At 39.6% G+C, this 72,089-nt stretch overlaps 1 protein-coding gene across 1 annotated transcript; it reads right to left on the bottom strand.

Moving 5' to 3' along the window:
* Nucleotides 1–17,434: 17,434 nt before the first annotated feature.
* DAP (death associated protein) lies at nt 17,435–70,086 on the bottom strand. Its single transcript, XM_026841389.1, has 4 exons — nt 70,014–70,086; nt 68,059–68,155; nt 23,346–23,388; nt 17,435–20,245 (listed from the first exon to the last, which is right to left on the bottom strand). Exons 1-4 carry the CDS (start codon nt 70,084–70,086, stop codon nt 20,126–20,128), a joined length of 333 nt encoding a protein of 110 aa, XP_026697190.1. The 3' UTR covers nt 17,435–20,125.
* Between the last annotated feature and the right edge of the window lie 2,003 nt (nt 70,087–72,089).

Raw genomic sequence — 72,089 nt, 5'->3', positions numbered from 1 at the left:
TGGGAAGTACAGGCACAGGTCTCTGCCTCCTCGTTGCCTTCCTCCCCTGCTGCCTCACTGCCCTTCCAGCCATCTTACTCCTCTTTATCACCATCCTTATGCAAAGTGCTGTGCGGCTTGCTTGCTTTTTTTATTGTCTGTCTGAGAGTCTGAAGGTTACAGTGGGCAAAGCTCCTGCAAAACATGCTTCTGGAAACCTGTGGCAAATGGACCATAGCAGGGGAGGAGGCACTTCTCCATCCATCCATCCCCCTTGAGCTGCTGCCACTGAGGAGGATTTGATTCCTGTTGGATTTCAGCACAAATAGAGTGGTTTGGTTTGTGTTTTGTTGTTTTGATTTGGTTTTGGTTTTTTTTCCAAGAGGCCCATAACTATGAAATACGAAGTGATATCAGCTATACTTCAGATCACTCTTGGTCACTCAAGCAGGACAGTTTACCTCCTAAAAAAAAGCACATGAACCCTTGGCAGCTCCTCCTGGCAGCTGGAGCCCCTGAGGGAAGGCAGAGGTGCTGCTGCAGGAGGATGCTCCCACAGAGGGGAAGGGAACACTGATTCCTAGGGTGGAGGAAGGTTTTCCACCTGCCTTTTGATGCCAGGCTGCAGTCTGGCACGTTAGTGGGAATGATGCTCCTGAGCATTGCAAGTGAAACGAGCACAGGCTGTGTCTGCCTTCGTGGCCATTGCTTGTCTCAGTGCACTGTGAGCTTTGGCATGACAGTCAGCCTCTTGCCATCTGATGCTCACTCACTGGGAAGCACCCAGCCTGATGGGCTGACTTACTTTTGTACTAAACAACAGGGATTTAATATAGTCACAGTGGAAAGTGAAATCCCAAACACTTCCTGATGTTCTTTAGAATCATACTGTGCTCTTATCTCTGGAGAGCAACAGTGTTGCAAGGAAGAGACCACCAACCCCATGGAAGGTTTTTCAGGCAGGAATGCAGAATTACATGTAATTGGCTCCTTGTGCAACTATGTGTTATTCATTTGGGGCTTTTTATGCCAATGAAAAATGTTCCTTAAGCCTTGAGAAAAATCCTCACTAGGCCTCTTCATTGAATGCCTTTTTCTTATAGTCCTGAATGCTCATGCAGTCCTGCTAAGGGACAAATACTGGAGCAGCTGGTGAAAAACCACATTGAATAGAAAAATGCCATACAGATACACAGCATTCTTTGAGGGTATTTCTTTTTTAAACATCTACGTCTCAGCAGGAAACTTCCAAAAGATGTGACTGAAAATAGGACCCAATATGCAGGATTTGCAGATGGTCTGAACTGAAGTCTTCTCTTCTTTTCTGTAATTCATGTGATGCAGCCTGGTTTTGCTAGGTCTGCTCATCGTGCCTCACAACTTAACACTCCACAGTTTGGTTAGATACCCGGAGGCCGAAGGTGGGCAACAAGCTGGAAAGGGCGGTTGTGTCCCTCCCTCCTGTCCATGCACTCCTACTTGCTCCCAACAAACATGGCATTTTGCTGGATTTGTATTCCACCAGTTTAATAAGATAGACATAACTGCTGGAGCCAGTGCAGGGGAGCAGGGAAGGGAAGGAGTGAGACAGTGTCGCTCAGAGCCAGCAAGCTGCTAGGTGGCTCAACCAGTGCTCCAGGCTGTGCCCAAAACAGCAAGGAAGAGCTCCCCAGCACAGGTTAGGCAGCTCCAGAAAACATCTAGCTGTGTGACACTCAGGTGACACCCTTGTACAAGTATTTGTATCTCATCCGAACCTCAAGGAAAGGGGCTTGAACTGGTTTGCAGATGGTCAGGAAAATTACAGCCCCCCGCCTTCCCCCCTCATCCTTTGAGCCCTCTTTGGAAAGATTAAACAAGCACCAGCACCAGAGCTGCTCAGTGGCTTCAGCCATAAAGTAGGGCAGAAAGGTTTGTAAGAAATGGGAATTATCCTCACATTTTTATTCCTTTTAAATTATCACAGGTGGAATTACAAATCCATATGGTCATTTGTTTCATTTAAAGAGCTTCTCCATTACTTAGATAATTACTCACCCAGAGAGTGTATTCAGCAGAGAGAGCAGCTGAGCAGTCAGCCTGCCATCTTCTCAAGGCAAGCGAAAACTAGACTGACAGTTCAGCAGATTCTCCATTTAATAAATTTTGCAAATAAAAAATCTTTGAATTCCAAGACACTGAAAACTGCTGAACTCATGCTATCAGAGATAACAGTGGGCAGAGATAATCCCTGGAAGAGTGAACAAGAGGCAATGGAGGCAGCAAGGGGAAAATGTCTATGGCATGTCTTTGAAGTAAGACCAAGTCGGCTTTTTGACCCAATTTTTTCTGACTATTGTGCTGACAAGAGTTAAAAGCAGCCACAAAGGCTTGCTCTGATCTGCTAAGGAATATATTATTTCAAAAGAAAGTGATTCAGTATAAGCTTCCTTCAGCGTCTCCTCCATTTTTGGCAAATTACCTTGTGTTCAGGAAGGTGTGCAAAAATAGTTGCTCAAACCGACTTGGAAAGCCAGTTTCCCAGCATTCACTTTTGAAGATTTTTTTATTCAGCAGTGACTTTGGACAGAGTTATAAAAATCTTGACCTGAGGTGGGGGAAAATGCCTTCAACAGCATCTTGAAAATAAGGAAGTCAGATAAATCTGTCATCCAGCAGGCTGGTCACCAGGGACCCTGTCTAGGCGGTAGAGCAACCCGTCTACCAATATGAGTTAAGACAAATACAAGATCAAAATAATAACCCATAACAGGGAGCATCACTTAGGTCCTTCCCTGTGTACCTGTGCTAAATATGTTCAAGGTGCCCAGGCCTGCCCTTTGGAGAAATAATGCTGGCCGGAGGAGTTGAAGACCAGAGGCAGCCCGCAGAGTGGTGGCAGGCTGTTTGTAGGATGGATACACACAGATCAAACAATGAAAACCTGAAATCAGCTCGTTCAGAATAGGAGACATCAAGCAATTGATTTCAGTATGGATATACTCCTTGAGTCCAAGGTTGGTCCTCCCTGTTAACAGGGAGGCCAAGAGATCATTTCTAGGGTTGTAAAAACAAACTAGGGCTTCAGATATGCTGTGAGGCAAAGGCTTCCTTAGAAATAAAACTCTTCATCTGTATAAGTAACTCACATAGGGATAGTCCTGTATCAGCTCAGTTCAACTGGATCCCCTGCAGGAGCTGTAAAGGTTGTCTATCTGATGATCCTGGACACTCTTTCTCTGGGCCGTCCCCCAAGAACAAATGGAAAAAAAAAAAGAAAGAAAAGTGTTCATCATCCCCAGGTACCATGCCTCTCATAACACCTTCTCTGCTTGTAGAAGGTCCAGGGAGAATTATTTCCAGGGAAAGATAGTTTGGGAAGTCCACCAAGGAACAAGATAGGGAAATTGTATTCGGAGATGTGTTTCAAGTGTTTCTGACCACAACTCTCGGGTCATCCAAGTAAGCAAAAAATATATTCATAAATACCTCTAAAGGTATTACAGGCTGTCACAGTATTACAAAGGAGGCCTGGAGAATGCCACATGGCAAATGAGAAGGGCCAACTCATTTTGCTTTGGAGAACAGGAATTTTCTTCTGCCTGGAGAATGCCTATGCACAGCTAAATATATCATTTAAGGATAAATGCTCATAAACTTTTTTGCTTTGGCTGTGGAAGCTGCTGACCACTGAGAAGCCTAAATGATGTCAGCTAGAGCCATGCTTAGACCGAGATGTGTTTGATAAATACACTGAATAAGGACATCCCAAAATTGGCAAACTGGATGCCCCAAATCAGTTCCCTACCTATAAAATACCTATATAATTGATATATTAATTATACACAATATTAAATTAAACCATACCTATAAAAGTACCTGTTGGTAACATAGTCATACATATATGTCATTCATCTATGAAGTACTAGGTGCTATGTATATATAACATCTCTATATATTCATATCTGTTTAGAAATTTATAAAATATATAAAAAGTCTCTCACCTCCCAGTGATAATATGAAGCACTCAAATATGTTAATGATGACATCTCTAAGAAAGCCTGCGTTAAATAATTGTTCTGTAAGAGGAACAAATCATTCAGGGTATAATATGGAGGCTACAAAGAGAAAACAGACCAGCTGTCTTTTCACTGAACACTGTGGAGTGCTTGCATGGGAAGAGGCAGGGGCTTCTGTGAAAAATTGTACTTCATTGGATAATTAAAGTTATTATGCATATTAATTTTGCCTAGTCAGGTTAAATTTGGCACTTCTCTTGGCACATTTGAATTTACAATGTTCGTAGCATTCTTTTATGTCTATAAAACTGCAGCGGTTTGTGGATAATTAGTGGGCCAAATGCTGATGTTTCAGTCCAGTCTCAGGAAAACAGAAGCAGTTGTAAAAATGGGTTCAGGTGGTTCCTTTTCCCCTTCCTGCTGTAGCAGCTTCCCACATGCATGATAGTTTGCTATTTTGCCCAAGCCCTTCCTCCTTCCCATCAAAACCAAACAGAAACCGTCAAGAGCAGATGTGCAAAATCCATGCTCGCAGGCACCATCCTGGATGCATTCAGTGATCTCTCATAAAGCACCGATCCAACAGTGAGCTCCTGTAAATGTGGATCAAGAAAGGGGCACAGGAACTGCTCCATTATCTCTGCTCCATGTGTGTGCACACACGTGTGCATGCTTATAGTGTTTTTATTTTTGGTGCCATAGTGACTGAAATCTGCTCAGGGCAGTGTTAACGACCAAAGGTGCTTTCTGAGTCTCTATATTCAGCCTTCCAGCGTCAAATGTGATATTTACTTTCCAACTGCATCTGGCAGCGGGAGCTAAGGTATCCTTGTGCTTGCTGCCATTATACAAAGCCAGGTTCTTCCAGAAGCTGGTACCATGGGGATGCTCCGCCATTATTGTGTGACAGTGTTAATGTGACACAGATCAATAACCAATGCCGTTAAGTAATGGCCCCACTAGAAGTTCTCTTTGAAAACAAGGTGAAATAGTGTTTTAAAAGAATATAGGAGGGTAGTTGTATTGAAAGCAGACATGCTGTATTATTGGCTTGGCTGCTTTCCCAGAGAGGCGTAGTGGGATAGTTGTCACTCAGGATTTATCCAGTTTCCATGCAAGGTATATGTGGTATTTGACCACCTGGTATCCTCTTCCAAAAACTGCAGTCGCAGCCTCCTGAAGGGTGTAGTTATAAATGAAATAAAACAACATTTGTCCGGTGAGCAATAGAACTGAACAGACCAGTCAAATTATTTTTGCTTTGTGTTACTCTCAAAAATTTTTTTAGCAAACTCAAATTACACTAATTTGTTCAGTTAAAAAAATACTTTGTGGATGTTTTACACGATAACTTCTTCACTTGTGGCTTTTGAAAATGGGGTTTATTCTTCGTACAATTGACTGTATTATCCTTTTTTTTATGCTCATGGGCACAATGAGCAGTGTGCTTTCCTGTGGTTTCCCAGCCACTACAAGGCAGTTTTCTGCAAGACCATTTTTAGGCTTATGTTAGATTTTCTGCATCAGCACTCCAGAGAGTCTGCACCTGCTCTTTGCTAAAAGAAACTCTGTCAGCTACCGCATGGCCAAGCCACAAGAACCAGGCTTTGCTGTGTGACGGCAGTTGTCTCAGTCACGGTGACTGATGGGCACTAGCTTTGGTTGTACGTTCCAACCGAGTTCTCCACGTTCTTGGGTAATCACTTGCCCAACAACTTGCCCATTTATGAACCTTAAATACTCTGAACTGTCTTAGGGTTTCCATGACTGACTAAACTGTTGTGCTTAGATAGAGCCAAGGATAAAGTGCTGGACTTAAACTGCACATCAGTTGTCCAAAGACGAAATAGACAGGTATCATGGAGAGATCTTATCTGCATTTAGAAACAAAACCAAAAATAAAACCACCGGTTTAATTGAAAAGATAAGCTGAACAAATGTGCACAGACTCTCGGGTTGGTTTTAACCCAGCTAATATGCACTTGACTTAATCAGTCAGAACCATCTTGAGATTAAAGTGATATAAATCACTCATCCTGAATTCAGAGTTTCCCCCAGAGAGCTGTGACAGCTTAAATAAATTGTTTTCCCCACTGGGCAGAGGGCTGTATCCTTGACATGGGGGCAGGCTCTGCCCTGACCTCTCTGCCAACCCATTCTGGTTTCTTGGCAGCTTTCATTTATCCAACAGAACGGTAAGGTACTTGTTTTTCTTCTACAGTTTGTTGCGGATGGGCTCTCTCATACACAGCAGAGTCAATGGCACCTCCCAGAGTGGTTCAGTGTCTCTTGCTCACTTTTGGCTAATTATCTGTCTCACTTTCATTAACACAGCTCACAGCTGCCAGAGACCCTTCCCCTCATGCAGTCCCCAGCACCATGCTGCAACTTTGCTCTATTGTTTGGATTTGGGAAACTTCAAACCCCTGCATGCAGTGCTGGGTAAGAACTGCGTCGTCACCATCCTCCACAGAGAACTGCTCTCTTTCCATCAAGTAAAACACTGGCTTAATCTTTAATTCAAGGCTGTCTTTTGAGAATCACAGCCCCAGCCCAGGAACAAAGTAAGCCTGACAACAGTCAGAGGCAGAAGATGAAATATTAATCCACGCTTTCATAACATCCAGGCTGGATTATAGTTAATTCCCTATCTGCAGGTCTTCCCAAGGCCGCCTCATATAAAACACAGTTTGTACAGGAGCCAGTCGTGGGATTTAACCATGTTCTGCAGACAAACAGACCACATCCTAGACACTAAGCTTGGGGCTTGCTTGGAGACCTCTATTCCTTCTTTATCTCCAGGTATGCTCTTTGATTGCTGGGTGTAGAGCACATCCATAACTATAGATATTTTTAGTCAGTAAAAATTATCAGCTTCAGGATGTGTCTACCTGTACAAGAAAGAAAAAAAAACACAGAAAATCTATAAAACTGGCAAAAATCTACAAACATGGTAGGCAAGCTCTGTTTTTTTCCCTCCTAATCTCATCATCCCAGAGCACAGGATGTGTGCTCTTTTGGTCACCCTTCATTTTTTTAGAGGATTGAGTGGGATTTCCTGAGGGTAAGACTTAGTTAAATTTAAAAATCAACAAAATTAGGCTGTTGTGAAGACCTGAGTGTTGTACACGAATCAGCTAGGATATGACCAAAGTAAAGAGAATGCGATGTTGGATGAGAGAAAGGAAACTACCACCACAAGGGGAGATATGTCTGAAGAAAACACGGAGGAAGTGAAAACAGATTAAAGGCAACATCACCATCCGTGTATTTCAAGTAGCATGAAAGCTACAGCTGTTCCTGTTTGCACATGCTGGATTGAGCACAAGGCTTGTTCCAGCCAGACTTGCTTGTCTCCTCTGCACCTCAGTTTCCCCATCAATTAAACAGAAATATTTTCCCAAATCCCAAGTTATCTCATCAGCTCTTGGTTATCAGGTAATGAGGGAAAGGGATGGGTGGGAAAACCCACAGAAACAAAATCACATAATGAAAACTATGCCAATCAAGTAAACGGAGCACATGTCATCTATTGGTTTTGAAAAACCATGTGAAGTTCTTCACAGATGGTAGAGGCAGTTTGGATGGCAGGGGCCAGAGTGGAGCCTGGGGCCATCCCAATGGTAGTGTGCAGATGTCAAATGAGTGAGGCTGGGCACATCCAGAGCACAGATCATCGGCTGCTCGTGACTGAACCCATACAGCTCCTGAAGACAAAGAAGTACAGGAGTGCTCATGCATTCCCACAGTATAGATATACACCATTAAAGGTATCATTCTTCAAAACCCATGAAAAAAAAAATCTTCCCTTGGAGTAACAGGAAGCTAAGTGTGTCTTTGAGCCTGTTTTTCCCACAAAATGCTTTACTTAGGTAAGTATTTGCTGTATAGCAAAAAGCTTTGCCTGGAAATGCAAGACTAAAAAAGTGATGCATAATATACCACCACCACACCCTACTTCTCTAAAGAGTTCCAGCTTTTGGAGATTCCAGTGGGCTACTTGACAGATTTATGAAGTTATGAAAGAGAAAGCCAGATCCATGCAGTTTAAATCCCTGTGTTGCCATTTCCCATTAGCTGGGCTCTTCTGAAAGCCTTGTGCCAGCTCAGAAGAAACATCAGGGAATGACACTTAGAAGGAATTTAAATGAACCCGGGGCAAAAGAGAGGAGGAAGAGGCAGTGGCAGAAACCCAGCAGCAGCAGCAGCAAGTCAAACAAAGCTTAATTCTAATCCCCCACCAGAGTAATTTAAAAATCACATTAACGTATGAACATGAATCTTCTCATACAATTATGGCTTTGCACCCACCCAAAATAGCCTTTGTATTTCTAGGCCCAGGGAAGAGCAGAAAAGAGCAGCATTTCCTTCACTCGTGGCCTGAAGGTCTCTCCCCCATGCCAGAACAGGCATGCCAATCATGTCACAGTTATCAAACCCAGCCCAACAATGTCATAATAAAGCTTATGAAATGAGTGTGAGATATTCTGAGCATGCATTGGAAAATGCTTTAGGAGAATAGCAGAGATTTCACTACTCTAGTCTGGGCACGATTGCTTTTTAAACAGGCTGTGCAGTATTCAAGCATCAGCTTGTCTCAGTTCCTTTTAACTTGTCCAGAAATGTAGCTGAGGCAGGTGATGTTTGGATAGGATTGCAAAAAATTCCAAGGCACTGAGAGAGAGCCATGAGTGAGCATGAAGCAAGTGATGGTGAACTAGGCACTGGGGACACCATCGCCAGCTGAGCCCAAACTCTGTCACAGGCTGGAGGAAATGCATCAATTTCTCATCTGATTTATACAAAGCTTTTGAAGTAAACATAAAAACCAATACTATGATTAGTACAGTAGTCAGACATCTTATTGTGACATGAACTTAAATATGCTTTACCCTGCTTTCAGCTTCAGTTTTAATGATGCTTCCAATCACCAACTTCGGGTGTTGGAGCCAGCAATCTTCCATTAAGGTGCATGAAGAATATTTTTTTCTTAGCGATAGTTTCAGGCAGCCTGCAAACCCATATATCAATGCACTGGTTACACTGCTCACATTTTCAAGACAGCATCAAGAAAATCATAGTGGTTGGAATAGCAGGAGTGTGAATTCTCAAGCACTGTGCTGCACCAGACCTCTGCAGCAAGGTCTACACCTGTGAAATACTTAGGGAGCCACTCGAACCTTTCCTAGGATTCTTTGCAAAGTGTTTCTGCTGATTTCAATTATATCAGCATCTTTCCTTTGAGAAAATATATACTGGCTTAGGCAGTGAATGCTGGAATGCTGGCAGGGCATGTAGCTATTTAAAGGCTTTTTCACATCTGTTTTCATAGGCAAACCCTATTAAATTGTAACAGTAACTGCATGCATTTTACTGGTAAGCAATAAGTTTCCATGAAAAATAACAAAAGCTTACACTGAAATGGGCTAGAAATCCAGATCCCTTAAAATATGAGTCCATAGTCTAACATTCTAGCATTGCTGTAAACACTGCTTATTGAGGGACTGAATGTGTGATTTTATTAGGATACTCATAAGCATCACCAGCAGATGCACTCACATGTGATGTGTAACCCAGGTAGTTTATGTCTGGTGCAAACTCAAAACATATCCCATGATCCGGAACTAAACAATCTTGTTCCCCAGTCTCCTGTCAGCTGCTCACCAGCAACAAGCCTTCACACACTCTCCTAAAGAATGGCACCTGATGGCTGGATGCTGCTGGTCACCAGATGCCCCACGTGCTGGGGCTCTCTGAGCTGCCTAAGCCCTGAAGACCACACAAGGCAGTGTCCTGGGAAGTGTCCCTGGCAGTGGCCCTCCAAACTCCTACATCAATAACATTTGATTGTAAAACTCAAAGCCCCCCCACCAATAAATGATACAGAGATCATATTTCTGGTTTTCCATGCTGGTGTCTGGCTAAGGCCAAAGGCTGTCCACTCATCACCCATATAACTGACTGAGACAGAACAACACGGGGAGATGCACCTCTAATACAAAAGGCTGTTGAAAACACTCAAAAACACTCTGATACTTCACAACCTCTTTTAGGCTTTGTTGGTGCTCAAAGGCAGCCTCAAAAAACCTTTTCGTTGAGGGAAAATTTCCAACTAAGCCAGAGGCACCTTTTTGGTGTTACTGTGTCTCCCCTTGCTGCAAGACTCTTATCTGGGATGTTGGCAGCGGTGATGCACAGCCAGGAGTGTGCCCAGCTCCCACCAGGAGTGCAGCTCCACTGGTGATAAGTTTCAGAGAAGAGGGACAGAGGAGTTTGAGACAGCAGTCACCAGAAGACTGTGAAGGACGGTGCAGTGACTTCTGCAAGAGCTGAACAGAAGGGTGAAGATGATGGGATCTGTGCTTAGAGAAATGATGGGACCAGGCAAGTGAAAGCTGCTAGGCACTCACGTGTATATTTTTCCCTGTCACAGTTGTTGCATCCACAAAATATATGCTCATGTTTTGCTTACTCCAAGTGCCTTAAAGGTGTCTTGTATAATTATGTGAGCTGCATTCACTTCTTTTCTAATTGCACCTTCCTTAAGAGGTCTTATTTTCTTCTCCTTCCAGCCCCAACTTCAATATTTCCAGGGTGCATTTCCAAGAAGGCTGTAGCATTTCCCTCTCAAAATATCACAGTTAGATCATCCCAGCTGTTACCATGATCTTTCCTTAGTATCTTCCTCAAATTCTATTCATACGTCAAACCGTCCCTAAGTGAATCTACAGAAAATGCCTACTTGGCTCACAGCATTCAGTGCCTGTTTTAGAAAGTAAAAAGATGCATGTTCAGCTTGAGGCCTCTCCCCTGGATGCTCTCCCAGCCACTGCTTTTAGACACCTCCCCACACCTGGACAAGATCTCACCTCTAAGCAGCCCACCAAAACCAGTACCAGTTGCTATACCAAAATTAATCTGTGACTTTCAAGGCACATGCAGGAGCCAGGCCATGGCATGGCACGACAGCCTGTCCTTGAGAGTGGCAGCATTGGGAAGTAAGATGCCAGCAGATGGAACAGCCTCTGAATGATTCCAGGTCCAATGGGTTTTGCTTACAAGTTAAGGCCGCCCTCCTACCCCATAGTTGATGTTTTTGCAGAATCTTTCTGTCTCTCTTTTCTCCCTTCTTGTCGCTGATGGGAAAGGCTGTGAAGACACAAAAAGTCTCACTCAAATGTGCAGTGATCACATTAAAGTAATGCCCCAGCCAACTCCAGCAGATGCTGTCAGCAAGCTGCACCGAGATTGAAAATTTGTTCTTAAGATGCATTTCTGTTAAGTTTGCAGAGAAAAAACAAGTTCACCTCTCCTTTTACACTTGAAGAGCTTTTGCTGCACAGCTGATGGAAAGGAAAAAGTCTTCAGCTGTATTGTTACTAATGCCAGCAAATACGGCTGAAAATACACAGGGCTCATATTCATTGCTTGTAGCTTATATTACCCATTAGAACTATAATGCTATCAAAGTAATATTCTCCATTTACATCAGCTCTAGCATTTCACCTTGAGTACATATCATAAGCTATCAAAATGCAGTGGCCCACTAATGAACACAAAGGTGCCAACTTTATTTAGACACCTTTCAGAGTAGTAGTGCTAAGCCACTAATGCTATTTAGAATTGCTTCTCAGGGTAATTGGTACATTTCTTCTTCCCAAAGTGCTGTGCTTTAATCTTTTCACTCTACAATCTCAGCTCCTTACAAAGAGCCACAGAAATATTTGTATTTTCAGAAAATAAAGGACAATAAATCAAGAGTGAAGTTCCTGCTTGGTTCTGACTATTAAAAGCATTTCAATAGTATCTCCAGGCTGAGCAGATACTTTGCCAATTGCTTTCCAGTCTTGTTTGATTATAGGCAAAGGATCACGTAAGTAAAGGAGAAACTGCAGAGCAGTAATCCTGGGACTGGTTTTGTAAATTAATATGGGGTTTATATCATCCTTCAAAGAATGACTGTGGGAAAGTTTATGTTTGTTTCTGCTGACACTTACTAGGAATTGCAAAATTAGGGTATTTTCCCCTCGTTATTAAAATCAGGCAATACTGAATTATACAACATGTATATGTAAAAATGTACATGTACATGTGTTACAATAGTGATTTTTTTTCCCTTCCTGTCTAGTAAGCTAATTTACTCTAAAGCATTTTTTTCAATTGTTTTCAGAATAACTCAGGTTCTCACTCTTACCATCTTCTTCTAAACTTGTTATTCCTGCAAAAAGCACTGCAGAGACAGGTGCTCCATCTTCCAAGAAGCTCTGTTGTATTCCAGTCCCCTGTTTTTGAAATTATGAGGCCTACACAATGACAGGCTTGGGTCATATTTTGCATGACAAATTTTATTTTACTCCTTGAGGCCATGATTTTACAAGACATTTGGGAACCAACAAAAAGCCCACAAACCAATGTTTAAAAGTGGCTTAGCAGCGACCAAGCCACAGAACTGAAGATGGGACATAGTCATCTAACTGACATTCCTCTGCAGAGCTCAACAAGCAAAACTGACATAAAGCAACAGATCTGCCCACAAGTCTTCTCCTTCACCAGTTTTCAGGTTGATATCCTTTAGAGTGTTCAGGGAGACATCTGGAGGTCTCAACCTCATGTGAAATATCTAGTTTGACACTCCAGTCCTGAAAAATAAATCTGAAGTTACCTTAATTCCTTGGAGAGTATCACTAAAGGTAACAGGACTCTGTAAACACAAAATAGAAATCCTCTCTGAAAGATTGGTGGCCCGCATGGGATGGGAAAATAACCTGCCTTGAAGGAACCTACGTCTGTAGGAATCCCAAATCTCCCAGGAGAGATCTGCTTAGATACCACTAGCAATATTTTCTATACCTTTTAATGCATACCCTCTGCCTTTTAACTTGCTTCCACTGAACAAAGTCATGCCTGTTGCAAGGGACCAACCATCAGAGAGTGACACACCCTGCATAACATGACAGCCAGGGAAAAAAACTGTGTCCGTAAACATACTGAACATATGAACCTAGGAGAGAGGAATATTATGAATCATGATAAATAGTCAGATCACGCTATGTACTTTCTATAAATATTTATCTTAGCAACAATTGGCTAATGGTGAAGCAGCTATTAGCATGCAAAGTAGAGCTCTCATACTATGAAGTATAGGTTTCTATTGTGTACATTGTAGGAGCTATTTGGCACAGTGGAAAGCGAGGCTGTGTGTTTAACGAACATCCTCATAATAAGCTCAGTTTAAAGGCTTATTTAAGGCTTCAGCCTTTCATTCCAGACCCCTCCAGCTGTCACAATTGTCACGTTAGCAGCAGGCTAATGTTTATTCTGTTCTGGGTGATAAATCAGGCCCTAAAAGAGAATTCTTGCATTTGCTATTCATTATCTTTTATCCAGAGAGTAGGAATTAGATAAGGAATCATCTTCTAATGTTTGGGGTTTTTTATTAGCAACTCAGATTTAACACAGTGAAAAACTACCTATAAAAAGGATGTTAAAGGTGTTCCCCCAAACTGTATGTTCCAAGGAATGTGATCTCACGTTGCTTAAGGCCTCTGGGATAAACAAAATATTGCATCTTAGTTTCTAAAATTGACTGTTCTTTCTCTCACACACACTAGAATATAAATTAGGTCCCAGTTCAACATCCTACACGTGCATACACCTAGTGCTGGCTTTTGCAGTAGAAAGATAATACATATATTTCTTTATGCCAAACCTTGTAGGTTAAAAGAACTAGAAGTTTGTTAAAATATGTTTGCATTTGCAGATTTTCCTCATCCAAAGGTCTCTCTCATGCAAAAAGATTCAAGGACATGTAGATTTGCAAATCAACGAATTGTACTTTCAGTATATAATTAGGCAGTGGAAATTGAGGTCACTGAGCAACATAAGAAACAGTCAGTATCCAGTTCTGAAATAAGATGATAGCTCGGTTTCTTTTCTCTCATCATCTAACAACAGTTTTACAGAGCACAACTGAATCCACTTCTATGCTGATCCACTTACTATTCTAGTTTTAATACTTGAGGGTTTACTGCTTTAGTCACAGCTTCTGTTCAATGCAGATTTAAATACATCAAAAAATAAAACAAAATGTGAAACACTCCACCAGCATGTGCCCCAGTTGGGTGGTCTTCAAGAGGCAAAGCTACAAGACCTTTAGCTTCCTCAAAGTTCCCCCTCACCTTGTTACACACCCAGCTGACCCACCCTGCCTCTGGGGACAGACCTATTGGAACGGTGGCTTGGAGCTGAGAACCAGAGCTCCACTCAGCCCATGCTTCTCTCATACTTTGAAAACAGATGCCAAGACAACAGAGGGAGGTGAAAAAGACCAGGTCCACATCTGTTCTGTTCTGCTGGCTCAGGACTACTGTCCCTTCCCTGGCAGCTGAAGGCTCACCTCCCTCCCTCGTGAACCACTCCTGGGGGCTCTCCCTCTACTCCTGGATCCCGAACAGCATGAGGAATCTCAGCAGGAATCACCTGTGCATGGCTTCCATTTGGGAAAATCTTCTCTGAATTCACAGAAACAATCATGGATTAGAACAACTTGTTAAAGAAATGAACCATGAAGTCAGCAGAACTCAAACAAAGGGAAGGTTAATCCTCACTGCAGAGTGATACATCATTTGAAAAATGAAGCCTAAGATTAGGTGTACCTGACTTTAGAAGTAACGCTTTTTTAAAAAATACCAAGCAAAGTTTTCAGATAAATACAGTAAGTTCAAAAGTAGGTGTAAAACAAGGAGAAAGCTGTCACCACTCTTCCTTCAGACTCAAACACTGGCACACTGGTTGATTTTACTCAGAAAGGCACTGAACGTTGTTATTAGTGGTTTCAGTCATGTCTGAAACATGACAAGATACTATTTCAGCCGCTGGCAGCATGCAGACATTAGTAGCTACCTTTTGATTTTATTTTAACTAAACCTGCTGTTCTGTGTTTCAAGAGACACTTCTGGTTTAAGATGGAAGCCAGGTTAGTTGCTGTGCTCTCCAGTGCACTTGCCCCTCTGTATGTAAGAAAGGGATGTCATTAGCCTTCTTAACATGGCATTAGACACCCATTGATACCAGAGACAACCTACCAAAAACAGGTTATAAGAAGTTATTTTGCATACCTTCATAACCTGCCGCTTGTTTGTCAGCCAAGAAGGATAAAAACGGTTTTGCTGAACCAGCTTTATCACAACAGTGTGCGAATATACCAAAGGTAATACACGTGTCCTTACTGTCGGCTACAGAGAGCTCACAGCTTGTTAACAGCTAAACAATTTTTATAATCCTTAAAATCACTGTGGATTACAAATGCTTTTCTTTTTATAAAGCCGCAAGTGACCTACAGAACACCAGCCACTCGAATTTTCTAAAAATATCTCCAATGCAAGCCGGGCAGCAGAGATTATATTACAGGGCTTCTTTCAAGGTCACTTGCAAGATCTATGCTTGCAATGGCTTTAGTATCTGTGTTTCAGTTTTGTCCCTGGCAGCACTGGGAGTATGCTTTGTAAAAAATTCATCAGCATCCATGCATGCCCATCAGCTCCAAGCAGTAATAAATTACATTTTCAGAAAAGGTATTCTATTCTTTTTCTCAGCTCGGGTCAGCATCCTGAAAGGAAGGGAAACAGTTTGTGCAACAGAACTGACTGCTTTGTTCATGGAGAGCTTTGTAAAATACAACCCATTCCAGCTCTCCTCTCAGGCTTCCTATCTAAATACCATTTTATGAAAAAGACTGAAAAAATAGTATACACTAAATGCAGTCTCTTCTCTGATGGGGGATGAGGAAAACCAATAAATACACTTTCTTGAAGGAGACCCAGGAACACAGCAACAAAATAACAAACTTTCCTAAGAAAAAAGTGTGTGCGCCAGGGGTGTGATAGAGAAATTTTGAGGGGGAAAAAGAATTCTTTAGGAGAGCAAATCAGGTACTTAGAAATTACCTTTACTAATTTTACATAATACAATTAAGCACAGCACTTACTAAAGGCTTCAGCTACAATGAAGATTTATTTTACTCATCTGTTGAAGAAATCTGATGGAGATTTACTGCTGCAGACTTGAATCAAATTTCTTCTCTTTGAGGCTTGTCCAGTCACTATGATCTGCATTCCTCTTTAGAGCAGATAATGTTAGCTGTAACTAGTTATATTTAAGTGTCTCTATCTTGTGAAGAAAAAGGTTTGGGTGCAAAAAAATCCAACTAAAACAGAGATTTGCCTTCTTAGTTCTTTATATCATTGCAGCATATGACCACCAACATCTCTTCCTACTGTAAAAGTAACTATACCCTTACTGACATCCCCACATTTTCTAAAATGCAATTAATGTATCTTAATCCTATAGCTAACAGCATCCGCCTAGACTTAAATCTCATTTTAAACTTGATATACCCAAATCTGAAGGGGACATGAAAAGTGGCTTACAAAACCCATACCTCCCTCCTCCATGAAGATGGTGAGTATTCAGAATAAAGTTATTCCAAAGGGACAAAACCATATGTCTAATCCATCCCCTTCACCTCTGTATGAAACAGATTGCTGTATTTTCATTGAACAGCCAAGAGCACGTGACGATGATACTACTACAGATACAAGTACAAGACTTATGTTCAAGACATCCAATGATGCAAGGGTAAACCATACTGCTGAAACTAGCAGTAAATAATTTCTAATTACTAATAACATTTGCAATACTGCTGATAGCAGGGCCATGGAACTTGGAATAATTATGGACAATTCAATCAACAGCATGCCAGACAGCATGCACATATATTTTCCCCAAATTTAAAGAAAGAAGACATTTTTTGAATAAAGTAGCCCATCATTATGTGAGTTCAGAGTCTTAGGACCTAACATTGCAATAGTCCCAGGGTTGTAAATCTGGCATTATCTGCACTGTATCGCATATATTTGCTATACTATATACAGACCACACATATACTAAATATAGGATGCCCAAAGCATCAGAAAGCTTCCAGAAACGCTGTGGCCATTTCTCCAAACTCCAGTGAACCACTTGTGTTATGGCATGCACTATGTAATGTTAACTGCAGTTTTATGAGAAGCTTGCCACCTCTCCTCGTAACAAAACTTTCTTTTTCTGAAAGAAGATTAGAACTTGGAAAACAATGGAAAATGTTTAATTTCATTTCTTTTACCATACTGATTTATTACCAGGCTTAGATTCTACAGTTTCGTAAAAACCAAGTTAAGATCTCCAATTTCATAGTGGAAAACAACTCCCATTCTATCTGGTAGCATGTAGTTTTTATTTTAAATGAGACTGGACTATCCAAAACAGCTCATCCACTGTGTCATAAAACTTCCTAATAAATGTCACCGTCTATAAAATGTTGATTAGTCATACAGCATTCTGTAATAAAATCCTATAAACCCCACAAAACCGCACCCTGCTGATTTACACTGTATTTACAGAAAAAAAGAGCCCAAATATACAATTCCATGCTTTATTGTTGCATTATTGCCACACTGACAATTACAGAAAATTTCTTTTGCAATCATTTTGAGGTAACATTTGAACATTTCCTATGTTTGTATGTTATTGTAACATATTTTAAAAGTATCGTTAACCATCAGTAGGCAATCCAGATCACCAGTTATGATTATTTTAGGCAAGGTAATGCTTTGGTAAGGACACCTATGTATAAACACGGATACCTCCCAACAATATATATAATACGCTTTCATACAGAGACGTTTTCTAACCATATTGGAATTCCTGCACTCTAAAAGCCACTAAAGCTATCTTGAGATTAATACTCTGTTGTACAAACTTATACATCCATCTAAGTAATCAAAGACAAAATTCAGGTATTTTCTATGTATGTTGTATATATTGCGTTCGCAACCAGGAGCAGTAGTTTGTAATTCAAAAGCATCCATGTTCCTAACTTTTAGTATTGAATGGAAATGTGGTGTTGCTCGCAGAAACACTTCTACCAGCTATTACTGGACACAGACCAGATGTACCCAGTCCCACTTAACTGTATGCTTCTATACTGAGGTACGTTTAGTTTTCCACTGCTGTCAGTGGAGTCGAGGGTGATGCAAGTCATCTTGAAAGACACTTCCATTTGGTCAAAAATGCCATACCTAAACTCTGTTGACTATCTTGACTATATCACCATTGACTACAGCTGGAGTTTAGACACTACTTCAGATGGAATCCCACCCAGCTCACTTTCAAGCCAGCAGCTACCAGTACCAAGTGACTGTGATGATCTCCTTCACTGCTGACGCAGCACACTGACAGCTGCTGGCTGCACCATCAACCAGATGCCACCGCTTTCTGTCCTGAATCTGCAAGTGTTCCTGCCAGCACATTACCTCATGCAGATATTCTACAAGGCTCCACAATGCTACCCTTATGAATGAGTTACAGTGTGAATCAATTGTACACTCATGAGCGGCTACAAACAAGGCCTCAGACGTACCAACGTCAGAAACAGAAAGCGTATTTTTTAAATTATGCATATTCTAATACAGAATAATTCTTATAAACAATGCTTGTTCCTTAAGGCAAGTACGGTTATCTAATTCAACTGAAAATAAAGACTGCATATACAGATTGTACACCCTTCCTCAGTTGTAGAATAAATATATCCATGCACATCCTTTGCATCATTTCCATTTCAAGCCCATGAAGAGATGGAAATGCCAGGTCCCTCTCACCCACATGAAGTGAGTTATTCCACTTGTGAAATGGGCCACATTTCACATTTTTTGTTGTTTTAAACCAGCTACTCAGGGAATAACTATTTAATCTGCAAAAATTTTTAAAAATAGTCTTTTAAAAACTCTTCCCCACTGGTTTTCTAGACATTTGATTTTAAACATAAAATGAAGTAGTAAAGCTCCAAGCAATGCCAAACTTTCACTGGTTTGCCAGGTGAATGTTTGCAGCACTAGGTCCAGTACCCGCTTTTTTGACATTAGTAAAAGTTTTATAAACCTAGAGGGTACTAAAGGCTGTACTGTATTTATAGCCAGTTAAAAACAGAAGTACACTTTAAATGTGTAGGTGGAATGTTAAAAAAATTATTTTCCTGGGTTTTACAGCAATGAGTTGCAGAAGGAAGATGATAGAGCTAAGTGATTTTGAACTGTGCAATCAAAAATTTATATATGGCCAATTGCTCTATCCGAAAAGTAACTTTTATATTCCCTTATATTACTGCTGTCCTTATTCACAATAAGAAAACTAGGAAAAATATGATGCGCAAGAGAGACCGGGTCACAAAGTTAAACACATTTACTAATGTTATCTACTAATTTCAATTGGTATCTCAAACCATAAGTTAAAAAAGAAAACATATTTTTTGCCAGTTTATTTTAACTTGAATTCTGGAGGGTCCCGAGCTCCTTCAGCTTGTTATTGGAATTGAGGAATCATCACCTCATAAAAATAGAGCCCCCAGAGAGACCCGCAAGACCACAAATCAGTTGCCTACAGCAGCAATGTTATTGTACCTCTCATTTCTCTCCCCTCTCCATACCCACAGACCTCCAAAGGGAAGAACCTTAGCAAGACTGGGTGAGTTCAAAGGGTGTAAAGAAGATTCAGCTGGATTTCTGCCCACTTGAGACTGGTTTTGGGCCCTTTTGGCATCTCACTAGTGGAATTCAGAGAGCACAGTCACCGGGGTGTAACACCACAGGATACTAAAGACTGCAATGGTTCTATGTAATCAAGACAACCACTGACTTCTATCAACACACACAACAAACTCCCTCCAGATAGTAAAGGTACCAGTTCAAAAGGGTTATTCTCCCTTACAGGCTTAGCATAAAAACTACATTAACTATCTGCTATTGCAATGCCACAACTAAAAATACAAGTTTTAAGCTCACTAATCCTTTTATCATACCAAAGTTTTATCTTGGCAGTAAGAAAATTTTATAAAAACCCCATCCCTGATCATCAAATATTTAATAGAGAATTTTCCACCTGGGATAACTGAACAATGTCTTCATTCTTATTCACCATTGGGAATTAAAGTAAAAGAAACAGCATATTTTAGAGGTCAATTTTACTGATTTGACAGTGTGAATCCTAAAGGGTTTTCATCTTCTTTGAAAAACTTATTCACTGATGGCAGTTTGGCTGAGATTTTGATAGAGAGCTCACTTGCGAGGCTGGTGGATGTGCTGTTTGACATGTTGTGGGTGAGGAAGCTTTTCCACAGAAGGATGTGGTTTCTGATGAGCCACCTGAGCCGCAGCTGGAGGGAAGTCCTTATCACCCTGTTCAGAGAACACACCAGGAAAAATTTAAGAAATGTTAAAAGTGTACCTTCCAGTTCAAGTGGATATAAGTGTTAAACATGTGAAAAGCAGATGGAAAACAGTGTTGCACGTTACTCTGGAATCCCCCTGTACACATGCTATCTTGACATTCTAAGTTTCACTTCTTCCAATTTTACACATCATCCAAGAACACAGTATCTTAAAGTGACCTAAGGAAAAAAAATCCAACATTCCTCTCTTCAGTACTTGACAGCTCCTTGTACTAAGTCATTTTCACTGGCCCTGTATGGTCAGATCCCATTGACCTGTTTACATTTTCACAAAGCAACCAGAAAAAGACTATTTTACAAATAAGGTAAGGTGTGAAAAACTACCTGCACAAGAAAACCTACTGTAGAAATGCCAGTTCTGTATTAAGAAAGGCAAGATATAAACCTGCTTTTGAGTCACATCTTAGAGGTGGCTGGCTTTTAAGTTTAACATGCTCTTTTTTAACCAGGTCTGCTAGTGTTAGTTCTCACACGCTGCTGTTGGGCAGGCTCAGTTCAGGTGTAACCCTTATGCCACCTACTTACAACTGTCATTTCTAGGGTCAGACCCATGAGGTTTCCAAAAAGCAATGGGAAACAACTATGACCAGTGCTCAGTGACAGGAGGAGAACAGCAGCACCACAACTTCCCTCTTTATAAATGGGAACAAATACATCACAAGCCAGAAACGCTCTGCATTCCACCGGGTTACAGGGTTACAACCTCACACAGACCTATTTTGTACAAAGCTGAGGTCTCAGATGGCCTGTTTCACCCCAACCTCATTTCAATCTACTCCAGATTCTTCCTTTCTGTTCTGATATAACTTTTTATATTGATCACTAGGTTAACTTTTTACATTTTTCACTTTTTTCTCTATTCCAAGTTACTTTCAATTTCCAAAGATCTCTTCTCAGACTTTTTATTTTCTGCCTTCTTTCCCACTGATGCTGCTGTTTGCCTTTTCCATAACACTCTGACCACTCAGACCTTGTTGTCTCAAATGGGTGACGTGAATGCAGCTCTTCTATGACTTGAGGGTACTGTAATTGTTGAGCAGATGACCGAGTCAGTCTCTAAATGGTAACAGGAAATGTCTATCTTAGAATCAAAGTACTGTAGAATAATTCAGGTTGGAAGGGACCTCAGGATGTCTCTAGCCCAACCTCCTGCTCAAAGCAGAGCCAGCTGTAAGATCAGACCAACTTACTCAATGTTTTAATCCAGTCTGATCTTGAAAACCTTTAAGGACAGAGACTGAATAGCCACTTCAGGCAACGTTCTCCACTGCCTGAATGTTCTCACAGTGAAAAAGTTTTAATATTTATGTCTAGTCAGGCCCTTCCATTTCAATTTGTGTCTGTTGTCTCATCTGCCTGCCATGCACCACTAAACAGCCTGACTCCATCTTCTCGATAACTTCCTTGTAGATGTGGGAAGGTTGCTGTTAAGTCCTCCTGAAACCACCTCTTCTCCATGCTAAACAAGGCCTGTTCCCTCAGCTGCTTCTCCCAGGATGTGTGCTCCAGCCCCCTGACTACCTTGGTGGCCCTCCAGCAAACTCACTCTGGTTTATCAACACCTTTCATACACTGAGATGTTCAAAACCAGATGTGGTCTAAAGCATGCTGAGCAGAGGGGGATAATCCCTTCCTTCGATCTAATGGCTACTGTTAAGACAGCTCAGGATGCTTTCTTGCTGGTACGTGGCTGTCTCACGACCAGTTGCTGCCTGACATTCTTCCAGCTTGTCCAGATCCCTCCAAGTAGTAGCCCTTCCCTCAAACTTAGTAACTGTTCCTCACAATTTGATGCCAGCCACAAACTTGATGAGGAGCCTTCTGTCTGATAAAGACATTAAACAGGACAGGTCGCAGTATATAAAACCTCCACTTGACACAGATGAGAACTATTACATACCAGGAAGCTTGAAACCATAATTGAAAAATTACTCTAGTTTAAAAAAAACATTGCTAGGTTTTGTTTATTACATAGATAAGAAATTTCGATACGTTTGGGAGCTATAAAGTCTCAGAAAATGATAGAAAAAGTTTGCTCTGCCATAGGTTAATAAATAAACCTGTAGCTGACCGCTTACTGAGCATAAGTATAGTATCCTATCAAGTAATTGATTAACTAGAGATCAGTTACAAAATTAAGAAAACGGGCTTTTCTGTTTTGAATCTTTTGCATGCCTACTCAACTGGGCGCCTGTGATAAAATTTTTCTTCATAAAGAAAAAAAATCACCTGTTACAGTGCTATCAAAATTACTAAACTTTAACGCAATAAGTAGTTAGAAGTAATTAGGCATCTAGATGCCTAAATAGATATCCACCTTGGTGCAGATGGAGGTCCAGGAAATCCAGCAGTGCCTGTCTACTACCCTTACAGGCTAGGGAAAATGGCATCAGCTTGCTCTTTCCACCTACGTGATGTGACACAACCATCTTAGAGTAAACGACATTACATACCCCACTGATGTAAGACCATCATAATAAGGTTATCCATTATGTAAAGCCATGATAAAAACCCTGTCACAACACACAACGCATGAATTACTGATCATATGATTAACAGCGAGTTAATACTAATGGTTTAGCTTATAGATTTCCAGGTCCCACCTGCTGTTAAAATCCAGGGAATAATGCCTTGAATCCCAGGTACCTCAAGGCACATATGGCAACTGAAGCATGTATCTTTAAACACGTATCCTTATAGGCAGGAGTGTCACTCCTCATCACAGACCAAGCTATAGCAGCAGACTTAACATGCAACCACTTTCAAAGGAAATGAATGTAGTAATATCTAGCTTAGATTAAAAAAAACCCAATAAACTTAAAGTGCTAAAATTCAAAGAAAAACAGTGGAAGTAATTTCAATAAATAATTTCAATTTCACACAAAACCAAAAAGAATGCTCAAAGGGACTTACACAAATAAGCAAAACATAAAGCCTCTTATCATAAAAGAGGAATGAAAAAGATTAATTTTCCTCTGATCAGTGATAATTCTGAAAAGCCTACAATAATTTTTCTATGAATCAAAAAAATTTAATGACAATCTTACCCTAGCAATGACACCAGAGATGAACACCGTTGGTTTAGGTGGGCTGAAAAAAAATAAGAAGGATTATTTGTACAAATTATTTAGAAGGTAAAAATAAAAAGTACATCACATATAGCGCCAAAAGTGCCATTTTTGGCAATTAATGAATGTTTCAAATTGACAAGACAAATTTCCTCTGCAAATGACTACTGCCTTACCCATACTTACTACAGACAAGACCAGACCTGTAGGTTTTGGTCGCTATTACTTCACACAAAGTGTGCAGCAGTAAAAGGCTAGTCTAACAGTGCTCTGTTCCTTACTTAAAGCTGAGAGTCTTTGTGCACATTGGTTTCTTAATCCTCAAATTTTACATGTAAGCTGCCAGCAGTACTTTAGGCTTAGTATATTTGTACTACAACAATGAAAACTGTAGCTGGACTAAACTTACTGCTGTGATGGAGAATAAAACAAAATTCAAGTTTGTATCTGTCAATCAAATGGATTAAGATTCTCAGTCTCAGAAAAAACAACACCAAGTACTTTAAATCACAGATTTTCAAGCATATATTTATCTACTCTATTACACAGAAGGAGAATCATATCTGCAATATCTGCAGCCACATCTAACAATTCGCCCCTGGTGGGGGGCACTTCAGTGGTCTCCGGGGCAAGTAAACATACATCTGCCTGGAATCTGCAGAAGGATCAAGACCAGGAGCTCCAGAAAGTCTCCACAATAGAGGTAATACTTCTGTAAGAAAACCATGTAACCTGAGGCACTGCAAAGGTAAGGGGAACGCACAAGTAAAGCTGTGCCTCCCTCTGAGCATGTCCACAACCGAGGACTCAGAGCAGGTGGTTCATTAACTTGGACCATGAGAAAGGTCCTCACTCTGTGATGTTATGGCTGATGAGGTTGGAACAACATAAAGCAAACACAAATCAAATTATTTATTAGCGGAATGAGACTGATTCTTATGATGCGCTTTACAACTACACAGCTTGTAAAGATTTATTAATATGATCTTATATGAAGTTAAGGTAACAAGCAGCACCGTATTAGACCTTGATATAATGGTCTAATAAACACTGCCTGAGCACTGTTTAAGTCACAGCATTGCTACAGAGTCTCTGAACACCCCTGTTATTTAACAACACTCATCATCCCTTCTAAACATTTTTTGAAAGACAGCATTAGAAAAAGGGAAAAGGAAGTTCTGCTCTAAAATACCACCATGTAAGAGTACCAGTGATATTTCCTGCAATGAGAAAGATTATTTTGATAGCTGTATTAGACTCCTTCAATCTGATTTTCTGTTAGTATAAACTAATAACAAGCAAAGATCAATAGCAACACACTTTCATTTTATCCTAATTGTACTGAGCCAATCAGTACATTACTGTCTGCATGAGATTTCCTGGATGCTGAGTAACAAACTCAAATAACTCTGAGAAAACACAGATGTACTGCGGTGGCTTAAGGTATCATTTATAAACTCGCACCATGATATTATAGAAGAAATGAACAGTAAATGGAAAAAAAAAAATGTGTGGCAAGTTATTCTTCAACTATACATGGAATCTGGCTTTAGTCACACTCAGAGGAAGTCACTTGTTTGACACTGCATTAGTAACAATACTGGATAGTGAGAAATTAAAATCAGATGGATTTTTTTCTTACATTCTTACCATGACCTTTCAGTGTTCACTATGCTTGGATGATGCATGAAATTCAAATCAACATTTCCCAAAAAGAGCCTATATTTGCTAAACATGCTACGGCTCGTCTGCCCACCACCACGCCGTATGACCCGCTGTGTTTCATACTTCTTGCTTTAACAACAAGTGACATGCCTCATGGTTTTGGCCAAAAATGACTACTAGAAGGAATGTATTGCATAATGGTTGTTTCAAACACAGCCTTTCTCACTGCAAATTGCAAAAATCTTCTCACAAACCCTGATCTCCTGTTCGAAATGTCACGCTATTAATATTCAAAAGACCCAAGCTTGCAAGTGCCAAGTTCCCTGGTACACAATACAGCTGAACAGTTAGAATATTTGGTACATTTCCATACTTATTATTTTTACTTGGTTGTATGTTCCTTTGTCTAAGGAACTAGACTGAAAATCCTATAAAGACCATTTTCATATTCAGTTAAGCTAATCCCAGTCCGAGGTATACATTTCAAGTAGTACCACAGAAGTAGCTAACATATCTTTATAAAGACAGCAAAAATCAGCAATACCATTTCCCTGGTAAAAACTATATCCTTCAGATTTAAAGCATTTATCTTGAACTCTACCATGAAAAAAACATATTTACCCTTGTTTGTATGCAATTGGTTCTGTGACAGTCTTTAGTTGCAGGATATTAGGAACAGGACACTAATTAGGACCATCCCACGGGTGTGTGGTAGGCACCAAAACACATCACCATAACACACCTAGGGTTCATGTGGAACATTTTAGGATAGCACAGGGCAACTCACCAACACACAGAAAGCAACCTAATGGGAAATCAGAGTTCAAAAAATGTATCTACACCCAGATGCAGTGGGAACAGATTTGTCCTTAACTTTCACCCTTGTTTGTTTTTTCCATGGATTTTTGACTGGACTTTCGTGATCTCTGCTAGATTTCCAACTTTTAAATGGAGAACTAATGGGAACGCTGACCTGGCTTCCTTCTCAAGCACCTCTATCCCCCACTCACAACGATCTTTTACAGAAACTCCAGCATTCCTTTCTGGCTAACCTGAGGTCCCACACTCAGCTGCAGGCATATGCTGTAATGAGGCTTCACCTCTCAACTGATCACAAAGACAAAATGCTTTGCTCCTATGGAAGATATATCAGCCTATTAGAAAGCTCATTTTCATACATTACTTATTCCTTAGTAGGGGAAAAGACAGAAAACTGGCCAGAAACGAGAATGGTTAAGTGTGTATGTAATTTATGTTCTATGTTAAAGCCACTGGCTTTTCCCCCCATTTTTACCAGATTACATTGTCCCAGAAAAGATCTTTAAAAATTTAATATTATCACTTATCTTTGATGATCTATAGAACCAGAATCAGGCCAGACACTATATAATCACACATCTATACTAATGAAGAATTCAACGGATCAGAGAAAGGCCTGAAAAATCAGTCCCTGATTCACACTTTAATTTCATTCTTAATGAGAGAAATCTTTCTACAGATGAACTTCTTCACAATAAATTCAATCTCTACTGCCAGACTGTCAAACCATTGTTTTTTGTGGACCCATATTAGCTGCCTGGACCATAATTTTCTAACTGCACTCTGGGACATCTACTGGGAGTGCAGTGTTGCAACATCACTCATCATCTTTCCCAAGGACCTACTGAAAATAGAAACAAAAATGGAGAATGTGCACAGGCTATCATCGCTACATTTGTAAAACACTTTCAAATGCTTTAAATTCTATTGGTGTTTTATGCAAAGCACAACCTACATTTCCAGTATTTTGTAAGCTGTGATGGCTGCTTTGAGGATATACTTAATCTGACGAAAATCAGTTTGACAGATGTTGTTTTGAAGATGCAGCATTCCTTTGTCTAGGCGCCAGTAAACAAGAAAGCAAAAAAATATTACTTTCTGACAAAAACTGATTTTGTTTATACATATATGTGCTTTGCAGCTATTTAATGCACACATTTTTTTAAAATTAAATAATAGCTACAGCTCATATTGTGTAGGGAGAACGATGGCATGTTTGCCAAGACTGCTTAGTGTGTGTGTCAATACTTTCAGAGCAAAACGTTATTTTATTCTAACATATGGAGGAAAAGAACACATCTGTTAAGGTCTGAGTGTTCAAAGAACTTACCCTAATTTTACATGTGCGATGCTGCTAAGAACTGCACCTGTTTAACATCAGACTCTCTACTGGATTAATTTACCTTGATTGTATTCAAATAAAATAAAGATTTCTATTATTTCATAATACTTAGCTTAAATAAGATCTTTACCTGACACTGCAAGTAAATCACAAAGAAGATGGAATACTTGAAAAGATTGCTAACTAGATGAAATGAGGCATTAATAATACTAAAGTCTTATGCCTTCACCTTGCAGGGACTGGTGGAACTGAAGTCTGACAGGCATACTGTAAAGACAGACACAGTGACATTGGAATTACTGTGAAATCTCCTACAAGTCACAGAACATACATAGGGCAGATGAGCATTTATCCAACTCCATTTAAAATTGAGAAACTGAATAAATTAGTTTTCTAAGTTAACAGGGAATTTTATAATTATTAACTATATCTACCTAGATATGCCATGGTATGCGCACAAACACATGCAGAGGCTATGCATATATATACACACACACAGATATATAAATTACACAGATTCACAGCTGTTTAAGAGTGGTCCCAAATGTAGGAAAGTGCACAACACGTTCCCACATCCATGTGGGGAAGGAATGCCTGCAGCCTTCTCCTGTTTGCAGCATCTGAATTGCCTCCCGCACCATTACATGGCGGGATGGATCTGAATCTGATGCCATTTTCAAGTGGCAGGTTGAATGGCAGATCCAGCCTGGAAAAAGGACTATAAGCATCGCTCACAGTGTGGTCCAAAACAAAAGCCTACTTTTACAGTTGACAAACCAGGAAACAGAACAATACATATGTATCATTCCTTTCCACATGAAATAGAAAAGCTCCTGAAATGGGAAATGGGTCTTGCTGCGGCCAGTCAGTGAAGAAGGCTAGTGCTTCATGTTCACTGATGATAGAAAAAAAAAAAACAAAACACCACAAAACCCAAAACAAAAAAAAACACCCCAACATGCTAAGACAAATAAAAAATGAGAAAAAAATAGTGCCTCACAGTATACCTCATTTAAAATACTGTATTCAGTCCAGGAACACCATAAGTAAAGAATTAGAGCAGAAATAAAGATGGAAAAAATAGCTGAGAGAGCATGGAGAAACTTCTATATGAGGAAAGAGCTAAGAACTATTTGCATACAGTACACATAAGAGTGGAGAATATTATTCCCATTTACCTTCTTTATAGTATAAGTAGAAACAATTGAAGAAAGTAAAAGGCATATATTTAAAACTAATAATAGCAGATACCTTTAAAATACCATAGAATTAAATGCAGAACCTCCTGAAAATAAGGCAACATCAAGATCAAGAATTTAGTGAGATTCAAAACCAGAATTAGACATTCATATGACGCAAACCCCTTCACATCAGTTAGGACAGAAATATGTAAAAAGTTATTGGGTTCAAGTTATCCTATTGTGGCTTAACTGCAGCTGACAACTAAGCCCCACAGAGCCACTCGCTAACTCCCATCCGTATTGGGATGGGCAAGGGAATTGGAAGAGTAAAAGTGAGAAAACTCGTGGGTTGAGATAAAACAGTTTAATAAATAAAGCAAAAGCCACAGAAGCAAAGCAAACCAAGGAATTCATTCACCACTTCCCATGGGCAGGCAGGTGCTGATTCAGGACAGCAGGGCTCCATCATGTGTAAACGGTGACTTGGGAAGACAAACCCCATCACTCCAAACGTCCTCCCCTTCTTCCTTCTTCCCCCAGCTCTATGTGCTGAGCATGACGTCCTATGCTGTGGGATATCCCTTTGGTCAGTTGGGCTCAGCTGTCCCAGCTGTGTCCCCTCCCAGCTTCTTGTGCACCCCCAGCCTACTCACTGGTGGGGTGGGGTGAGAAGCAGAAAAGGCCTTAACGCTGTGTAAGCTCTGCTCAGCAGTAACTAAAACATCCCTGAATTATCAATACTGTTTTCAGCACAAATCCAAAACGCAGCCCCCTACTAGCTACTATGAAGAAAACTAACTCTATCCTAGCCAAAACCAGCACATATCCTTAAACTGATCAGGACTACAAATAAATCTCTCCTGTGCAGAGGTTAAACTCTGGTATGTCATTACCCTGCCTTCAATTAAATGTATCAGGAAAATAATCTCTTACAACATCTGATTCATCCAAAATTCATCTACGTGCTGTAAATCGGGGTACAAGCACAACCTCAAGATTCCTATTACGCCAACACTTAAATGAGGTTATCCTACTTTAAAGAGGTCAGAATTACACAGATGCAAGGCCTTTGTTAGGCTAGAAGACTTTTTGTCAAAACAGGTAAAAAAGTTAAATACATTAAAAGTACATTAAACTATCTTCTAAATGGGAATGACTCATTTTTCTTTTCATACTTGTGGAAATTAATGATATGTCATCACTGGCAATCATCTTTTGCTGTTTAAGTGGGTCTGGCAACCAGACATGCAAAATATATAATAGCATGACATGTTTTTCAAAGACTTAGGAACCACAAACCATGTCATAATTTTTAACTACCAAAGAGTAACAGTGTAGTCTGTAATTGGGTGTTTCCTTCCTTTAATCAAACCATCCAGCGGCAACTCATAGTTGGCCTCTAGCTGATGCAAGCAAAGGAGCAATTCCTGCAACAGGCTGCGAACTGAAGAGGCACATACGCAGAACCCAGAGCTGTGCCCAACTCCCTGAACCACCAGGCAAAAGCAGCGTGCAGACAGCACACACCTCACCCCTCCAGCACCCCAAAACAGCAGGGAGTTGAAAAATGAGCAAAACCTTCTACCGAGCAGCTAAACCTTTATTTTCTTGCTCATTTCCAAATAAACATATCATTCACTTTCATTAACAAGTTGCTTATGCAAGGAAAATTGAAAACATATATGAAATAGAATGACCTGCATTGATCACCTGACTGTTCCCTAATTAGAGTAGGATTTGCTAGCTTCTACCTTGTCCTGGCATGATTTTCACCCCATGAACAGAAATTTCTCCATATATTCTTAGCTGAATTTCATATCTAGTCAACAAACCTTGACTTTAATCCTGCTCTTATTTTTCTGGAATTTAAAGCATTTTGGCCAGTTGTTCAAAACATCCAGCTTAATCTTCAAGGTTGCTTGGGAATTCTTATTTTCTAGTTATGAAACATGAAAGCCAGCTCATCTTAGTTTCAGCTTAATGCCTCTTTAAAGATGTCCAGATACTTCTTTATAGGGGTGCTTATTGAATTTATATAGTTGCCTTTGATTTTGGCATTGTATGTGAAAATAAATTCCAAGACAATTAAAAACACACAGAGATGATTAAAAATACATTTCTCAGCAATAGAGTAAAATGAACAAGCACACTGCTCATCAGCTTGCCTGAAATACTTTCCCATTGGTTATAATACATTTAGGTTATTAATTTTCTGGACAGAAAAGTAATAATTAGTCTGACTACCAGAGGGAAATATTCTAGTTGATTGCACGGGGACATACAGTATCTGATATTCTATGATAATTTATCCTGTTGAGGTCATTTATTTATCTGCCATAGCTTTCAAACCTTTAAGATCACCCACAGGATGGCACTGTTGAACCTCTTGAGTATCGTGCACAGTAAGTAGGGAACAACCTCAAAGAAGTCCAGGTGCTGCAGCAAATACCAAAACAAGTAAAAAGCAATACTACCCCTTGGTGCCCGATCTTGATGAAATCCAGTATGCATATACACACACACTCCCAATACGCACACACATACCTACAGACGCTACTTTTCAAAAACAATTTTCACATCCCCATGTATTAGTCTGTGCCCTGATATATCCCATGAAATAGCTTCCACTCTGTTAAGTTGTTCCTCTTCCTATGCAGGCAAAAGTAATGCAAGTTTGAAAGAAGAACTCAATGTCCATTCAGGAAATTTTAATGACTATTTGTTTTGCTATTCACATACAAGCAAATTTGGTGTCCTGATCTTTTAATGAGGTGGTAAATCACTGGCCATTATATTTAATAGCAACTGATTGTCATTCATTGTTCTTACATTCACTGTCAATGTATTGCAACATATGGCCCAATTAATCTCACCAGCCTCTCATTCATCTTTGTTTTTAGCACATGTGTTAACCATAACAGAAAATTATTTAAGAAAGATACCTGCCATCTCTTATCTATCTTGTTGCACATGACATTGCTATCAGAGAGTAAATTTCTCTTTCGTGCATTCTTCTGATCACAAAATGAAGATTTAAGTATTTCACCTTTCCGATGGACTCAAGAGGATTTAGAAATAGTCCATAATCCTCCAACCACTGGTTCATTTCTTAAAGTTCAAACCTGTTATCACAGTACCTACACTAGCTCTTAGTGAACATCAATGACAAACTTCTCACAGGCAGCAACTGCAGCATTAGCACACTTAGTATCTGTAGTCACTTCACTGTGGAAAAATGAGCGCTACGAAAACTGACATAAAGCAAGTTGTACTTAAATGGTAACACAATTCAAAGAAAGCTCTAAAATAAGGAATGAAGTAGGGCAGACCAAGTGTTTGCAAAATAGCCAAAGACCATGGTGCAAAGGGGAGAGAGGACAAAATCTTCCATGTATCAGTCATGCACTGAAGTGTACCCCTGTGCACATTCCCACGATGGTAATATACTTCCATACAGAGAATATCATGACACATTAGCCAGTTCAGCACTGCTGTAGCTTCTCCATCTCCCAGCAGATGAAAGGTGGAGTGGAACTGGAAAAACAGCATTGACACTGTACTAGGAATACACAATGTCAGTGCAATGAAGGAGACACAGATAGTAGAAGCTAAAGAGAAGGTGAAAATCTTCTCACTCCTGCCCAGGTGAATCTGTGTTTGTCTCAGACACTCAGCAGTAGCCCAGAATTTCCCAAACTTTACTGTTAGTAGTTCGTACCCGAATCTTGCTTTCCAATGCCTCAAGCCATTAATCATTCAGTAGATGTGCACCTTTCACTTTGAACAACTGCAGTATCATTTCTTATTACCTTGAACTGCAGACACAAGGTCAAATGTGCATGCATGTGCCTGCACAAGCATAAACACTACATCATTTCCCACAGCCACAGCACGAGTGTGAGGAGTCTCTTCAATTTTACACCATGCATTCTGCATGGTTTCCATTCTGCAGTTGCACCCTCCTGTTATGCGAAGTTCTCCAAAGCAAATGCAGACTAGAAGTCAGCACTTTTTCACTTCCGTAGCTGTTCACTGCTCTGCCCACAGCAGAACAGACTATGGTGAAGTTTTTGCCCATTTTTGGGAAAGCTTTGAGCACAATAATGGCGTTGCAGGAGGTCATGAAGACACTCTGGTTGTATAAGATCCCTCGCTGAAGACTGTGTGATCTGGCTGTATTGGCCAGGAACTTGCTTTAGTTCAAACCCTGCCAAAGTTAGATACAGTTCTCCCTATTCTCCAGTGGCAAGTGGCATTTCTAGAGGCATAAATTTTGTCATAGGAATAACAGACCAGTAAATCCTGGTACATGGAATTCCTCTTTATTCAGATATAGAAAACAAAGAAAACATTTAAGCATGCAATCTTACATTTAGAGCTCATAGAGGACCAACAGAAGACAGGCTTAAAACATATTTTCAACTTAACAACTTACTTTTAATAGTGAGAAACCCCCTAACCCCTAACAAAAGCTTAGCCCACCTAGGTTTTTAATGTGACAAAAGAAAAGGAACAAAGTTATATAGAAGGGATTCAGATAAGGGTGCATCTTTCTTTGAAAAAACTTGGAGAAATTTAATTTCTCCAAGGAGAAACTGACCTCTGTTGACCTGAGAGGAAGCAACCACTTGATTTCTCTACTGCCATTACTACACTTGCTGCTGAACTGTGGTGGTCAGAAAAGCAGCATCTTCATTTTCCATCTAGAAATATCCTGTCACCTGAACACAATCAGAACAGGCTGTTTCTTCCTTCCATACTTATTTTAAGGGTTTAATCTAGAAGGAAAACATCAGATGTTACTACAATCACCTGCAAAACTTCCACTGTCAACAGGACCGGAACTTGGTACCAAGAAAATACACAGAAAATGACCTTGAAGAAATCAATAGCAATGAGATTCAAAGCATTACAGTCTGAAGGATTTCAAGAGGATTTCTTAGATGGTAAGCTTTCACTCAGCGTGAAATAAATGTCTAGCTTTAAGTGATAATATAAGCCATGACAATGCAAATGAGTAACAGATCAATGTGCTGTTAAATCTGAATATAGTTCTATAGTAGTACCCACTCATTTCAATGGGATGTAGAAATCTTAAAGCATCTACAAGCTCCTGAATATCACTACTGATTTTTCTGCTAATCTAACAAAATCTCGTTTCCTAGATCTGTCGCATCTTGGTGCTCCATTTGTATGAATGGCTTTTAACTGCTTTAATAATAGCTTAAGTAGTTGATTTCTTTAAATAAGTACTATAGCACCTTGCAAGATGGCAGCTAACCACTTGGCAGAAAGGGTTAGATAACATTTTTTATGCCTATGATGCACATATAGCTTTGCTTCCTCACTCTGCTTCTACAGGACAAATAGATTAGTCTTTCTGAGGAATGAAAACAAAACTTAAGTATGCACAGTCTCAGATGAGTTTTGCTTTTATTAACATCAGCAATACTGTTGGTATTTTATACTGGTCATTTCCATACAGAGCACAACAGAAAATAAAGACACTAAAAATTACTCATTTTACTTTATCTACTACCTGGTAGCACAGTTCTGGCTAGAATGCTGTCTAAAGTTATGTTTCTGTAGTTCTAGCTGAAGGGCATCCTTAGCAAGAACATGTTTTTTCCAGAACAACTACCTAGTGGTAGTACCTCTGGCCACTGTCTGAATGTTATAGCAAGTGACAATATAATAATGGGAGTTGACTTAAGTCATTGGCCTATTTGCCTTTGAAATCAAGGACAATGGGCATAAGTAAAATGTACCTCATTTCAAAAATAAAGTGTACCTATCTAAGTATCAATTTAGGTTAGATTAATAAAAAAGTTTTTTTCTAAAGTTTCCTTGATACCTCTGTATGCTTCAAAAAGTAATTTCTATCATCCTGTGTGTACTTGGACATATAAAAATTTTCATTAATAGCTTTTTATTTGCTAATGAAACAGGATATACCTTTTGTAAAAGTCTATTAACATGCAGAGACCTCTCCCAGTTCTGGTCATTTTTACTCTATGCAGTTCAACAGAGTAACAGAGCCCCAGGACATCAATGTGAAAATTAATGAAAATATGACACTACAATCAGATTTTCAAACAATTAAAAAGTGAAAATAGCAGCTGTCACAATAAGTGCACCTTTTATCACACACAAAACCAGGTGTGTGTATTTGTTAACTATACTGCATGACTTTTCATAATGTGGTACCACTGACAGCTTATTCTTTCCAACTTTTCACATTTTGAAGAAACATTTTGTAAATATGAGACATTTCCACTACAAAAAGATACTTCTCATTATTTATCTGTTAGCTCCACTAATTTTCTTATTTCCCTTTCCACCATTAAGACTCTGCAATCTGCTAGGACTTACAGCTGTGTAATGCTGACACTTAAAGAGTTCAGTATAAAACACATCACCATTTAGTTTTCATTACAAAAGCAAGTGGTTCAAGGGAGCTCAAGATCTGCAGGAGCAGGAACCAGAGGAAATTTTTAAATAGTACTTTTTGGCAGAGGGTACAGGGAAAGTAATGATCCTGTCATCCTCTCCATTCTCTCCACCTCTAGCTACCTCTAACAGCCTCAGCCCCCAGGGGGAAGTTCCCAAACCAACAGGTTTTTAGGTTGTTTTTAACAACAACACATATGGATAACATATCCAAAGCCAGCACCTTCCTGAGAAAACATCTCTGTAATTTACAGCATAATCACTTCATACGTAAATAGAGAAGATCTGGAATTTGGAACTTGTAGCAACCATATTTTGCTGCAGGCTGGACTCTTCTAAGTTCACATGATCTTAGAAGCAGCTGAAAACCTCTGCAAGGAGAAATCTTAAAAACACTTTAGAGGAACTGCACCATTTTGGATCTTAACTTTCTTCTTTTTTTTTATCAAAGACTTAAGGAGAAAATTAAAGATACACTGGCCTGAGATTGCCAAGTTAAAGAACACCAAGAAAGGATTCAAATGAGTAACCTGCTCACATCAGGAAAATATACCATGAAGGCGTGTGAACGGGGAGATAAACAGTTGAATCACGCTTAGAGAAATACATGTATCCAAAAAAGGTCTCACACTCCATTAAGGCTCTAAATTCTGGTTTGATAACTTACAATACATATAAACCTTTAAAAATTTGGCACCAAAAAAAGCACCAAGTCTTCATTTAACCCAAAATTAGAGATATGATTTTTTTAATCAGATGAGACAAAATTCTGAAACATAACATAACAGAGGTCAAAGGAAAGCAGCAAAGCTAGATGTAATGATAATGTATTTTGGGAAACGGTGTCTATCACTTCTCAGTCTCAGTGATTTTCAGAGCACCTACCACATGTTAGGTGCAAATCAAGTGGTGAGACTGGACTACAATTTAGGCTGCTCCCAGACACATAAAGCTGTGGTCCAGTAAACATCTAGTCTCTGATGGGGGCTCTAAAAAACGCCAATCACATTGATTACTACAGGTTTTTGATCACAACCTGATAGTTAACGCTTAAGAACTCAACATCAGAAAACAAGAAGCCAAATTAATGCCCAGTATATTTACTGCTTGTACTTGTATTCATTTATAATCCTCCTTTCACATTATTTCCCAAGATCACAATTTATAAACTGATATGTGTAAACTTCTGACCAGCAAACAAGTTTTTCTGCACACTCTTTTAATGTCAAATGCCTACCCATTCATTCTGAGTTTATGACCATGAAGAAAGCAAAAAGAGCAGGTGTAAAGAGAACATCCTTAATTTATCAAAAGGCCAAAGCAGTTTCTAATTTTCATCCTCTATACTTATGGCAAAACTGTATTAACTAATGTGGCATTCCTATTACTAACCTGCACTTTCAAGAGAGAAGACGGACCTCTTGTGTATACTTACTCTGAATACTTGCTGCTATGACATTAAAATTGACAGAAGGGTATTGGGCTCCTGTCATATTTATTTAAAATCTTTATACAGAAGTTGTCCATGGAGACATAGCCTAGGCACCCAGATGACAGCAATGCTATTGCTGCAACATAATGGGCAGCTACAAACTGAAGTTTAATTTCATTTTTGTCTATCAGAGGGATATCTTCTAGCTACTTTCAGTTACAAATAAAGATAAATTTCCACAAATTTTACAGTAGCAAATCATCATTCATAACTGTAACACATCAAGAGAAGTAGGAAGTAAAAAAGTGTACAGGAGCTTCAGGTGAGAAAAGCAAGCTTTGTTATAAAGCTGTGCTGTGAAGAACAGTAACATTTCCTGATGCAACGGAGAGGTTAATAGCACAATCCACAGTTCAGAAAAAACACAGTGCAATCATATTACTTGATCTGTAAGTGGAAATAAGAAGAGAAGGGCCCTTTCTTTCCAAGGACAGATAGGTCAAGAATTTCATGAGTACCAGGCAGAACAGTAGGAGAGAAAACTCTAGAGGCAAATGGATAAAAAAAGAAAAAAGAGAAGGAAAAAAGGAGATCCTCTCCTTTTGCAGTACTGCTGAGTAAGTATCAGGAAAAAATTCCTAAAACACAGTGGAAGTATAAGCTCCTGTGACAGGCCTAGATGACAGGGCAGAAGAGACACCCAGGGATATACTTCATGTTACAAGTAGTAGGTATCTCATTTTGTAGACAATAGTAATACTAGAGGAAGCACATCAAAAGACAATGCAGAAATGCCATTGATTCGCCCCATGAAGTGCTCTGATGTAGCTACTGCAGGGTATCAGTAATAGGCATGTTGCCATGGGCTTACTGCCTCAACCAGAAAAAGAGCTGAGCTACAACCTTGTTAATCGTACAAGGGAGACAACACTGTTCACAAATACTCTCTCTCCTCCCCCTTTTCTGTGTGGATGGACTAACTACAGTCTCATGTATGCAATTTCACCCCCTCACAATTTTTTGGTGTCATATGGAGAAATGATCCAAGTTTTGCAGCCTATGCAGAGACAAGGAGCACTCTCATTCTCTTGAAGAGAGGACCAGAAGACAGATTTGCAACTCCTAGGAAAAGCACTGATAAGCCATCAGCAGTAATGAACCACCAGGCATCTACGTATGGTACCTCTGCGATTTCCAGAACCCTACTTTCCATAAAGACCACTGCAGATCTTCAATCTTTTATGAATTTTATGAAGGTTATGACTTAAGCATTCCCACAGCTGTCCAACTCGGAAGAAAAATGCATGGGCAATTGCCCATTCTCTGTATCTGTTCTGTGCTGCCATGGTACAACCATGATGTGTGACAGAAATGATATACCTAGCATTGTGTCAAAGAGAGATCTGTGATCATCCATGGAAGTAACAGAAGTTGTGCTGATTTTAGTCTGCATTCACTTTACAGAGCTTCAAGTAACAGTAGGGTGTTAAGGCAGAATGGAAACACTACAGAAAATATGAACAAAGCCAACTCACTATTAAGAAAGTCCACCCTGAAGTAATTCCTGTCTGTCTTTCTCTAGGTCTCACAGACTGGCAAGCAGCCTCTCATAACTTTCTCATCAACCGATCAGCATTCAGAAAGTCTAATTTTGATTTCACTTAGTGTTACCTCACTGAGACTCTTGGCATATGAAGCAATTTCACCAGCTGTTACCATTGCTTTTAGGGATGGTAATCTTGAGGAACAAATTCATTAAAAACTTAAACCAGGCTGACAGGTGTGACTATTCAGTGGTGTTTTTCTAATGGAAATGCATATTTAGAACTTCAGAAAGGCTTTTAATTATTTCAGGTAGGTCAGGTTTTGGATCAGATCAATATATTAACATAGTAATATGAAGGTGTAATTTGGTGGCGTTTATGTCCTTGGAATATCTAAGAAAAACCTATTCAGTATCTCAGCTATTGTGCACATAATGCAACAGTTTCAAAAGCAGTTTGTAATCTTGAAGTCTGAGTATTTTCATTAATATACCCTGCTTCAATTTCCAAAGGGGTTAGGCATTCACAATTTCACTTGATTTAAACAGGAACACTGTACCTCTGAAAACTGAGTGAACAGTATTAAGTAGGGTACTTGCACTTGACAAACCACTTCTGAGTTTTCAGTAAAATGTGTAACTTAGCCTGCATAACCACTGTCAAAGAAGCATGACAAAAGGGAAACATCTGATACAATCCTTGGCAAAGATATGAAAAGAATTTGAGCACAAATACACAGAATAAATGGGATAGAGCAAAAGAGCTGGTTGTCCACCACCTCACATACGATCTTGGTTTTAAGTCTACACAGTCTAGTTTTCAATAGCTAACTAATATTTTTCTATAAACAATTTGGTTATAATGATAAGGAAATACAATATTGTGCAAAATGTGGACAGCCCTAAAGATCATAGTCCTTTTAAGGTACAGAACAAGCAATGCAAGCAGAGGCCAACTCAAATACCATTGCTAATGTGACCTTGTCCCTGGACTTGCACTTCAGTATCTTCCCTAGTCATTTATCTGACTGCCACTCAGGCTCTGTTAGCAGAGCCCATGAACAGACATCAGGCCACAGATAACACTCTCATCACTACAGCAATGTACTGGTTCAGTGCTCAGGGCAGGCTATCTCCAGAAGTTCAAAAGCCCACAGTTGTTTCACTCTAAAGATCACTGGCTTTTTCTTCCTTTGTGGAGCATGTCATATATACATGTATATGTGTGTGTGTGTAGCATATATATATTTCTGCACGCAAAATGAACTCATCTGACACTGGCAGTCTGTTGATCAGAACTCAGATCAGACAGTTTGGACCAGTGAAACTGTAGAAATAGCCAAGAGGTGGTTCCTTGTCATCCCGTGAAACAAGTTTGTAACATTTGGGTATACATGCATAACGTATCACTCTGAAAAGGTTAGATGACTCTCCTGGATCATACAGTCTTAGTATGTGCTTCTCGGGTTGCTCCTCCCTGACAGTGGCACAAAGGACAAGTGCTTCCTCTACAACCACTCTTAATGAAGGTCTGCCGCTACGTTTTAGACTGATTTAAAATTGCTGTCTTGGATTACATCAATCCTTTAATCTAAATCTCTTAAGCCTACTCACTCTCATTCCTAACCTATTCTCTGGACATACTATTTACAGAGTTCATAAAACAAAAGTGTCTTCAATGAATCTGCTTTTCTTTTTTTTTTTTTTTTTTTTTAAGAACTAAAGAGCTAAAAGACAAACACCACTGTCAGAACTAATAAAACAAATTACAGAACTGTAATTACAGAGAAGACCACCACAGAACTGCAGTATAGTTGAGGTTGGCAGAGACCTCTGGAGGTCATCTAGTCCAAGCCCTTGCTCAGGCTGGACAACCTAGAGCAGGCTGCCCAGGACCATGTCCAGACAGCTTCTGAATATCTCCAAGGATCAAGACTCCACTCCTCTAAGTGTTTAGTCACACAGTTTAAAAGGTTTCCTAATGTTTAGAGGGAACCTCTTGTGTTTCAGTTTCTGCCCATTGCCTCTAGTCCTGTCACTGGGCACCACTGAAACAGCCTGGCTTCCTCTTCTTTGAACCCTCCTATCAGGTATTTACACATAGTATCATAATAAGCCCTCCCTGAGTCTTCACTTCTCTAGGCTAAGCAGTCCCAGCTCTTTCAACCTCTCTTCATAGGAGAGATGCTCCAGTCTCTTCATCATCTTTGTGGCCCTTCACTGACTGGACTCTCTCCCGTAGTTTCAACTCTTGTTGAGAGAGCCCAGAACTGGTCACAATCCTCTGTCATATCAACCACTCCTCTCAGTTTGTCATCTACAAACTTGCTGTGGGTATACTCTGCCCCATCACCCATATCACTAATGAAGATGTTGAACAGCACTGGGACTGGACCCAATACTGACTCCAGCAGTACACCACTGATTACTGGTCCCCAACTAGACTTCATCTCACTGATCACCACTCTCTAGGCACAGCCATTCACCAGTTTTAAACTGACCTCGCTGCCTGGTCATCCAGCCCATACTTCATTATATCTTCTCCATGAAGATCTTATCATAGACAGCATTGAAAACCTTAGTGAAGTCTAGGTAAACAATATCCAGGGCTCTCCCCTCATCTACCAAGGCAATATTTTAATCACAGAAGTTTATCGAGTTTGTCAAGTATGACTTCCCTTTGGTGAATCCATGCTGACTACTCCTATCACCTTGTCCTTCTTAGCTGCTCCATCACCTTCCCAGAGACTGAGGTGAGGCTGACCAGCCTGTAGTTCTTTGGCTCCTCCTGACTGCCTTTTTTGAAGTGCTCACAACACCAGGAATTTTACTCTTACCTTTGTTGAAAGAAATACCATTCTTACTCTAAGAGTTTCTCTTAAGTGCTTCAAGAAAACAAAAAAACTACTGCAAAGAGTGGGACTGAAGTGTCAAAATTCTGAATAAGATACTTTCTCCCTCAAAAGATTTTATTTTCATTTAGCTTTAAACTTACTGAATCTTTTAAGTGTCAAATATACTTCTATATAGAACAATCAAACTTTGAGACATACACATCAGATTATGTAGTGATTATTCTGCAATAAATACCAAAATTTATTACAGAACTATGAACACATAAAGTGATAATGGATATCCATATTTACGTTTTTATGGTTTAGAATTAACTAGGTACATGTACATTCCTCTATGAAAAGCAGAATAGTGAATTTCAGCAGCATTACATTTGCCCTGCTAAAGAAACTTTTGATATAGATAAGGCCTTAAGGGTTATTATCTACAAAAATAGTTTTTAGATTGTGCTATTTGCACAACAGAATTTGACTTCCTCCTTTGCATTTATGAGTTCAACTTCTTAGTAAAACATATACTGTAATATCCTCATCTAACAGACGAAAGACTTCTGGGGTGTGGAAACTTCAGGAATTATATGGAGACATATTTGAAGTAATGAGTACTTGTAACTCTAAGAAGTACTGTATCACTGATAAAAGGTCTCAATAAACCTTGAGCTCCAGAAACTGCATTGGGAAAATCCATGTAAAATTCCTGGAAAGTAAACAAATTGGGAAGCATGGGCCTCTACTGTTAATCTTTACAGAAACTGCGTGGATTAAGAGACATTAAAAACTTAACAGAAGACTGATGAACCTGTGACTCAGTAGCACCTTAGTCAAGTACCATGAAAATTAACTTGTAAACTGACTTTTTTTTTTCCATTAATGTTTTCACCCTAAAACAAATGGTACAAAGCTGTCCAAAGGGTGGCTGGTTGCTGTTTTAGCTCCACTCTGTGGGAGGCCAGAGTCATGACAGAGGAAGTGAAGTCTGTCAGAGTTACCACAGGAAATTTAAAAATAAAGTTCTGAGAGCAGAGAATAGGGAACTATTGACAAAAGTGACACCATCAAAATAATTCTAAAACTGCAATAAATATGCATAGCAAACAAATTAAATTAGTGCCTAGGAACTGCCTTTTACTTTAGTGGGCCTGAGATGCTTTATCAAGTGTGTAGCTTGGACAGAGGAACCCATGACATCTCCTTAAAAAGGAATACATAATACCCTTCACATCAAAGCTTGCTCCTTCTGAGATTTCCATAGCCTGGAAAAAATGCACATTTCCTAAATTAGACCAGTATCAACACTTTAAATAACAAGTCTTTCTTACAAGAGGACACAGGGCCAACTTTCTTCTATTGAAAACACAAAGCTTTGAGTTCAAATTTGTCCGTGACAAGTTATCCTTGTTTACACAACAGTTCAGATCTTTAGACCTTATTATGTGAAGAAAAAACACACTAAGGTAACCTCAAATCTTCTACTTTTCTGTGTGCTCAGGTCTATTAATGCAAAAAAAAAAAAAATCCAGTGCATAGCTGGACAGCTATTCCTGTGCAGTACTTTGGCAGCACTAGTTCATGCACTGCAGATGACTTTATCATCCAAGATAATGTCTGTCTCTGTGAGAATGAATCCCTTATCCATGGGAAAAAGTGCTCTCTGAGATGCTGAACTGTTTTGTTGCAACAGACGGATGATTATCTCACGTGTTCTATGTTACCAGACTCTGAATTTCAAAAAACCCCAGAAAAATCATCTGTTTCTCCCAGATGCCTTAAGATCAGTGGACTGATTAGCTAATGGTTGTTTCCTGGGATCAGCTGGTTCTTGGAATTCATCAGCTAAGGGAAGACAAATGCAAAGAAGATAAAGACCTTGAAGAGATGTACAACAGAAATCATGGGGTGGGACTCATGACAGTACTCACTGGAATACCTTTAGCTATACAGAAGTCAGAGCATATTACTTCTTAACTTTTTAAAAATTCATGCTGATACTTCTTGAAATATTCATGCATGACTGACAGCAGAACCAAGACAGTTCCCACCAGGACTTAACTTCCTCCACAGCAATGAGGTTGCTTACCCTCTTCAGGTAGAAGAAATTTCTACCACAGAAAGTGCTGATCCTCTGGAAAACAGGGATGTAGCCCAGGTGTTTGAATAACTAACTTCAAGGGAAGGTAAGCTGTTCTGCTATATTGAGAGTAGAACAAACTTTTAAGAAACAGTAGCTTTGCCACTTCTTTGACAAGAACATTCCTTCCAGCCTTTGTGAGTGTGTCAAAAAAACATGAAGCCTTGAGGTGACAGCATAGTTCCAGTGATGGGCTAAGGACACAGGCAAGGCAAGATGTGCAAACATCTTCGGGTGTGAAACAGAAGTCTGAATATTTCAAATATATAAAGGTCCACAAGACCAAAAGCTCATCTAAGTTTACAGCTGTGTTAGGAGGTCTAATGAGATACACTGTGCTTGTAGATAAAGCCTTTGTGCTTGCATTTATCTGCTTAGACACATGCTAAGGCAGGGCAAATACAGTTCACCCTGTACAAGATTCCTCAAAGCTTCATGGACCAAATGGGACTGTCCTGCAATTTTGGCAGACAACATCATCACCAAAACCAACACATAAAATGCGAGCTATGCTTTATCTTCATTACTCCTGTGTTGTCCCTACTATATACTGTTACAGAGGAAAATCCCAGGAGAGCTGAGTGAAGAAGATTAGCTTCAAAGGCCAGCGAGAACAGATAAAGACAAAAAAGACAGAAGACTGGGATTTGTGAAAGAGAGGTAAAGACACCTGAAGCTAAGGTGGAGAGAAACCTAACACAGAGTGCTAAGTGATTTAAACACAGGCTATAGATGATGTGGCTGAAAAAGAGTTAAGACTAAGTTCTACAACTCATAGACCTCATTTTTCCCCTGGTGTCCTGGTGAACAGCAAGCTGAACATGGGCCAGACATCTTTCCTGGCAGCATATAAATACAGCAGTATATTGTGCTGGAGATTATCTACCTCTGTTGAGCACTCACTAGACCACATCTGGAATACTGCATCCAGTTCTAGGCCCCCAACATAAAGGCATCAATAAAGTGGAGTGAGCTCAGTGAGGCCATCAGGATTCTCAGGGTGTCAGACCAGTCACCCCTGCAATGAAAGGCTCTGGGAACTGGGTCTGTTCAGCCATCAGGAACAAAGGCTTTGGGAAAACCTGCCAACACCTACAGAAGAGATAGCCAGGCTCTAAACAGTGGTGCATGGTTGCAGGATGAGAGACAATAGGGGTAAGTTGAAACAAAGGAAGTTAAGATTGGCTGCAGGGAGAAATTTACCATGAGGACAGTTGAGCAGTAGAACAGATTTCTCATAAGGATGGTATAGCCTCCATCTTTGGAGGTTTTCAAGACCTGGCTGAATAAAGCCATTCATTCTGGTCTGACTTCAGTTAACCCTGCTGAGCCTAGACTAGAGATCTCTTGGGGTCCTCTCCAACCTGAATTATCCTATGATCCAGAGCCAGAACCGCGTTCATAAGATGCTATGGTTTCTAGAAGCTTAGACATCTACTACTTTAAACTAGGCAATCTGCACCTGGCTATTTGTTTCTAATAGTGATCAACAGCAAACCTTTAGGAAAAGTGCTAATGACTAAAGAAAGTATACACTAATCATTTCCCTGCTGTTCATCTCAACAACAGCTCTTTGTCTTCATCTATTCCCATGCAGCCTGGCAATAAGTAGCAAGATTTCTGAATTCTCACCATTGTCTTTGCTGTCAGCATACATCTGAAATAATGTCCAAAATTAATTTACACTCTCACGTGGCACATATCCAGATAGAAAACAAAATTCTGCTAATGGTATGTACATTGTTTAAAATGAACATACTGTGAAACTGATAGGAGAGTGGGATGAAGGTGCATATGAACTGGATATTACTTAATGGAATTTAATTATTCTACTCAGTTTGTCTACTAATAAACAGTTAATAAACAGAATTCACAAATTTCACTGAATGCTCACCGCATTTTTTTTTTATACTTTACCTTCTTATTAACCCTGTCTTTCTTCAGCAAATAGAACACCTCTGGTGATCAATGAGGATCATGCAGAAGATCCCCTTGCTCTAAGAGTTGGAAAGGGTTTAGCAAATAAGCTAGGGAATGCTCAAGAGAGAAAACACGTAGGGCTAAGGGATTCCAGTGATCTCCTGGAGAATGTGTCAAAGCTATACTTAGCAAATCACATACTGAACTTTTCACAGACTGTACTACTTTTTTTTTTTTTTTTAATGGTGTCCAAGTTGAGATCCTTGATTCAAAGAAAGAATGGCCAATGCATATAAAGGCAACGGGAAATATAGTTGGAAGATACAAAAAGCTATATGCAAGCTAGGTATTCTAATATGACTGGGCTTTAGGGTCAAGCTGGCCAGCTGATTAATTGTACTCTCTGCACTTTTAACATTAAACTCATCCTCTTCATACCTTAAGAATCTTTTAAGAATACACTGACGCTGGAATCACCACTTACAAGCACCATGAAAAAGCTCATGAGGAAATTATTCAGAGACTCTGAAAAAAGATTTTTACAGTGTAATAAGTAGGAACTACAGCTACAGGAAATTCAATGGGGATTATAAAAGGCTGAGTGAGTGGTTGCTTAATGGCATAAATTCTGTGAAATAAAGCAGGTTCTGAAGAAAAAATTAGGAGAGCTGATCAGATTTAACCCTAATTCTTTGTTTTTGGGGGGTTTGTGGGCTGCCTGGTTGGTTGAAGTCTTGCTGTTCCTTTAAAATAATTTTTATACATATGAAGGTTCTGATTGGTATCATTTAAGTGTGATGGTCTAATAATTAAGAGAAGTTAAGTCTGAAACATTACTAATCTCACAAACATGTCTGAAAGAATGGACAGGTTTCTGCAGCTTCTGCTGTTTTTAGAAGATACCACTAAACCAAAGCTCAATGAAGGTTAAGGAATTTTTTTTTTTTGTTAAACTTAGTTTAACCTAGTAATATAATTCAGACTATCTGCAGTCTTTCTTGCAGGAAGGTAAGGAAAAGATGACAGCTTTTTTTTTTTTGTTCTGAAGATCACTTTCACAAGGGGTATAGGGTTGCACATAGCTCATTAGATGGTAAGCCTGCACAGGATGAAGTCTTCTGAGAGATTGCTTTTAAAAAGCAAAGTAGGAAAACAGATTTCATCACACAGCATCATACTGACCACCACACTGATGAAGATTTGTAGACTGTTACATTCACAGAGAATACTAGTTACTTAGGCCAGAAGGGTAAATTATAGTAGTAATAAGCTGTCATCCTCTGCACTGGCCAGCACTGCATGAGGTAAAGACACTCTTGTGTCTAGTTCCTGTCCACAAAGGAGCAGCAGAATTAGAAGCATCTATGCTTTTGTTTCTCAAGTATAATGCCTTCTGCCATTCTACTTTGAATCTTGATTTTGATCTCTCCTTCCTAGCCACTTTTCTACTTAGCTCCTTATTAATTTCAGCAGGCCTCTCATTCAGTCTTCTGCCCTATCTAGTGCAGTCCAGATCTCTCTTTCACACTTAGACAACTCCACCTTCCCATTATCTTCTCAGACAATTACAATCTTTTCTTCCAAGAGCCTCCTCCTACTCCCGGAACCTCCCTTTGTCCTAGAAAGATATTCATCCCCTGAAGATCTTTAATTTTTCCCCTTATTATCTAGCTCTGATAAATTACTGCTTGGAGACATTAGTCCCTGGGTATTTCTACAATCAGGATCCTCTGCTGATTCACTTCTTGTTGCAGGCTCAAAAAGGAACTTCAGGAAGCGGAGTATTTCCCCGCTGCCACTAACCAGTACCACTCCAGATCTGACAGCATATTGCAAAGAAAGAAAACCCAAGAAATTGTTCTGGAAGGAAACAACATATATTTAAGCATCAACTTAACTTGAAAAGTCCAAAAAAAAAATTTTGCTAAATATCTTTCTGGTGATGTTGTACAGTTTTGGCCACTGTCACAAGGCAAGAGCTAATAAACATTATGTCAATTCTTCAGAAAATCTAAACTGCTGTAACAAAGCCAAGATAGGAAACTGGTGGCAGCAAAGACAGCTGCCTACAAAGACAGCACTTAATTCAGATTGGTGCCTCAAGTCTTACCTTCCTGAGAAACCATTGTCTCTTCCATTTCAAAGCCAGTCTCACAGCAGTGTCTGGCAAGCTTCTTTTAGTTTTGGAAAGAACCAACCGCATTCTGTGACTGCCTAAAAGGTAATGCCTAATTACACTAGTTTGAAGCAATAACAATAAAACTCTGATGATTCATACAATTGGTTCCAAGTATCTATGCCAGTTGCCAAGCAGCTCTTTGCAGTCTTTGCTTTGATCAGAGAAAGTGACCTCGATGTCCTTTTAATACCAACTGTAAAAAATAAGCTTGCAATTAGTTCATTAAAGTTCAAGTGATTCTAATGAAATCTCTTACGACTAAAAATGCAAATTAATGCTTTAGTTCTACATCTTGATAGTTTAGGGCATTCAGATTGTTCTCTGTCCCAGATACACTAGAGCAGGGAAGAAAATGTTAACATGACCAAAAGCACTGGGGTAAACATATTAACATGTCACCAGAACTAGCAATATTTTTATGTTTATGTTAATCAAAAAATATTATGAAACAAGAGTAGAACAGTTTTTTAAAGCATTTCACGTAAAGAGCACAAAAACGTGCATTATTTCTACACAAGCAAAATTTATAGGCAGCTGTTTGTAAAAACGCGCATTTTTCAGCTCTTCCTTTCTCATTAAGACAAACAACAGTTAGATAATAGAGCTGAAAATGAATTTGGTACCAATGTATTTATCATGTTTCCCAGCACATGAAGCTGTCAGACTAACAATTAGTTTCATTTCAAATTAAACCTGACAGGCAGTCCCTTGGTGAAAGGACATGTGTTAATATAACTAAAACACATACCTCTATTCTTTCAAAATATCTCCCCCATCAAGCCTACAGCATTTGTGTTACTCTCTTCCTCCTAGGTGGTACTGCTCTTTCTGTCATTCCACAGATTCTTACAATGAACACAGCAAACCTCTAACCTCAGGTGATACATAAAACGAAGATCTTCTCTCCTCCCTAAAGAAGCAGACATCAAACATGGGCCTGGGTGTTTCCATCATTCATGAGCTTAGCTGCCAATAACATATAGAAATGGAACGGGAGAGAGAACAACTACATCAGCCTGTTAAATGAGGATGACAACACCCTCTGAGGAACTGACACTTAATAAGCACAGTACCCTCTATACTTCATCATTTATCCTCAGACATTTTCTTCATTTATCCGTGCTCTTACCCTTTTGCAACTGAGGTCTACAAAGTGGCTCCAGGATAGAGTAACAATAGCCAAAGTAACACTGTGAGGACATTTGATGTTTAGCTACCAGAAACCAAGGACACTGAAGGACAGCTGTCTTACCCTATCTAAGTGAAGGGAAACAATCAAATGCCAGCAAAATTAGCCTTGAAGAGTTGGTATTTTTAATGCAGTATCAGTCAGTGTTCTTCTCTTGTTCACATGCTCATCTTGCCTCAGGAAGAGGTGTCAAGACACACAGCAGTAAGCAAACTATACAATAATCTGATTATAAGGAAGTTTCTTCCTACTGTATCACATGGAGGTTGGCATTTTTTGAGAAAGATAGTTTATAAATAAATGGAACTAATAACATTGCTATTGTAAGACTTTTTAAACCCTCTGAAGCTCTTGTTTGCAATGACTTCAAGTCTCTAGGTAAAACATGCTTCAGTTAAACATTTTTTTTCTTGGACTTTTAAAAATACAGTTCCAAGCTATCCGATGGTTTGAAATTTCACCCCGCAAAACCGAAAACAACTTAAGAAAAGTACTACCTGTAGACATAGAATCACAGAATGGCTCAAGCTGGAAGGGACCTTTTAAGCTCATCTAGTCCAATCCCCTCTGCCACGGGCAGGGATATCTTCAAGGTTGCTTTGATTAAATTACTCCAAGATTTTGAATACTTCCAACAATGGGGCATCTACAACCTCTCTGGGCAACCTGTTCAAGTGTTTCATCACCCTCATTGTAAAATATTCTTCCTTATATCTAGCCTGAATCTACACTCTTAATTTAAAACCATCACCCCTTGTCCTATCACAACAGGCCCTACTAGAAGCTCTGTCCCCATCTTTCTTATAAGTCCCCTTTAAGCACTAAAAGGCCAGAATAAGGTCTCCCTGGAGCCTTTTCTTCTTCAAGCTAAACAACCCCAATTCTCTCAGCCTGTCCTCACAGAAGAGGTGTTCCATCCCCCTAATTATTTTCGTGGCCCTCCTCTGGACCCACTCCAACAGCTCCATGTCTTTCCTGTGCTGAGGGGTCCAGAGCTGAACACACTACTGCAGGTGGGGTCTCACCAGAGCAGATTTGAGGGGCAGAATCACTTCCCTTGACCTGCTGGCCACACCTCTCTTGATGTAACCCACAGTACAAGTTGGCTTTCTGGGCTGCAAGTGCACGTTGCTGGCTCATGTCCAGCTTTTCATCTACCAGTATCCCCAAGTCCTCTGCAGGGCGGCTCTCAATCCATTCATCACTCAGTCTGTACTGATACTGGCAATTGCCCTGATCCAGGTGGCCTTGCACTTGGCCATGCTGCATTCGTGAAGTTCACAATGGCCCACTTCTCTGGTCTGTCAAGCTTGCCAATCAACCTCAACTCAGACCTTCTGTTCTCTTAGGCTGGAAGTGCCAAAGGATTTGGCAAAGATGAACTTTCTCTTTTTAACAGACTTGGAGTATGTCGGACAGATTTTCATAACCTCCTCAAAGCAGTCTTTCAGTATGTTTTACTGAGGAATCTCAAGTTCAGCATCTATGTTTACTGCATGCCAGGTAATAAGGAACAAACCATTCAGGACTTGCAGATTAAAACCAAAACTCCACATTTGGCTCACAAACTTCAGTAAGAAGCAACAGAGATCTCCACAGAGTTGTGACATAGTTAATTTAAGATGCAGAGGTTTACTTCATAAACAAGTTGTAGAACTGAGCACACAGCTTCTCGGTGGGCCCTGACAGAGCACACAGCAGCAGGACATTTGTAACTCAGTGGTGATACTGCTGCACCAGGGAGCAAAGGTCCTAAGTTTAAAGGCAGATACAAAAGGGAAAATAAGTATTTAAAGCTAGCACCTCCACACCTCTACTTACCCTAAGAGCATGAGAGCAACCCAACTGCCTTGCAGGGCTCCTCAATAATATCTCATCTCACCTGGGTTCACTTGAAGCCAGCTTGGTGTCCTTAAAACCTGACTGGGTCCCTGAAGAATTTGTTCGTGTATTACCCAGAGCAGGAGACACTGCAGATACCCGTAGATAAAATCTAAACTGGCCTCTGAGGCAAAAGAACAATTGTCTGCAATTCCTCTTAGATGATCACAGACAAGTGGGAACACAATCCAACAGTATTTCACAACCATTTTTTTTTGCAGAAGCTGCTTATAGAGGTAAACATTTATGATGCTTTTGTTTAATATGACAAAGTAATAAATTAAAACAGTTGCAGTTTCTAACTCACAAGCGGGCTCATATAAACAGAATTATTCACTTCTACGGAAACGTGAAAAGAGAAAAAGTCAGCTTTGTCCCTCCACAAGCCTCTTAATTCTTTTCTCCTCAAGAAGGTATCTCAAGTTGGAGTTACATGGCTAGCAGTATAGCCTGCACATCCAAAAGCACTACAAGCTGGTTCCTGGCTGGCCTGGAGAGTAAACACAGGGCTCAAACTCTGTCAATAACCTCAGGCAACAAATACCTCCTAGCTGGTGGAAGTGGGGGAAGGAGGTTAATTCACATTCTTGCTGCAGCCTAAACTTCAGTCATTTTTTCTGTTAACCATAACAAAACTGTTAGCCCATGTGTTGCATTTAAGGTAACAAATCAATTTGGTAAGAGATAGGCCCTTGGCTACGCCAGGTGATTACCCAGGAATTAAGTGTGTGTGATTGCAATCATTAATTTTGTGTGTAGAGCTACATAGCCAACCTGCAGTTTGTGCATTTTTCATAGGCAATCTCAAGGAATCTGTAGATGTTGTGTAAGAATAAACAGTACTATTCATGAACCTGACTGCTTCCCTTGAATGCAACTGGACCCACAGCACTTGGGCTGTTTGTGCATCTGGTGTCAGGCCTATAGTTGGCATGCCTATTCAGAGCTAAGTCCAGCTGCCCCTAGCCCCTCTAATCTCTGAGGACCAGCTAGAATGCAAGGGCATTCACCCATGGCTGGGCTCCAGGGTGAAGCTTGCAACAGAGGCAGAGCTACCACTACAGATGAGAGATTTAGCAGTTGTCTGACTCCACTGACAATGCACTGTCTCTACCTCCACCTTTCTTTCTCTCCTCACTGCCATGCCAGAGAAAGGAATCTAGTCAAGATGACAAGTTACCACATGAACATTTCAGACAGTAACCAGACTGCCAGCCGCTCAGCAGTGTTTCAGTATGTGTGGCAAAGCAGAAAACTACAGAGCAACTGAACAAATCTTCATCAATTTCTCACATTTCTGTGGTATTTGTCATAAAAACCCCTCTACATACACACAAACCAGTCAGTCTGCTAGAAGAGCTATCAACAAAACTTCAGTGATATCTTTGTAGCTTATCTGAGAAAGACCACATGATAAATATTACCTTTTATTTTCACTGGATGTTCTAGTCTTGTGTTATGGAAGACGGTAAATAGAAGCATCCCACACCACCTCTCTACATGATTTACTGACACTTCTATTCGCATAGTACTATGAAGTATCTAAATTGGAAGGACTTTTTAAGCAACCAGTCCAAACTCCTGCTCAAAGTGGGGCAAACCTGCTGTGCCTTGACCTGTCAACTTTTGAGTATCTCCAAGGATGAGCATTCCAAAACTCTCTGGGCACCTTCTTCAGTGGTTGACTACCACCATCAGTATGATGGGGTTTTCCTCCTTATGTCTAGTCAGAATTTCCCTTGGTGCCATTTGCAGCTGTTGACTTTTACCCCTTCATTGTGGGCTTCCGAGACAAGTCCACTTCCATCTTTTATGTAAGCGCTCATTAAGTAGTTTATTTACCAGATAACATGGTGATCTGGTTCTCTAAAATGGCTTACTTCTCCTTGCTTGCTTCAAATGCATTTTGAAAGCACCAGTATAAGATACCAGTTCTTTTGACCAACCTGTTTCACTAAAGTGCTAAGGTACCTTAGGAGGCAAAAATGGCTTGACTTTTGTGTTTTAAAACTACTCTTTAATGTTATTTTATCACTGGTGTATCCTGCCCCTGGCCATCCCAGCCCTCCCCAGACAGGCTCTAGCACTGGCTCACTGCCTTGCCTGCTCTGGTGATGGCAGCTGCCTTGGAGACCACCCATCCCTGCTGGGGTGCTGTGGGGCTGGGCATTTTCTCTAGCAGCTGCTCCTGCCATACCTGCTACTTCACTTGCAGTATCATCCACCTGAAGAGAGTATGGCCAGCATAAATGTGCCACTAGTATTTTCTGACTAAAGAAATTGTTGGATTCCCTACAAAGGCTTTCATTACCATAGCTAGTTCCTGGTTTACGGACAGCCCAAAAAACCTCTTGCTTTTGACAACATGCCTCCTTAAGACAATTGATTTCAGAGAATAATCAGAGTAATTTTCTCCCTGAAAACCTACTGTTATATAAAAAAGTGAATTCCCATATGGATTAACAAAAATTAGGCTCACTACTCTGTCAGGCTTACCTTTATGCTGCAATAGTAGACATCAGTTTTGCCTCTTCCTCCCATAGCCATCAGCTCCTGGATTGGTTAAGACTAAGGAAGATTTGGAAAACCAAAATAATGGAGGTTCTCGCTTATCATGCGCCCTTATAGTGGAGAGCTCTTAACCAGGGTGGTGCGAGGACTGAAGCGAGAAGACAGGTCCTTCCTGGGGTCAGACCTACCTGACAGCTTCAGAATGGGTTTGTACTTTGAGCTGGGTGGTTGTGATCATCTTCCCAGAACACAGTACCACTCACAACCCAAGCACCGACCCTCAGTGCTCACCAGCCTTGCTGACACTCCCTTAGTTAAATGCCCTACCAGTAGTGAGGAACTCCAGAAGGACATCACTGAACTCTGTAAAAAGAAGGTTTGGGTTACAAAAGGTGCTGGAAAATTCATGGAAAATAGCTTGTTGAGTGCTACTAAATACAAGGACACAAGGGGCTGCATGTTTTTCAAAGACTCTTCTTGACTCAGGAAATGCTGCTGTTATTCTACCTTAAATAGATTTACTTTTTAATACCATTGAGAAAGTGTCTCTGGTCCCAACTACTGTGTGGGCACGTGACAGACATCAGTTCTGATCATTTCAGGATTGTTTGTAATTACCAGCTGATAAGCACAAACCAAAGAAGTCAATATTTACACTGCCAATACTACTTCTACCAGTGTGAACTCTTCCAGGACACTGTCTCCAAAACAACATCACTTCCTAATTACTTCAAGATGCCTAGCAGCAGATGGACCACACACTTGTATCCTAAATGAAAATTATCACACCAGGAGTGCAGAGGGGGAAAAGAGAAGCTCATTACTGAATACGAAAAGTCATGAACATCAAGTACTACACACTGAACTAAAGCAACTCTACTCTGCATAAAGATTTTTCAGGCTTTTTCCCATATACCAGTATTTCATCTCTTCCAACAGTTTACTTTAGGGAAGTGAAAGTGATGGATGTACAGAACCAAATTAAACTTTTAGATCAAAACTATCCCTGTCTTGACATCTATCCAAAGATTGACTAGTCTCACAAGAATTTATTTGCAGAGACTATGCTAGTTAGACTAACATGGAACTTAAATTTTTCATCCATATTTACCAGGTTGTTTTCGCAATTTTGAACTGGAAAAACACAGACATTTCTCCATAAAATCCCTGCCAAGTTTGTGGTAAAATTCTTTTTTCAGACAACTCTTACATTTCCTTCCTTTTTCATATTTCGAAAGCTAAAACATGTTTTTTTGGTGTGTTTTATTTTTTTTTCCCCCTTTTAGTCAAACTGATTTTGGCAGATGATGAATCATCAACTAACACTGCAACTCTTATCTCCCTTCATCTTAAGAAAGAGGAAATCAAACTGAAAAATGTATAAATCAAGGCTGTTCTCTCTTTGCTTTTCATTCTTTTCTTGTATCTGCTAGAAAAGCTCAGTCTATATTTATGCCCATGACTCTACTCTGAAGAAACAAGGAAAGAATTAATCATATCCCCTTTATGCCGCAGATTTAAAACAATGGATACAAATCCAAGCAAACCCTACGAGTGTTAAGGTGCAAATTCATACACTGCTATGTCAAAACTGAACTCCTGGAAACATTCTTTGACAGTCAAATATTAAAAAGAAAATCAGAACAAACTTATATGTATGTCTTGAATTACTGCCCTGGACCAATTCTCAGAATGTAGCCAGGAGATATTTCCTGAGGTACTGTAAACAGTATCAGGGTTATGTCTGAGCAATTAGATTTACATTTTCTCTAGCCCTTTTTTGCCTAGGGAATCTTGCAAGATTAAAGGTAGTAATAATATCATATGTCACAGTGGTGAATCCAAAGAATAACACAGCTTTTGAGTTGTTCCCTGAATTTGCTATAGAGCCTGCAGATATGCTACAGACTAAATAGGTGTAGGATACAGAGACAAGATCCTCATCTAAGGCTACGGAGGCAGGCCTGTAGACCTCAGCTGAGAGTCTAGCCTACTTATGCTTACTTACAACAGGGTTAAGAAAAGCAGCAATTTGTTAGCATAATTTAGCATTCAATTTTTAAATGCCCTCCTAGAAGGTGCTCTGATGCAAGCTTCCAATTTTTCAGATCCCTAAAAATCTACCACAAATGTTCTGCAAACTACTGCAGCAGTACTACTGGACTGCCTCTGTAGTCAACTAACGCCACCACAGCCACTGAGAAACCAAATTCCCAAATACCTCTCTTACTCAGTTGCAATACGTAAATCTTTCATGAGATCACCGCTTCCTCCCAACACACACGTCTCTATTGAAATGGCAACTGATCTTAAATGTTAAGTCAGTCGACAATTAGCTGTAAAGTGTTAGGTCACACATTCACCTTGCTGACTCTCAGCAGGGAACAGCAAACACATGGGGCAGGAGATGAGGACAGAGCATGAAAAGAGCGCTCCTGAGAGCACTCTCCAGAACTCTGCTGCTCAGGAACCTCCCAAATCAGAGGCTGTATCCTTGTATTTAGTAGCCCTCAAACTGTTTTGCATTAATTTTCCAGTGGGTTTTGTAATTCAAAACTACTTCCTGCAGAGTTTAGTGACATCCTTCCTGAGTTCCTCATCCACTGATAGGGTATTTAACTAAGCAAAACAGCTCTGTATCACCTGCAGACTTGCAGATTTCACTATTTACTTCCTTGTTAAGGTCACTGACAACAATCAATGTTTTCACTGTTTGTATATATGAAGACATGTCTACTAGATCCATAAACATAACTTTTGTTTATTCATTCAAATCCTAAAGCATGAATATTTGCTCAGAAGCTTGGCCCAACACTGCCTTCTTTACCAAAAGGTGAGATGGGCTATGGAATCTCCTATCAGTAAACACCTGCTGAAATTATGGCAGACTAAGCACAAATTGTGAAGATTCAACTCCAATGTTAGCAAACATCATTATAAAGACTGTGAAAATCTGAGATGATTTCTGATAGAAATTTTGCTGTTAGGTTCATTGTACAGACACTTTGTCCCATTTGATGATGATCTTTTTCATGACATTTTGCAGTAATTAAGTTCAAATAAAAACAAATGAATGCCACTTATCTCACAGAAGCTATTTAATTGCCAAGGTTTCTCTCTTAAATATATACAAAGAAATAACTTAGAAAAGGAAATTTTAAAACCAAGTAAATAAAGAGTTGTTTCAGCAATGTGAATCCTGAATTAGATTTAATGTATGAATTTATTATTTTATTCCTTTGTTTGCCTATTTTTGCATGCCACCTAGCGAGTGTAATAGTGTTAGAAGACTTTAGCTCAGGATTTTCTAGATAAAATGCGTGGGTTTTCAAGGTAAATTACTGTAAATTTACCCCAAAATAGAGGCTAGATATGTTGGCTAATATTTGATGCAACTGGTATTAAAATCTGAATGAATGACCAAGTGCAGAAAAAATCTTCAGCCTATTTCATATGTGCAGAATTCAAAAAAACCCCAAAGGCTCCTTATTAAATAAGCTGAGTTACCATGAGATATGGAGGAGACACTCTCAAGGATCAGAAACTGTAAATAAAGCATAGGAATAAATCAAATATCATAATCATGCAAGTTAACAGGGAGATCCTGCAAGAATCTTGAAAAGAGGTCTAAATAGCAATATGACAATATATGCTAATGTTAGTGAATTATTCAGGATGAAAAAAAACCCTGAATGTATACAGTTACAAGGGATCTCAGAGGAATGATGGAACAATAAAGTGAAAGATGGCACCTTGATAAATGCAGAATATATACACTGGGAAAAACAATCATAACTGTACATACATAATGATGGTCTCTAGAACGGTTATTACAACTCAAAAACAAATGTTGGAATCACTGTGAAAAGATTTTTGAAATCAGCAGCTTAATACCCTAAAGGCAGATAAGAAGACAACTGAAACACAAGAACAATTAAGAGAAGGAAAAGAAGCAGAAAAATGAAACACTGCCACTGTGTAAGTCTGCAGTATGCTTTTACTCTCCACTTCGCAATTCTAGTTATTCCACCACAATAACAAACAAAAAGATAAAAGAGAACTCGAGGAATAACATACAGTAGAGAGGAGAAGGTAAAACAAATACAGTTATTTGTTTACAGTACTATTACAGTACTATTTCTTAGTACTTAAGACTTGGAGAGCTTAAGACAGGAAAAAGTTACCAGGCAAGCAAAAAGAAAACACTTTCTACAGCATACACTACTGAGAGTGTGGTGCTACCTCCACAGGAAGATGATTATCAAGGTTAGAAATGTACATATGCTCAAAAGAGGGCTAGAGAAATAGGAACTAGGTCTAATGGCAGTAATTTAATACGATTAGCAAGTTTTTAAGCAGTAATTTAGGTTGCTAGATGCTGGGAGAGTTTCATCGGGCTCAGTCTACACCAGCCCTTCTCATACACTGTCCCAAAGTACCATCCACTGTGGAGTGCGGCACAGGCAGGCGAGGACAGACAGAGCTTCATGCTGGCCCTACATAGCCCTTCATATTCTTTAAGACAGAAGAGGAAGGAAAAGACTACAACAGTGTTATAACACCCCCTTTATTGTATTAATAGTTCTTTATTGTTTTAGAATACATGGCAACAGGCAGGGAGAAGTAAGGACTATACAGCATCTTAAAGCCATTAGCTAATAAAGCTACATCAATTTTTTAAAAAGCTGGAGAGGAAGACAGAATCTGGTGCATTAACTGCAAGCAGTTATCTTCCCTTTCCTTCTCCTATTGGCGGGGGAAAACTGTGCATTACCTTGGAAAATTTTCTTTTCCCAGTAAAAGTATTAAAACTTGAAAGAATTAAAGCATAACCCCCCAATCTTCTAGCCTATTTGGAATGCACAGTTTAAAAAAAAATGTCAGCAAGACCCCCTCATTAAACTGAGTTACCATGGGATACAGCAGGAGACATCTTGGGGATCAGAGACTGGAACAGCCAAACACAAAAATGACACATCACTGCTCTAGAACATATATGACTATTGCTGTCTCTTTCCATTAGAGCTACGCAGCTCCTAAACACCATTTCTATTTATTTCTCAGTCTGACATAGACAATATGAAAGATCCAAGTTCTAATCCACCAGACCAGCTAAGCTGTTAGTCAGCTCTGCAGGAGGAGAAACACACATACAGAGGTCTCTCAACATTAGAACTCTTATCAGAAAAGGTGATTTTAGGAAAATACAATAGGAAGGCGACAATTTGCAATCACTAATACAGAAATAATTTCAAGGGTAAGACAGCACAAAGTAAGAACACGAAGACTGAGAAACAAGGAGTTATAAAGGGAGATCCTCCAAAGGACAGCGGCAGGAATAAATAATACATTATCAGCAGGACTGCAAGTTTTCTGCAATTGTGGTTGCTTTTAAGTTACGAAGGAAAAATGCAGTATTAGCTTCAAAGCCATCTAGAGGTCATCCAAACCATCCCAATACAGGGAAGGAACCAGAACAACCAATGGCAGCAGCCAGAAGGCCTATGTTAGGAGAAAACAGCAGAACATGAACTCTACTCCTTAGAATGTTTTGAGGCTCTGGCATTTTTTTCCCCCATTGTAAACTGGAACAAGAATAAAATCTTTCAAACACACCAGCAGAAAGAATAATGTAATGTCTGAAAACAGGAAAGAAATTCTACAGCAATTTTCAAAGCAATAAATAAGAATGCTAAATTTCATTTAGTCAAAAGCCTTCTAAAGAGCAGTATGTGGAAGAATTTGTGGTAATGTTATTAGTGTCACTGTTGATATAAAACAGCATACACATGGCTACAAACACTTTTCCTCTAGAATCACAAGTTAGCATGATCCCAGAAATAAATGAAGAATCACAGAAGTATAAAAATATCCAGTTTAGTTCACTGCAATTTCATTCCGCCACCTCCAACACAAAGGCAGCATTTTAACAAACAAGCCAAATGGGGTTGTGCATTAACTGGTCAGTTAATTCATCAGTGCCTCACAAAGTCTAATACATTTCATGCAAGTAAGTTGCTTATTAGCAACAATAACATGGTACATATTAGCAAATATGTTGCATGCAAAAATAAAGGATTTAAAAAAAAATAGCAACAGCAGCTTTCACAAGTAATGCAAAGTACTCTTGATCATTCTAACAACCACCAAACAGCAAACACACTTTACTAGTACATGTTCTAAACACTAATGTGAGGTTACAGTTTCAGGAGACTGACCGTCAGGACCGCAGGACAATCAAGCTCATTATCAACATTTAAGGTGTACAAGGATCCACACACTCAGTAATGAGATTTTCCTCACTGAATTATTTTGAAGATTTTCAGTAGTTCAAAATACTCTGAAAAGAGACACTACAACTTAGGCTAGTATAGCAAAAAAAAGCCTAGCTCTTCCACTGTAATACCTGGAGCTCTGCATTTGGTTATTTATTTTTAAGTCAAAAAGAAGGCTTTAAAGCAGGCTTTGGGAAGCAATAACAAACTCTCAGCAATGCAAAGTACAAACAAAACCCCCCAACAAGCACCTGTCTTAAATACAGTCCTCTGTATTTGTCATTTTCCTAGAGTGAAACTGTAATTTGAGACAACACCAAACCCAGTCAGCCCCTCAACATATCATCATCGGCAAGCTTAGTGCTACCCCACCCCAGTGAGAATCCTAAGGGAAGTAACAGGGGCTCAGGCTGAATTAATACCCCAGGAATTGGGGAGGGCAGAGTCCACCTGCTGCAAGAGACACGGGTGAAGCCAGACACGCGGGAACTCTAGGACTGTCCGATTCTGTAGCGCAGCATGCCATGACTCTCTCTGTAATTGAGAGCTAGCCTAGTATTTAACTGTGGCTCTAACAATCTGAAAGAAAAAAAATAAGTTACATTTCAAGATCATTAGGGATAAGAATGAGCCACTTTGGTTGTATCATGGAGGAACAAAACCAGCTCTCTGAACGCATTAACAGCCCCAGGCTCATCATCTTGTATCTATTCTAAGGAATGAGTCCCAGAGAAAGTGAAACTCATCAGAACTAAGATTTGTGTGAATGCTGCTTAAGTATTTTTTACTAATTGCCATTTCTTTAACATGACGACTGTGACCAAGATGCAGTCACTGAAATCTTACAGTAAAATCAGAAGGCAGCAAGCTTACTGCAGCCAACACCTGCCCATCAAGTAACATGCTGCAATGAACAGCTCTATCAACTGCTACTGCAGGCTAAATAAAACTCTGATAATAATACAACAAATGTTTTCAGTCTTGTCTTCAATTATCTCCCATGTATCTCCTGCTTCTAGTACCAGTGTTCTGGGAGCAGCCAAGTGAAATTCCCTCCTGTTTGGTCCACTGACAGTTAGCAAATTGTAATTCTAATTTTATTTTAATATTGAACTGCTTCAAAGTTCAGTGCCTGATGCAGCTGAGGAAGAAGAAACTTAAGGGAGAGGAAGGTGCTACTTGAAAAAACTAGATCCCCCTCCTTGGCAAACATGGTGTCAATCTCACACACCTCCTACTCATTTTCAGCTCATGGTGACTTCACTTCAAACATAGGTTTTTGATTCTAAATAAATGGGTAGCATCTGGTCCTCTGGCAGCTTTTTCTAGTAGAAATTCATACCTTTAGATTTAGAAATGCTCTCAGTGTTGCTGCACACTTTAATATTAGAGATTTGGGTTTAGTTAGTATAATAAAAAGGATTTGATTATAGTTTTGGGTTTGGAAATTTTTGTGCTTTATAATGCCCAGGTAATACCTGTTTCAGCACTGTCTGTGCCTTCAAACTGGCATGATTACCTTCATCTAATGCATTCCCACATTCAAAGAGATATCAAGTGAAAAGCACTAAGCAAAATATCACCACTTGAGCTATTAGCTTAAGATACTTTACTTTTCCGTACAGACATGGAACGCCATGCTAAGCCGTGCCACTCACAAGATACTACTTCCCATCCGTTTTCCTCTCACATGTGACTAAGCTTTTCCTACTTTCCTCATCACACAGAATACAAATTACAGACTTTCATTCTTTTAAAATCTTTTTCTTACACCAGCTTGGCTGACAATTCAACTCAGCTTTCCAGCTTATTTCATAAGATAGCATATGTTTCTTTGGGACTGAACCTGGCTCTTGCTGAGCTGGATCGCATATCTTCTATTCACTTTGAGAGGGGGAAATATCAGATCATTTTTAGTTCTTTCACACATGCACAGAGTACTTCAAGAATATGAGAAGAGCTATCCATATAATGTCATAACTAGCACTTACACTATGGATTTATCAACTTTCATCAAGAAATACTGGAAGGATGAAACAGTCTTTCAGAAGACTCACATCTTCCTGTATGAGAATTCTTCATTCATAATCTTGTCTAGCTTTTTCTCCATTCCCTACGTTCACAGATATTTTCATTTCTTAAATGGAGATATTCACAGCCTCCCTTCTTGCCTTACAGTAGTTCTGCATTTAAAAATCAGTATTCCATATTCTATTCTCTGTACTTATAGTTAAATCTATAACCATATATGCATTTGATACGGTTCAACACAGGTCATAGCAGTTACTTTGCTACTTCTCCAAGTAAGCAGTCATCTGCAAAAGGTATTGTCCTGAAAAATCACATGAAAATTGCTAACACTGGTTTTTATTTTTATAATTAAACAAATTATACATATATAAACTTTAGTAGACGAGCATCTGCTAATCGTAAAAAACTATGCAAAAGTTTAAGACATGAAGATGAATAATGAGGTGGGAAAATGTATTGAAGGCAATATCACTTATGTAAAGGAGAAGAGTGTGATGCTATTAAGAAATTCACAGTTAAGGGAATATCTTAAGTCCAAAATAAAGATAAGAGGGAGGAAGGAGAAATTAAAAAAAAAAAAAAAAAGCCCTAAGCACAGAACCTTTCTGGAAAATAAAGATGTTTTAGAGAAGGTAGGAAGTTAGTTCCCTCACTGCACTATGTTCTCTGTTCTGCTTAATAATACCACAAAATTGTAGTTGCAAATTTTTTACAGCTCTTTTGCCAGCAGAACTGCCTTTTAGCCTTTGGAACATTTAATGAAGCAAAAAAAAAGCTACAGTCACACTAAACTCTCACAATACCCAACGTTTGATGTAGTTTGCATCTTTCCCAGAAACTGCAAGCATGGGATCACCCCCAGACATTCATCCTCTAAGGCCAACTGCCTCCAAAACTCCACATGTGAGTAATGAGAGCTTAAAGGCCAAAGACATGATTAAAACCTTCAAGAGTCATATCCACTATATTCATACATTTAATCATTTCAGGTTTTATATTGTCAAGCATGAAATGGTAATATATAGTCTGTGAACATAATCTTTGTGTAAAGCCCCATCGGCTCACAGAGGTAACAGAATCAGGCTGGAAAGAGAAGGGAAAAAAGAAGTAGTAAGGAAGGTGGTTGAAGAAATGTGAATTCTGTCAAATAGGAGGATCTGGATGTTGATGATGGATGCTCGTACACAGTATCAGTTCACTCTTTCAGAGCTGCCTCCACTAACACAGTAGCCCAAGGGACCTTTTAAGCCAACACTGAAGTGGAATCCTCCCCACACCAAAGTTGTGTATTTCCTCTCCAAAAACTTAAGCAGATGATGTAGCAGCATATCTGTCCTGACCTGTCTCTTTTAACTGTAAATATTCACATGCTGAGTCAATGCCTGCTTGCTTTTTCCAATATTTTGGTTTTATAGATGCATGAACACAGGCGAAGGTGCCTTTTTTTCAGCTTTATGTTGAACTACATGGGAGAAACACTAACAGGCTATTCACTGTGAGCATTATGGAAGTACTATGCTACCTGTTCATGGCGGTTTGGTTTCCATGTTTAACATGCTGTAAAGTGTCTCACTGTTGTGGGGTTTTTTTTGCTTGGAACTCCCAAGATTTCCCCTCTGTCAAGCACCCGTTGACTCTACAACAGACAACATTACAACTAACTGGACTGAAACATCTTCATCCATGACACAAACTATCTCCTACAGGACTTGTGTAAGTGAGCTGAACACCGGATGTCATCTCCCAGGTCTTGGCTGTGCTGAAGGGCACATTCCCAAGTCAAAGGATCAGGACTTAGACTCTACAATTTCTGCCCCAGCTAAACAACCAGAACAGAGTGAAATACAAGGAGTAGAAATAGTTTCATGCATTTCCATATTTAGGGTATAAACAAATGTACAAACATGCCCTAATGGGTTAGTTGTATAACCTACTTTGTATTTTTAAAATTCTGTCAGAAGTTAAGATAACAAGGGTCATTACAAGGCAAAAATTAAATATATTTCAATGACCACAGAATCTTCAGTGGCAAATGAAAAATGGATAATGCCTGTGACTTATTTCTTGTCAGCTGCAACAGAGCAAAGTGAGGGAAAGGAAGAACAAATCTACTCTTCAATGAAAGTAAATACTTGCAGTCTAAATTTTTGAGACTTCCACTGCACTTCTAAAAGAAAAAAAAGGAGGTGCAGCTTAACTAGCATATTCAGATTTAACTAGCAACAGAGATACCTGAAGCATAACAGCAGCCTTAGACAACTCTCTCACCATGTGATTAAGTAACAAGACCAGCTTTTTGACATACAGACACCCTTATGCTTCATTAGCATGATTTTTCTTTTGAGTCACCATATTCTAAATTATCTCTTTTTTTTTAATTATTTTTCTTTTGCCCAGTGAATATAGCTAATGGGAAAGTCAGACAATGCTGAATTCACAACCTCCAAGTAAGTTTAAGATACAAAACACATACAATTTATATATGCATACTGAGAAATCACTCTACTGCCTTGACATTTGATAATTAAATCACTGTGATTAGCCACTTTGTTTCAAAAATATAACAAAAGAGGAGTCTTTAAACATGAAAGACTTTGCAGTTTACCCTGTTAGAAAACAAAATAAACCAGGTTTTTGCTTTAATTTTTTTTTCTTTTAAATTCAGATGCTGATATTTAATTACAGTTTCTTGTTCTTGAGGTCCCAGAGAGACTATTAATGAAGCTCTTGTGCAAAACTGAACAAGCAGCTCTCACTTCAAATTATCTGTCTTTCAGGAGTGTTTATTATGGCTAGAGTCAGATGCTGGCACAGGAGTGAACAGGATATTGCATTAATGGGCTTCTAATAAAGCCGAGGACTGTAAGTAGCCTACTTATTCCAAATATTTTCTACGACAACATACAGTCCTCAAAAATGATGGTTTCTATTCATAATGCTACTTCTAATGATATGTTTCACCTTCATCTAGCATTACAAAAAATACCTTCCGGCAGCAATCAGTATGACTGTCAATCAATCAAAATTGCAGCCATATCCAAAAGCAAATCAAAGCAAGTCTTAACTACAGAAACATTAAGAAAATCAGTAACAGATCAGACTAGAAGTTCAGCCAGCCAGTAGCCTATTTCCAACCAAGCTGATCAAAATCACCATTATCTTCAAGAACATTTGGGCCAAGGACTTCACCTCACAGTCAAGTCTACCACTGACATCTTGACCACAGTAGTGCCACTGGCTTTGGATGCCACACATTTTTTTAGTTCACCTAAACGAAATGATGCAACCCCTCTCTTCTTTCACTGAGTCTTCTCCATATAATAGTATCCAGCCATTCCTCTAAGTAAAACTATATTTATACCAGTCATATAAAAATATTTCCATTACTACTCAAGGCTGAGAACTGCATTGTAGGAAAAGTTTAAATTTGTATAAAATCATCTTACCACATATTGTTTTAAGAGATCACAAATCACCATTATAACAAGTCAGCCTACCATGAAATGGTAGGTTGTCGTAACAATTTTATTTTAGGAAACAGAACTGAATAAAATACTTTGCAGAGTATATTACAGTAACTGGTTTGCAAGTTGCTGAACAACTGAGAAAAAGAAGTGTTACAGAAGATACACCTAGTGAATATTAAAGTCACCTTTATCACAGCACAGTTAGCTACTTCAGGGGTGTTTACCTATATCACCTTTTTTTTACATTAAGACTAGAAACACTGACCCAATGTCTTTTTTCTGCAAGCACACTGCAAAAACAATGCCAGCTGTCCCCAAAGCCACAAATACTTCTGTGAACTCTAGCTGAAAGCTTTCTTGCTGAGCAGCTGCTTAGATTTGTACCATCATGGGGAGGACATGTGCTCTTGGAGCTCACAAGGAACTCTGGGAGAACTGAAAATCTTCTGCCTCAATTTACTGCCAATTCCACTAATCTGTCCTCAACTAAACCTGCAATGAGATTAAAATAATCACTCAATCCTAGTCTCCCTCTTCACACACACACAAATTTCTCTGTCTTACTATTCTCTCTCACATCACTGTAAAATGCCCATATCACCTGATTATGAATTGCCTGAAGGGCTGTTTGCTTCTTTTGACTTTGAATGTAATACAGAGTAGAGATTGCATCAGATCAAGCATACTACTTAAAATGACAAAGACTAAACACATGAGAGTAGAAAGCTAAAACCACTGCATCTGCTTAGCAAAGGGACATAAAATATCAACTAGCAAAGACCAAAAAGTATGTATGTATTGGTGCTGGAGAAAACAGAACAGAATGCTAGTGGCCTCTTCTCTCCCTCCTGACAAACCTGTCCCCATCTCCTGATAAACCTACCTCCACAGGCATCAGAAATCCAGATGTTTTAGAAGGGCACTGTGAATCACGAGGAACAGAAACTCCAGGGGACTGCACCTCCCAGCGCAAAAGCAGCTGACATGCTGCAAATGTAATTTAATTTTGACAAACAGAAGAAGTTTATGTACTATGGCTTGTGGAGTTTGCTTATTCTGTCTATGGCTAAGTAACTTCTTGCTCACATTTACAGCTTGTACAGCCACCAGAGCTATACAAGTATTCCCACAGGAGCCTACAACAGTCACATAAAATTCTTTCCCTCAGACACAAAAGTTTCCTAGTTCTACCAGGAAAACAACTTCTCTCAGACTTGTAAACAAACTTCTGTTTTATAATTCATGCTGCTTCCCATCTAACTGTGTTCCTTCTGTCCCTCCTACTGCTTTCTTTCTCAAGAGGATTAAATCAAAAAAATAAAAAGTTCAGACCAATGAATGCATTTTGTATTAATACACAGGCCTGAAATAACTACATGCACAAGTGCCTAATACAGACCAATAACGTATCCTCTACAAGAAAGCCAAAGTGAAGAGCGCGCTCTAAGTGCCTATTTTGACAAAAAATTGATCAGATGGCTGAGGGAATGGACTTTATGAGGTGCAACCACTAACTATTCCCTAGTTAATACAGTAGCTCTAGAGGTCATTAAACTTTCTCCTCTACCTTTAAAGCAAGTAAATTGCTCACGGACCTGCTTTACAATATTAATATACAGTGCATATTTGTTAGTATCTTAAAATCCAGAGTGTACTCCCCTTTCCGATCATTCTGTCGGCTGGGCTTTGTTTTGCCTTGTGGGCTGGTCTCAGGGAACCTGACATGGACTCCCTGCAGATTACGCTAATCTGAACATGTAGTCCAAGAAGACACCTAATACGTGCCAGCTGGGCTTGGTCCTTCAATCCAGACAACCAGACTAAGTAACCTCCAAAACATACCCAGTGTGGACATGAAGTCCTTGGCACCAACTGTTTCCCTCCACAGATCTGCTTCTATCGTGCCACAGCACCTGCTAAAGCAGACACTGCCATGAGTATCGAGGTGAAATTTAAACTTTTCCCTACAGTATTTGACTGAGAGGGGAAAATTCTAATCTTGTCTGAAGAAAGGAATAAAGCAGATAGCTATATTGTAACAGGGGTTTAGATCTGTGAAGAGGCACAAGAAGTCTTCTCATTTGGATCCTAATGAGATTCTGTCACCATAAGGTTGTCAGGGCAAGGAAATGTAAGAATAAGCAGGTATATAACACTGTACCGCTTCTGGCTGAGATGGGAGTTAATTTTCCCCACAGCAGCCCTTACAGTGCTGTGCAGTGTATTGGTAGCTAGAAAGGTGTTGATAACATACCAGTGTTTTGGCTGCTGCTGAGCAGCACTGGCACAGCATCCTGTCTCTCCAACACTGCCCCCCTCACCAGTAGGCTGGGGTGACATATCCAGGGCAGCTGAGCCAAACTGACCAAAGGGATATTCCATACCATATGACCTCTGTTCAGCAATAAAAGCTAAGGGGCTGGGGGGGGAGGGGGGGCGCGGCAGTATTTGTTACTATGACATTTGTCTTTCAGAGCAACTGCTACACATACTGAAGCTCTAGAGCTGCACATCGCCTGCCGATGGGAGGTAGAGAATAAATCTTTTGCTCTCTTTTGCTTCCGCACACAGCCTTTGTTTTTGCTTTATTAAACTGCCTTTATCTTGATCCACAAGTTTCTTCCGTCTTATTTTCTCCTGCCTCCCAACCTGCTGAAGTGATAGAGCAGCTTGGTGGGCACCTGGCATCCACCCAAGATCAATCCACCACAAGCACACCTTAAATAAAAGGATATGAACCACAAGATACAATACTTTTGTTTGGACAAATCTTGACTGCAGTACAGACTCTGTTCTAACTTACATGCCACAATAGAAATACAAGATGACCAACTTGATTAATGAGGTGGCATAAAGTTTCTTTTTCCTGCCTTTCATTTGAATATATTAAAATTACTTTTTCCTTCTCAAACGTGTTTCCTATTCAACTTGTGATTTAGTAAATAAATACATTTGTTCTTATTTATAACAACATTTTCACAATGCTTATTTATTACCATTGTTTTACATGTAAAATAAATATCATATAAGTCAGTCTACTTACCAAAGCACAAGAACAGCTCTCTTTCTTTTGCACTGAGCAAATAGCAAGGACAAACAGTAAGCTAGTATATAAATATTTCAGGTAAATATAATCTTGGCTACAAAGACAAACCACTAGCCAAGTAAAGCAGCAGAAAACCATGTGGTTTCTGTATGAATACAGCAACAGTCCATTGAACCTCTCTGCTTTCATTTCTACACAGCAGTTACCTGATAAATCTAGTTAAAACTGCTAAGTAACTGCTGTCTGCCTTGGTATCCTCCACCACTAAAACTACTAGATTTCCACCTAAAATAAAGCAGATAATAATCATAGCATTTATTTGTACTTGTCTTCTTAAAAGCACCATATTGTCAAATACCTCACAGAGAAAGGAGTATGGGCCAAAAGGCAGAAGGAATCAACCACCACACAGCAAGACCACATCATACACAGTTTGCCAGGCTAATGCTTGTGTCCAAATGTGCCTAGCCTCTCTGTTTCTGCACAGTCTGAAATAACGTTCAGAGATTTTAGAAAAGCTGATGTTTTACTTTAACTGTACTTTCTTCTCTAACCTTCTCTTATGGGCAGGACCATTTAAAGGAGGCTCAGCAAATGTAAAAATTCCCAAATTTCCCAATTCTCTTAACGGAGCATATAACTTGGTACCACTTTAAATCAATTTTTATGATACAAGAACTACTGTATAGTTGATTTGCTATCTGCAAGGAAAACAAACTGGTGATAAGGTTCAAGGTCATAGAAATTTGCTGTAGCACATGTGTGAAATCAAAGTGCTCACCTGCTGGTTTCCCAGTCTTGGTCATCCTTATCTTTTTCTTCTTTGGCATCAGAATTATGTGGGTGTTTCTGCACGATCCGCATCCCACCAGCTTTCACTGGAATAAAAATTAGAAACAGCAAATCAGTCAAATCAGCGTAAGTAAAGAACACTTTAAGTAAGTAAAGATGATCCTCCCTCCCGCCCTAATACTTTGCAGAGCAGTTTAAGAGTAATCACAGTTTGAAAAAAGGGCCCAAAGTGTTTAAAAGTGGCAAGCCTGAGGAACAGCTACTTCAGGACTGCATCTGCCATTCTCTTTCACATTATGCCATCTTTGCTCATACTGAGAAGTTGCAGCTCATTTTACCACCTGCTTCCAACACCATTTTAGAAAACTCAACTGTTTTAACCCTCCCCCAACCCCTACTAACTTGCAGCAGTCAGAAGAAGAAACAGAGGCGATGGCTTGCATAACACTACCCAAAAGGCCACAAACATGAATGCTAAATACGCCCATAAAACAAGAATGGCTGAAGAACTTTACCAGTCATTTTGAGTTAAAAACTACCGCTGTAACATTTATTTGTGTGTGTATATAAGGTATACACACACACACACATATATATACGTATTTATACAAAGAAGTACTTTACAAACACTAGAATAAAAATCAAAGTTTAGAATGACAGTTAACTTGCATTTAGAAGAGAGCTTTGTGTTGCAAAACATGAGCATCTACCACGTTTCAAATCCTTGTCATGATTTAGTTTTAGAAGTGATGCAAACATGAAAGAATCCCTTTGAAACACAAAAGAAGTGAAAGCAAAGCCACTTATGTTCATCATTTATGTTCTCCAAAGCGAAATATAAAATAGGAACCAAGCCAGGCCTAACACTGCTGCTACCAAGCAGAGCAACAGGCAGGCCGCTCTTGATCTGCTTTCTGTTTTAATATTGTACCTTTTTTTTTTTTTTCTTCAACCATTGCTATACACATTTAAGGACAGCACAAGATAAAACAATGCAACTCATTAGCTAATTGGATGGGTCACACTGCCATCAGCAACAGCATCAGAAAACCACTACAGCGGTCAGAAGTCAATAAAACCACCTACAGACACGTGGGTTTGTGTTTCACATCACCACGACACAGTAAGTCTCTCAGACAGCCTCGGCAGAGATGCCACAGCCCGAGCAAGCAGGATGCCAGAGCAGTGGGAAGGAGCCAAAGCGACTTGCCAGCGCGGCTAGGGAAGGCTGTGCTTCTGAGAGCCCTCCCGTGCCTAGCCACAGAGGGATTAAGACACCTCACAGCAGTCGAGTGCTAATCCCTGAAACCTAGAAATAGGTTTAGTTCTCAGTTCTTAACCAGGACAGCAATGGAAAGGACATTTCTGTGCATAGATTTTACAGCCGGGGTGAGGGCAAGCAATAAAGAGAAAGTGACCTGCCCTATGAGAAAGTGACAGCTCTTCAACCTTAGGATTTTTTAAACAGATTTGAAGCTTTGTGCGATATTTGAAAGACAAACTTCTGATTCAGTAAAGGACATTAACTAAAAGACAGGTGATCAACAGACAAACCCAAAGAAATATCTTTTAAAACCTATCAAAACTGTGTCTTCTTAGCGTGCATTAAATTCCACAACCAAAACACTAACCATTTTGTGTCATTTTTCCAGCATAAAATTTACAATCCTTAAATTGATGAGAAATGTTTCATGTGGAACACGAAAAGATAGAAAGGTTAAGCTACAAAGAAATGTAGTTTCAAAAATGAAACAAAAATTAACATTCCTGTTCATTTTTCTGGATGCAAACTCTGTAGAAATTTAAGTTTGTTTGCAAAAGCAAACACTCTGAGCTCTGGCAAGTGCTGTCCTCTTCTAACATCTCCGTTAATCAAAGTGATTGGTATGTTTTATTTAATTCATCATTGCACAATCAGTTCTTATTAGCTCCCTTTCAAATTACTTTCTGTGGAAGGTGCTGTCTCCACAGCAACATCTGCCAGGTTACCAACAGGGCTTCTGGACAATTCACACATGCTTCCACGTTCTTCACCATCTAACAGAAAACTACAGAAAACAATACCTGAAGATTTAGTGCTAATTTACATGGTCTAAAATCTCTCTCCCCTCCTATTGTATATCATCAGACCCACTTGTTTTCTCTTTGTCACTGGCAAAGATATAAAGCTAACACATTCAGATTTGTCTGTATGTAGAATTAACAGGGATTCTGTTAAATCCCTGTTAAAAACAACCAACCAGACAATTAAAAGGCATAACAGCGACTGACCAATGCCGTAATTTATTAATTTTAATAATCTGATCTTTTGCACTAATATCCACAGGCATAGTATGGACAGCTAAAAGCACATCAGAACATAACTGAATAATCTTTAGTAATTCAGGGTTACTGTGCAGATCTGGGAAACCAAAAGAAGAATTCAGTAAACAATTGCAGTAATATGTGGATTTCTGAGACCAAAAGTGAAACAATTAGATCAGCACTCTGTACATATATAGCTGATGTACGTCTCTGCCACCCATGACACAGCATGCCAAGTTCAAGAGATTTAACTTGAGAAATACCCTTGCAACATAACTCGCCTTCCTTTTCAAGTTTCGACCAAGCTACACTACCTCAGGGTTAGACAGAGAGAAGAAATAATGATTATATCCACCGAGCTAAAAAAACCCCACTCCATTTGCAATATTTTCTTGGGACTTAGGAGGATTCATCTATTTCTTACTTGTCTAGCATTTGCTACATAATTTGACAGATGCTTACCACGGTGATTTTGCCATTTAAAAGTCATTCTTAAAAGAGTAAGAGCTTTGATTTCCTTATAGTAAATCATGCACAGAGCAGAGAGAGGATTTAAATAACTGATAAACCACCTTCCAGAACACTGCCAGAAATCAGTGTGCAGAAGAGGACGGCGACAACGACATCCTGATGGGACTAGGAAGAAAGCTGAACAGGCAGCTCAGGCTGCAACTGGTGGGACCTGTGCTAAGGTCAGGTGAGACCTGTGGTAAGGCAGGAGGGGACTGGTAATGGCTCCCCACGTGGCAATGGCCAAGAGGCCACCAGCCTCTGAAGTGCAAAATAAAGAGGGAATCTTCTGCCAGCACACTCCAATAGCACAAGTCTGTTTGCCCCACTACTGGGTAAGAGTAGAGTTTTGGATTTTAGTTATTATATCTCATGTTCCCCCCCTGCCAAGAGACAGACAAGACTGTTTTGTTTGACCTGCGAACACCAGCCTGCATTCCTCTTAAGGGTATGACTACTCATTTTGGAAATGTATTAAACTGTGTTAATCAATTACCACTCAAGACAATCTGGAGTAGGGAAACACTCTCAGTCTGTTTAACCTTCCCCCCCACCCCCCTCCCCATGCTTCTTTCGGACTGTTCCCAGTTTCTAAGACTGAATTCTAAAATAAATCCCACTGAGTCACAGCAAGCACCAAGTACCCAGGGAAGCTCCACACTTCAGTGATGGCTCCGGCCCCAGCTCACTCAGCTTGCAGACCCAAGGCAGTCCTTCCTGGGGAAACCTTCCAGCTCAACACAAATGACCTACTGTCACCACAACTGTACAGGGAGTTTTAGAAATCCAGAGCATAACCGAGAGCTTCAGCAGCTTCCTGTTTTCCCTGAGCATCATATTAAATATTAACACAAAATTTATTCTTATGTACTGTATAATAACAGATTCCATTACATCGATAAGATATATGAAAAGCCAGGACTGAAACTCAAAATATGCCATTCTGCAAGCTTAAGAGCGCGTACATTAGCGTCTGAGAAAACAAGAACAGAAGTAAGAGTTACGATATGCCTTCGTTTCACAGAAATCTTGGCCTAGAGCTATATTTTTTTTATGTAGGAAAAAGCACGTAACTGTTCTCATGAACCTGCTGCAAAGCTTCATAAATAAACTATTAACATAATCACCTTGCTTTATTCCTCCACAGTATCTACTAGAAGAAATAAAAAGCTAAAAGCATAATTATGTGGACCTCTTTAGAGGGAC

Source organism: Athene cunicularia (assembly GCF_003259725.1).
Source record: "Athene cunicularia isolate RWA chromosome 2 unlocalized genomic scaffold, athCun1 chr2_part1, whole genome shotgun sequence".
Lineage (NCBI taxonomy): Eukaryota > Metazoa > Chordata > Aves > Strigiformes > Strigidae > Athene > Athene cunicularia.
This window is presented reverse-complemented; position numbering and strand designations above follow the sequence as displayed.

Coding starts and splice junctions, on each gene's coding strand:
- DAP (XM_026841389.1), bottom strand. CDS start 70,086: ATGTGTGAATTGTCCAGAAGCCCTGTTGGTAACCTGGCAGATGTTGCT. Junction 68,156..70,013: donor GACAGCACCTTCCACAGAAA/GTAATTTGAAAG, acceptor TTTTTATTCCAG/TGAAAGCTGGTGGGATGCGG. Junction 23,389..68,058: donor CAAGACTGGGAAACCAGCAG/GTGAGCACTTTG, acceptor ATTTTTTTTCAG/CCCACCTAAACCAACGGTGT.